Consider the following 72,089-nt stretch of genomic DNA (forward strand, 5'->3'; position numbering starts at 1 on the left):
TTCAGGGCAGCTTTCCTTTGATTCTTCAAGGAGGTTTTGGTTTGTGTATCATGATGGATATTCTGCACAGTAGTACATGTTTTGGCACTCTAGGATGTAAATCCATGTGTCTTAGAACACAATTTTTTTTTATTTTGATGTAGCAAAATCTTTTGCAAACATTCGCTATATATATATACATATTTTCCTGTTTACCATATATGATGTATGATATTCTATGATATACAAGTTTTGCAAATGTCTAACACATAGTTAGCCAATGCATCTGTTCATGTGTCTTGGAATGTGATGATAAGTAATAAAAACAAATTCTCATTCCAATAAACAAACTCGCAAATACATTCACAAAATTTGAGGGTTTCTAACTGAATATTGTCCATTGAGTTGTAGTACAATGAGTTGCAATTCAAGTTTTATGATTAACTGCCTAATGCCAAGAGCGATGGCTTCTGACAAAAGTTCGATGCCCACACTATATTCAACAATGTTATTAGCCATCTGACCTAAACATATACCTTGAAAATTCAGTAATTCACCATTATGGTCATAGATTTCCCCTGCAATGGAATATAGATTCTGTGTACTATGACAAGCACCATCAGGAAAATTGATGCAATGGTTGGATGACATATGCAAACCAAGTATAGCGCGAGGTAAGCAGAGGAAAAGGTTTGCAAAAGCAAACTAACACACCAAAATCACACTACACACTAATGAAAACACACACTAATGTACATAAGTATCTATACGGATGATCACGCATAATAATTCTTCAGGTAAAGCCCGTTTCGGGGCTCAACCAAAGAATTTCCTTCATAATCCACTAACTCGTAGGTGCCTTTTTGTAGAATTCACTTGACAATGTAAGGCCCATGCCACATTGGTTTGAATTTCCCAGCTCCCAATTTTTCGTTGCCTTGATCATAAAGCAAGACCAAGTCACCCTCAGAAAAAACACGAGGATAGTTTTATCATATTGAGCCTTAACTCATTTTTTCTGGGTTTCAATTACTAACGTTGTGAAGCAGCGGGTTTCATCAAGCCTTTCAAGGTAAATTAAACGTTCCTCTTCAGGTGAGGTATCAAGGAGTAATTCGACGGCTAGTTTCAATGAAGGAATTTCACACTCAATTGGAAGAGTTACCTCTAGACCATACACCAATTGAAAGGGTGTGAATCCAGTGTCAGTTTTAGCCGCAGTTTGGTAAGCCCAAAGAGCCAAAAATACCATAAGATGCCAATTCTCTTTATGCATCCCAATAGTGCGTTGAAGCATAGTAATCAGGGCTTTTTTTATTGCCCCAACTTGGCCATTAACCTGTGGATAATAAGGGGTTGAGTTGTCATGGCACAAACCCAACCGAGCAGTAAGCTCTGCCATCATGTGGTTTTTGAAATGAGATCCATGATCAGTCACAATGGCTTTGGAGGATCCTGTTTTGGGGTATCAGATTTTTCTTTTCCTTTACCCTTATTTTTACCTTTTGAGGCTTTGTCTACCGTGGTAGACTGAACGACATTAACCTCAGAGGTTTTACCATGATTGGAAGAGGGTTTCAAAGGAGGATTGGATGCAGTATCCAAAACAGATTTTTGTTTCGAAGAAGCCTTATTGGATGTTTGAGACACTGACCCAATAATACCATCGACAGGTGGTATGTTTGGAGATTTAGAAGATGTTGGATCCGTAGATGGACTCAGAGCATCAGGCAAGATATCATATAATGTGCCAGATTGGGAATATACGAAATATAAATATTGGACATGAGCAATGGCTTGATCTTCAGTAACACAACCTCCCATTGCTATGTATGTAGCAATTTTGTTGACAAATGATTTGGTAAACCATTCAGTTAACAACTCATCAGGTATTTCAAACTTGATGAGGTGATGTCGATGTCTCCATTCATGGATGTGATCGGAGATGTGGGTAGCAGTATCCTGTTTCAGAGATGTAAGCAAATGGGTACCAGTTTCATAACAAACTGGTAACTGGAAGTGAGTGTGGAAGGCCATGGCCAAAGAATTGAATCCTTGATAGGCACCTCGGCATAACTCAATGTACCATTTAGCGGCAGCACCCGTAATGGGTTTGTTGAAAGAGACGTAGATGAACAGAGTCATCAACCCAGGAATTGGATAAACACCATAAGTGGTAAGTCATAACGTGGGCATAGGGGTCTTCTTTAACTTTTCCTTCAAATTTTGGGAAATCGCTAGGAATCTTAGTGGGAACCGGAGGCCAATAAGGCGAATGAAGTATTGGATCATTAGTGAGCCTTGACACATCTGGCAGCTCCAACATGGCTAGAAATGGAAATTATGGGTTGAAAGGCATGGAAGGCCTTTGATAAGGCCCAGTTTGCGGATTCCATCCTTGCTGGTATGGATTTTTCCCCCAAAGTGGTGGATTTTGACCATAAGGAGCTTGATATTTCCCCCACTGAGGGGTACCCTGACCATAAGGTGGATTCTTCCCCCACAAAGGTGGGTTTTGACCAGGGTAAGGTTGATACTGACCTGCCATAGGCCGTTGAGAACCATAAGGTGGATAAACAGTTTGCGTGAAATATGGATTATAAGGTTATTGTTACAAGTGCTGACCCTGGTTATAAAATTGTTGGCCCTGCTACTGCAGGGGTTGACCTTGTGGTTGCAAGGGTTTACCTTGTTGATATAAAGGTTGGTTTTGTTGTTGCAAGGGTTGACCTTGTTGCTGCAATGGTTATTGGTAAGGTCCTTGTTGTACATAAGGTCCTTGTTGAATGTTTGGTTTTTGTTGTTGGTAAGTTCCTTGCAGAATCTGCTGAGTTCCGGTTTGGTACTCATAAGTTCCAGCTTGACCAGCTGCCCCAAATGAGGGATTCAAACTAGACTACATCTGGGGGAGCGTCTGTTGAGTAAAGGGTGGAATTTGAGGCTGTTGAGAGCCATACGAAGGGTACGGTTGTTGATAGGGTATCTGAGTTGAAAAGGGTTGTTGATATGGGATCTGGCCTGATCCATATGGAATTGATGATCCATTAGGATTAGGTACACTACCAACATTCTGACTAGATCTGGTAGCTTGAGTTTGAGGTACAATCACATTGGGCCCACCTGAAATAGGAGATACATAAGGCAGAGGTGGTTGTTTCCCCCCAGGCGGTGGAAAAGGTGGTGGCACGTATTGTCCACTTAATGGAGGACCTTGGGAACTTATAGGGACATTGATTTCCCCAACCGTAACTGTTGTTTGTACTAGAACTGACGAAACTATAGTTGGTACAAGAATTTGGGAGGCCACATTTGAAACAAATAGACCTGAAGTAGGCATGGCACCTGATGACCAAATGGGATTGTGATATAGTGAAGATGCACTTGGAGTACCTGAAACCAATTGAGACAATGACATATAACTGGGTGGAAATATAGGCCCACTACTTTCAGGGGTGGTGTAGGTGCAACACTTCCCACAAATGGATAACCTTCAGGTGGAAAGTCATATTCAGAATCATTATCAACACCAGGAGTATGAGTAGCTGAGACTTCTGGAGGACCTTGAGAAGAGGCTGGAAACTCACCTTCTAAAGCCATGGGTGGAAATAGTTGGCGAGGAGGAATCTGAGATGGTCATGGAGATAACTCCAAAGGAATACCAGGTTGATCGTATGGACTATAAGGTTGTTGAGGATATATAACCAATGGATCAAAAAGTGGATTTAGAGGGAATAAAACAAACCTCTGTGGACTCTCAGGAGTTTCTGGATCATATTCCTGAGATGATGATGAGTCTCGAGGTGGAGGACAAGAAGCAAGGGGTTGAATTCTTTGGATAATTCCAAGTTCAAAACCTTGGGCTTCATGTGACTGTGAGAACTTAGGATGAACTCCTTGTGATGACCCTTCAATATCAAATGATGAAGGGGAGATGTAAGGTGATCGCAATGCTTCAGCCACGAAGATTTTTTCTCAAAACAATAGGAGAAGAGTTTATTTTGTTGAGGGATTTAAATTTGAAATTTACAAGGAATTACTCAATATGAGGTCAAGAAACAATTGCATGGGTTCGACATATTATCGTGGGAAATTAAATTTTAGAACTTAAAACAATACATAAATCAAAAGGGTGTACTAGGAAAGAGGGTTTACTAAGTATCCAAAAACTGTTATATACACCTTAGCTGAAACCAAGGAATTAACGTGCGACGACCGATCTCCCCGAATGATGTGTTTGGTGTATCACGTTTACAAGGCGGCTAACTCGGTTACCTGTGGCTAAAAGATAAAAACCTAGTGGGGTCTCCCAATATATACTCGACAGTACAGGGAGCACAAGTCCGTGTTAGCATTGTCTAATGCATAACCATTCGGTGAGAGCGTTCCTATATACTTGCCTTAATGAAGTGCCTTCGATATACGTAAAAGTACTGGAGAAACTTCGATATACTTCCGTACTGGAACGGGATTTCACCCCTGGGATACAATGCAGGCAGTTAACGACATCTTCTAGGTTTATAGATGTCGTAACACATCTCTAGCCTAGACCTCTAATTGTTTGCATTAAGTTACAAGAGCTCCTTAGGCTAATTCAGTAAATTTTAAAGTTTTTCTTGAATTAGGTTTCAATTTTGGGCTCAAACAATGTCACCTGAATCCTAGTATGAAACTATATGAGAAAAAGGAAACCTTTCAGTTCAATGAATTATATGCTAATGAGGGAAGAGAGTACAAGCAATAAATGCGTCAAGTAGGAGAATGCATCTAACAATATGCCTCCACTAACTTTTCCAAATGCAAAAATGCAAGAAGAAAACTAAACTTCAGTTCCACTAAAAAATATGCAATCTATTGAAAGCAAAAAATGATATTCATTTCACTAAAATGCACTTTTACTTATATGATGCTCTTTTATTTTCAAATGTCTATATGCAACTAAGCTTCAACTTAAAGAAACAATGAATATTTTATTCCAAAATGCTCCTAAGTACAACAAGACACTAATCAAAATAACACCAAATCAAAGTACTGCAACGAAATGTCTTTCACTTTCTCTTTTAGAAAAGACAATAAAAAATATCCATTCCAGTTTGCAAACCAAACAATGTAATCTATGCTTGATAAGAAACAAAGAGGGATTTCAAATGCTAGATGACCTAATACACATGAAAAACAACTTTTCACAAGACAAACCAAAATTGATACAAGTCGATGTTTCAAGTGATTTTACCAAATGAACATACCCAATCACCAGCAAACCAAAGACTCAAAGACGCTTACAAGTGACAAGATGCAACCAATCGACCTACAAACCCTAAAATAAATAAAATCCCACTCATATACTTGAAAGTCCAAAGAAGTAGAGATTTGCTAATAAAACAAGGTAATCAACCAAAAGAAGTCATACAGGACAAAACAAGATCGCAGGGGCTTAGACACACTAGGGTTTGACAGAGAAACCCTAATTTTTTGCCAATCTCAAGGATCAACACAATTTTCAAGGCCAAATAGGCGTTGAACAAGGGACAAGCGCGACTGTTTCAATAAAAGTCATACTGGCAGCGCGGCTGTCAGATCAGAAAACATGTTGGTTGAGGAAACAAGCAAAAAATAAAAATAATTTCACAAACTTGGCCAGACTGAGCACTCCAAGACAGTAACCAATGATTGTGCAAACCTAAATCATCCCAAACTAACTTAGAACACGATGGTTGGTCAAATTAATCAAGATATCAATTGAGAAAGGAGGATGAACATGCTATAGCTTCCCTAGCGGAGTCACCATTTTGTTGTGAAGGAAAATCCTCTTTGCGGATAGAGACGATCCCTCTAGCCCAATGAGTGGGTCTAGCAACAAACAAGACTATCTACAAGACACTTTCCTAGACTACAATCGAAATTAAAGAAGAGGAAGGAGACCTACCTTGTTCTGATGCTATAATGTATTCCTTTGTTGGAGATCTTAATTGCTTGCTACCTCAGGCTCGATCCTTGTTGCTCATAGCGTTTGAATACTTGCACAAGAGACCAAGAACACAACAAAGCATAAAAGTTCAACCAACATAATTCAAATGTAATCCACTTAATAGACCAAGAAGCATTAAGATAAATGAAGCATCAACACTAACATTTATGGAAAGTCAACCAGCATTTGCATATATTAAGAAACTAAAAAGGGAAGCATATAACCTATGCCTTGATGTTGAGTCCTTCCTTTGGGTGGATGTCCAAGTCCAAGCATAGACTCTTCAAGCACTCCTTATCCGAGCTAGAAATGGGAAGCATGTAAGCATAACCTCAGCATAGGGATGCAACAATTAATGACAACCATTTGGGAATGGAAGGGGGTGAATTTATAGGAAGGGAGAGGGAGTGAGGACCTCACCAAAGATAGAGGAAGGTTTGCATCTCAAGGAGGAAGAACATAGGGATAAGATCAAAGCGTAATATTGGGAGAATCTGACCACATCCACAATGAACAACATATAGCTCGTCATTCTGGAAGCCTCTAGATCATGAAGCTTCTCCTCCAGTTTGGGAAAACCTGTCAGAAGGAGGCCAACATGAGTTTTCTTATGAAAACCCGCACTGGAAGCGTGATTGTATAACTGAGAAACCTACCATCAGCACAGGCAGGTAGTGGAGCAAAATGCGCCAATGCCAGAAATTAAGTTTTAAGAAAATTTTCTCCATAATGATTTCAGGGCAGCTTTCCTTTGATTCTTCGGGGAGGTTTTGGTCTATATATCATGATGGATATTCTGCACAGCAGTCCATGTTTTGGCACCCCGGGATATGGCATGGGAAGTGAACAAGAGACATGACAAAATACTATGTAACATCTCCTCTTTTCTTTTGTCATTTCAATTTTTCAGATCTTGGGGGCCTCTCCCCACAAGATCTAGATCATGTCCTGTGAAGTGGGTGGTGCTCGCTCTACATTATGCATATTGATTTCTTACTCCCAACTGGCGAGCTCTTATTCTTCCTCTTGCACGTGTACTACTTCCGCTGCAAGTCTACAGAGACCGTGACCCTTGACAGTGTGAACTGGCTTGATATCGATATCATATTCTTGCAATCCTGTCATCCAGTTCGCACGTCTTTCACCCAGCTCTTATTGAACAAGCAGCGATCTGATTGTTGGGTGTGGCACAAAGGCTATGCAATGGGTTTTCAACAAGAAGGGTATGAAGTGTTTCACCACCTTGTATGCTACATATTCTTTCTTATCCATGTTGGGATAGTTGATCTCAGGTCCCTGCATGCTCGCACTCATGAAGGAGATGGGATATTCGTTGTTCAACTCACCCTTCTGAGTGAGCACTGCAGCGAGTGAATTGTTGAAAGCAAATGTATAAAGCAATAAATCCTTATTGAAATTTGGGTTGTATAGTGCAGGTGCATCTACTATCGCCTGCTTGATACAAGTGAACACGTCCTTTTCCTTCTTTTTCTAGCTATAGGTTGTGTCCTTCTTAATCATATCTTGGATAGGTTTGGCAATCTGCGCATAATCTGAGATGAACTTCCAGAGGAAGTTGATCTTCCCTAAGAAGGACTACATAACTTTCTTTTTTACTGGGTGAGGAATCTGCATGATACCCCGAACTCTGTCTGGATCAACCTTGATCCCACTCTTGGCGATGATATGCCCAAGGAGGTTCCCCTCGGACACTGCAAATATGCTCTTCTTGGGACTCAATGATATCACATACTTATGACATCACTCAAATATCTTCTTGAGGTGGCACAGGTGGTCTAACTGTTTTCTGGAAAAAAAAATGTTACGTCATCAAGGTATACCACCACGCTTTGTCTGGTGAGCCCACGGAAGGTGATATCCATAGCGCGCTAAAAAATTGCACCTACATTTACCAGCCCAAGTGGCATTCTTTGATAAGCGAACATACCCCACTTAGTATGGAATGTAGTTTTAAGCCTATCAAGTTCTACTACCAGAACCTGGTTATATCCGGAAAAAACCGTCTAGCAGAGAAAACATTTCTACTCCATATATTGTCTGCAAGATGTGCTCCATAGACGACACTGGGTAGTTGTCTTTGTCTGAGGCATGATTAAGATTTCGTAAATCTACGCACATGCAGATATCCCTAGACTTCTTCCTCATAGGAACTAAGTTTGAAACCCAAGTAGAATGACGAACCTTGTAAATGATCCGAGCATCCAACAACTTAGTCAACTCTTTCTGAATGAGGGGCTCTAGTGATGGATGTACTTTCCTGAGCTTTTGCTGGAACGATTTGGCCCCTTCTTTGATCAGAATGATGTGTTGGATTTTTTGCGTGTCATACGTTTTCAAGTCATCGTATGTCCACGTGAATACATCACGGTACTATCTAAACAGGCGGACAAAGGCTTGTCGCTCTTCTGGTGTGCAACACGTACTAAGATTCACAAACTTTGTATCTCTATCTGTTCCCAGATTAATCTTTTCGTGCATCAATGTGGAACTATAGGTTTTAGTGTTCCTAGGTCCCTTGAAGCGGTTCCGCAAGTCATAAAGCTTATTGAGTGAAACCATGTCCTTGGGGATGAGGTTGCCTTTACTGTCATCATTTGTGTCTTATAGGGACTGCTCGTAAACGTCTTCGTCTATCGCTGCATCCTTGAAGACGTCAGCGTTGGCCATGAAATGTAGTATATGTTCATCATCATCAAAAACATGCAAATTAGTTATGTTCTCAAGGATAGATGGATTATACAAAATTTCAACAAAAAATATATCCCTAAGCGGTGTCATCCTAGCAGCTGCATTTGCCAAAGCATCTACAGCTGCATTATGCATTCTTGGTACATAGATGATATTGAAAGCTTGGAAATTAGAGATAATCCACCATACCTCTTGTTGGTAACTTTTAAGACGAGGTGAAACATAGTGTATGGTGTTACGTACTTGTTGTACCACAATCTTTGAATCACCTACCACTTTCAGCATAGTAACATTGAGGCTGAGGGATTTTTGTAAACCCAAAATGAGCACTTCATATTCATCATTAATGTTTATCCACTCGAACTCCAAGAATATTGATACTAATTGTTTCCTTTTCCTTGGTTCTATCAAAACACACCCGGCTCCAAATCCATCCTGTGTTTTGGATTCGTTGAGATACAAGGTCCACAAATCATCTGTACAAGGACCGCTTTCTGTGCTAGTACTACTAACACTACTGCTATTATTGTTACATTGTACTGTACAAGTTCCATTTCCGTCAGTTGGCCAAGGAAGGAGACCCAACTATGTGTTTGATGGGGTGGGGCTCGGTTGTGAAAGATAACACCCCCGCTGCATTTCCAGAAAGCAATTGCCGAGCAGAAGTTCTACGAAATCCAATGGTTCATTTTGACCATTCAAGGGAGTAACGTTATGTCTCATATATCTCTTTGAAAAAACCCAGATCTGGTTGTTTCTACCCTAGTATGGAAGCCATAAGTGTGACCAGTCTATAGAAAAATATCCTTGCAACTTACTGGCCTAGTCTCTGCTAAGCAATAGGCCATATGCTTCTGGGATGTCCATGATCACAATGTTAATGCACTGATGAACTCGTCCATCGAATGATAACCGGATGATCACATCCTGAAGTTCACCAATGGCCGGTACACATGTTCGGTCAAGTTGGATGATCTACGCAGTTGTATTGCTCCATTGCGCAATGATTTGTTTAGTGATGGAGAATGGGATGACATTGATTGATGCACCAGAGTCAACCAAATAGTTGTTGATATTGAGTTGAATATTCCAAATGATAATAAAAATGATGGGTAGAGCAAGTTCTCTTCTTCCATGTAAAGATTGAGCACAAATCTAAGTGATCTGGGAGACTTACTTGGTCCCTTGCTAGAAGAGGCAACATTGTCTGTGGAGGTTTGCCCAATGTGGGCAAAAGAATATCTCGATGACCCGTGAGTTTAGTTAGCTCGTACAAAGAAATGTTTGCATGGGTCTTTTTCATGTTTTCAACAATATTTTAATCTAAAGCAGAAAGACTCATTGAGTTGTCCGAAGGAAGACTTGTGTTCATTCTTTCTGGTGGCTTGCTTTGGAGTTTGTTGCTCATGGACATATCTTTCATTGTAGTTGTCTTCCCGAACTTGCTTTTTGTTTTCTGTGTCGAGGAAGCCGATGGATCAATTGTTCTAAGGAGTTGCCTGAATTTTTTTTCGGTACCTCAATCGCAGTGGGAGCCCCTTGACTTCTCAAGTTGTATCAACTGTTCTACTTTTGGGGTTCCTTCTTGATGGTTGCTTTCTTCTTGACAGCATTAGGACATTGATACATGTTAATCACATGCCCAAAACTTGGAGCTTCATCAAATGCAACATCTTCTTCTTCTTCATCATCTTTTGGCAGAACCTACTCATTGGCTTTAAAATTCGCATTCATCCTTAAAGCCATACTGCTCATAACTCAGTTCCATTCTGGATAAGACTTCTCTAAATGTTGGTCTTCATGGATCCCGTCGTAGTTATGTTGGCATTATGGCACAGGTTTGGAGCTATGGCACAGGTGTTGTCCTTGATTGCAACTCTCTCTGGTGACAGATCTCAATTCAGGCTTTCAGAATGAAGGAAAAGACATATACGTAGGTCCACCTAGACACAGACACGTATACACGCGGGTTATACATTACAAAGGCGCATATGTGTATACACGCACTTTCACGCAAAGAAAAGCACGTATATGTTGGAGAACTTACTTTTGGTCCGTGGTATTTAGTCCTTGGTATTTGAACCTATGGTTTTGGACCATGGTATCTCGTCAGAAGTGTTGATCTCAAGTTTTGGGGTCCATGGTATTGTTTTATTATGGTTTTGGACCGTGGTATTGTGCAAGGCCTAAGACTATAAAAGAGGAAGGAGATCATTTGGCAAAGTATCATCTGAATTAATTGAATATCTAATAAGTGCTAGATCTGAAATATTGGTGATTGGGGTTATGGTGCAGATCTGGATCTGAATGAAGGAAGAACCTTAGCGCAAAGAGAAGGATAAGTTCTATTGATGGGTCATAATCTTAAGGCTTGAATAATAGTATCTTTATATGATTTTGATCTGTTATATGTGGCACATGCTTAATCTATAAATCTGATAATCTGGGTTAATTAGTGTCTGAATATTTGAAAGAGTGGATTATCCTTTATAGATCTGTACGTAGGTTCAGTGAAGCGAAGGTGCGTATACACGCTGGATCAGTGAATAAAAACAACGTATACGCAGGTTGGTCAAAACACAGAAGCGTATGCACGCAGGTTTCAGGTTATTGAAGTAGTGTACATCTCTTGAGTTGGGTTCTAGCTGCTTTTGTTTATTGTTGCAGTGTTCTAGGTTCAGAATTTGGTGTGTGGTTACTGTTACTGTGCTTTGGGTACAGCTGTCAGAGAAGTATCTACTTGATTCAATTCTAATTGGTAAAAGGAGATTGTTTGATGCAGAAATTCTAAATGATTGATTGATGTTCATGGATCCAGTCTAAAAATTTATGAAACGTGGTCCCTGGAAGAAAGAGAAGGTTGTAGCCTTCTGTAGGCCATCACCTACATACTAGTATCTTGGCCAGTGCAAGAGCTAAGGGGGTTGTAGCTCCCTTCTAGGAGAAGCTGGAGAACGAGAGAGGGTTGTAGCTCTCTACAGGTTGCAGCCTGCGTACTGGTAAAGGACTGCACCAGTACAGAATCATTGTAAAAAGAAGTTTCTAATTAAAAGGAAGATAGAGACGAATTGCAGCAGGTGGTTTTCACCCACATTGGGTTTCCACCTTATATCTTGTGTTATTGTGTGTGATTGTCTTCTGCTCTATTTTACTGTTTCTGGTTACTGTTTATTTGATTCTGATATACAGATTAATAATCAACATCTGTAAGATTAAGTAAATTATAAGTTTGCATGGTATACACGGGTTTCCTTCTACGTAGTTGCGTATATACGTGGTTTTCACTAACTGAAGTAGCGTATATGATCTGGAATTGAAAAAGGGAATATTTGATTTGATAATACTGATTCACCCCCCCTCTCAGTATTATTTCCAACAATTGGTATTAGAGCAGGTCCTTCTGAAGAAGCTTGATCGCTTGAAGGAAGATCCATCATCATGAGCAACTACGAGAGAGAAGCATCTATCAGGCCACCAATTTTTTATGGGACCAACTTCGTCTATTGGAAGGTAAGAGTCACAGCCTATCTACAATCTCTTGGTACAGAAGTCTGGGATATCATAGATACAAGGTATACTTTTCCATCCACAACTCCTACAGATCTGGCTGGTAAGAAGCAATATGAAACAAATGCAAAGGCTGTCAATACTCTATTAGGATGTCTATCTCAATCAAAATTCGTCAAGTTTATGCAGTATAAATCCACAAAAGAAATATGGGACAATATTGTTCTGAGCTATGAAGGAGATGAACAGGTAAAACGAGAAAAACTTCAAACCCTCAGAATTCAGTATGAAAATCTCCAAATGCACAATGATGAAAGTGTGGCTAACTATTTCCTTCATGTAGATGAGATTGTTAATTGTATGAAAAATTTGGGTGAAGAAATAAAAGAGGTTGTTGTGGTTGAAAAAGTTCTAAGATCTTTGTCCCCTAAGTTTGAATCAAAATTTTCTGCAATAGAAGAAAAGGAGAATCTACGGAACCTTACCATGTCACAGCTGCACGGAATTCTAACCGCTTACGAAATGAGGAAAGGAGGACCATCAGACAGGAGAGAAGCTGCATTCAAGGCATCAGGCAAAGGAGATTACTATGAGTCAGGACATACGTCAGAAGAAGAGGAAGAGTCAAATTTTGTCAAGAACCTTCAACGGGGTGCTGGAAGATTCAGAGGTAAGTTACCTTTCAAATGCTTTGCTTGTGGAAGAGTCGGTCACTATGCTGCCAAATGTCCTCATAAGGATAAGATTGACAAGGGTAAGGAACCTGTTAGATGGAACAAGAAACAGAATGTAAATAAGAAAAGCTATTACACTCATGAAGATAGTGATGGACTTTCAAATAGTGATGAAGATGAACAAGGTAATAAATATAAACTTTTAATGGCTTTTGAAGATGATGATTTTGTGGATGCTATAGATGAAGAAAGTCTTTATGAAGAGATGTCTAGACTCGAAAATTGTTTAGAAGAGAAGAATGTGATCATAGATACTCTAAAATTCCAACTTGCTGAAAAGGAAAAACATCATGAAAAATTAGAATGTGAGATTGTGGGACTGAGAAAAGAGACTGAGAAAACAAAAGCTCTTAATCTTAGATTTGTTAAAGGATCTGACACGTTAGATGAGATTATGAAAGTGCAGTGCTTTCCACTAATCAAGACGGGTCTAGGATATAATGAAGAAACAACTCAAGCACAGAAACCATCTACCTCCAAGAGTTATCTTGATGTTGCAAGGAGAAGTGAACAAAGACCCAATGGAAATCAACAGGTAAATCGGGGGCAATCTACTTTAAGGACAAACAGAAGCTACAACCAGCCACAGGTAAAACCTTCTCAATTTGCCTCAAGAATGGATGTCAATAGGAACTACAATCACTTGGCTGGTAGATTTGATAATCATAGGAGTTTCTTCAATGGCCAATGTTTTTCTTGTCATAACTTTGGTCACAAAGCAGCTCAATGTGCTGCCTATAAGACCATCATGACTAGGGAAGCTCATAAACAAAGGAGTATGACTGGGATCATGAAAAGGACCTACAACAACTTCTCAACTCTTAAAAATGAAATAGAATGTTCTATTTGTAACAATTTCGGTCATGAAGATTCTGAATGCAGAAGCAGGTTTCGGCAGACAACTCAGAAGGAGCAAGCCTCAAGTGCCAAATCATGGAGAATAAAAGAACCCCAACCAGAAAGATGTGGTATAGCCTTATATGCAGAAGGGCAGGAAAACCAATGGTACATCGATAGTGGATGTTCGAAACATATGACAGGTGATAAAGAAAAACTTCAATCATATAGTGCCTTAGAGAAGGAGAAGAAGGTTTCTTTTGGAAATGACACCCCTGCTCTCATAAAAGGTAAAGGTTCTGTTCAGTTGAAAGAAAGGGTCAAAGTTGGAAATGTCATGTATGTTAATGGATTAAAGAATAATCTATTAAGTGTCAGCCAGATGTGTGATCAAGGAACTAAGGTAATATTTCGATCAAATGGATGTAGTGTTTGTGATCTTGATATAGGAGAAACAGTGATCAAAGGCGTAAGGACTCCAAATAATTTATACATATTCAAAGAAGGACAACATCAATGCTATCTGAGCAAGAATGATGAACACTGGCTATGGCACAGAAGATTGGGGCATCTTAGTTTCTCACAGATAAGGAAAGCATGCAAATACCAAGCAGTTCGTGGTCTTCCAGACATCAAAATCCCAGACAATACAATATGCAAATCATGTCAGTTTGGTAAGCAAACCAGAACTAACTTCCCTGAGAAGGAAGGATCAGCCAGCAGGCCGCTTGAACTTGTCCATACTGATGTATGTGGTCCAACTAGGAAAAGGTCACCTCGAGGAGAAGAATACTTTATATTATTCATTAATGACTATTCCAGGATGTGTTGGATAGGACTTATGAAGCACAAAGACGAAGCCTTTGAAAAGTTAAAATCATTCAAAGCCTTGGTGGAGAACGAATCAGATCACAGAATCAAATGCCTCAGGTCTAATTGAGGAGGAGAATTTACCTCGAATGAATTTTTTGATTTTTGTGAAGAACATGGAATAAGAAGGAAATTCTCTACAGCTAGGACTCCTCAGCAAAATGGAGTAGTAGAAAGGATGAACAGAACAGTTCAACAAATGGCTCGTGCAATGCTTGATGAGTCTGGAACTCCCACAACCTTCTGAGGTGAAGCCGCATTTGCTGCAGTTGTTATTCTCAACAAGACAAATGTCCAGGTGAACAGCACTCAAACTCCTCATGAGCTCTAGCATGGTGAGACTCCTTCGGTAAAATATTTCAAAATTTTTGGAAGCAAATGCTATATTAAAAATAATGATGAAAAGCTTGGCAAGTTTGAACCTAGAGCAGATGAAGGCATTCTCCTTGGTTATTCTCCCCACAACAAAGCATATAATTGTTACAACAAAAGACTTGGAAGAATTGTTGACAGCATTGATGTAGTGGTTGATGAAGAAGGAAACATTCCTAGGCAAGTGAATTCCGAAAATTTCGAAGATGATGAGGACTATCCTTCAACATCTAATCAGACTTATGATGAAGAAGAAGCTCAAGAGGCACCAGAAGAATAGATAAGGATAGAAGATAAGACTCCATCCAGGTACGTTCAGAAGAATCATCTAGAATCTCAAATTTTGGGGAAAAAAGAGGCAAGTATACAAACAAGAAGAACAATTGCAGAAGCCTCAAGCTATTTGGCATTACTCTCCTCCACTGAAGCACAAAATGTAAAAGAGGCATGCAAAGATGAATGCTGGGTTAAGTCAATGGATGAAGAACTTGAGCAGATCGAAAAGAATAACACTTGGGAGTTGGTTCCTAGACCAAAAGATAAGAATGTCATAGGGACAAAATGGATCTTCAAAAACAAGTTGAATGAAAATGGGGAAGTGATTAGAAACAAGGCCAGACTTGTTTGTAAAGGGTATGCTCAACAAGAAGGAATATACTTTGAAGAAACTTTCGCTCTCGTTGCTAGACTTGAGGCCATCAGAATGTTCCTTGCTCTCTCTAGCTTTCAGAAGTTCAAAGTATTTCAAATGGACGTGAAATCAGCCTTTCTGAATGGAGACTTAGAAGAAGAAGTGTACATTGAGCAACCAGATGGTTTCATTCTTGGGAATGATCCAAATCTTGTATGCAGACTAAAGAAGGCTCTCTATGGTCTTAAACAGGCTCCAAGGGCTTGGTATTATCGTCTGGACAAATATCTTCATCAACAAGGTTTCTCAAAAGGATCAGCAGATAGCAATCTTTATATAAAAATTGAAAATAACAAATTGCTAATTCTTATTGTGTATGTTGATGATATCATCTTTGGCAGCAATGAAGAAGCTATGAGTCAAAGCTTTGCCTTGATGATGCAAAAAGAATTCGAAATGTCCTTGCTTGGAGAACTGACATATTTTCTTGGATTACAAATCCAACAAAATGAAGGCGGTATCTTTTTATCTCAAACCAAGTACCTCAAGCAGATCTTGAAGAAATATGGCATGGAAGATTCGAAACCAGTATGTACTCCTATGGTTACAGGATGCAGCCTCAGTGCAAATGATGAATTGGCAGCGGTGCATCAACCAACCTATAGATCCATGATTGGAAGTCTGCTTTATTTAAGAGGTACCCGACTAGACATCATGCATGCAGTGGTAATAGTTGGAAGATTTCAAGCAAATCCAAAGGAAACTCATCTTCAGGCAGTTGAGAGAATCTTCAAGTACCTTCAAGGAACTCAAAACTATGGCTTATGGTATCTTAGAGATACATATCTCACACTTCATGCTTATACAGATGCAGATTGGGCCGAAAGCATGGATGACAGGAAAAGCACTAGTGGTGGTGCATTCTTCATGGGTTCTAGATTAGTATCTTGGTTCAGCAAGAAACAAAGTTCGATTGCTTTATCTACAGCTGAAGCGGAATATGTGGCTGCTGCATCTTGCTGCACTCAACTCCTTTGGATGATGCAAAATTTGCAGGATTTTCAAATCACTTGTACACCACCTATCTCAATCTTATGTGATAATACAAGTGCAATCAACATTTCAAAGAATCCTGTTATGCATTCAAAGACTAAGCACATACCGATCAAGTATCACTTTCTCCGGGAACAAGTGTTGGAGCAAAAGGTCAAATTGGAGTATGTTCCCTCTAAGGAACAAGTTGTTGATATTCTCACCAAACCACTGCCCAGGGAAAATTTTGAATACCTCAGACAGAAGCTGGGAGTAGTTGATGCATCATCTTGCTGTTAAAACTTGTCTGTTTCAGAGAAAAATGGGTGTACGCAAGTTGCCTGAGGAGGATCCGCGTACATACGCCGGTTTATGCAGAGACAGTCGCGTATATGGAGGCTTGATGGATATCAGTAGGGATAGGCTCTGGTTGAAGATAGTCTGATATGGGTCTAACAGAGACCATCTGGCATAGGTTCAGGGGGAGCAGATAAACTTCTAATGATGCATTGTTGGCATTATCTTAGAAGCTTTTGGTTCAAGTTCACAACTGTTGTTGGTTTCAGGTGGAACAAATGCAGAGGGAGAACAGAAGAAAAACATGGTTACTGACCTGAATGGTGATTGACAAATGTTGCTGATATCAGTTATTGGTGATTTTCATAAGTCTTGCTCTAGATATTTCGTCTCTATGCCATGTATCTCTTTTATGGTGTCAAGGTCATGTAACAGCCTATTTTGGTTTCCCCACTATGCCTGGGATGAATATGTAATGTACTTGGTTGTCATATGTAAATTTCTTATGTATCCCCACTTGGTTGGGTGGATGATCCCCACTTGATTGGGTGATGGATGTATGTATTGAGTCTTTTGATGATAGGAAGGTCTTTTATGATGTATAAGTCATGGTTCTTCTTGAAGAACATCTTTTTGCAGATCTTGCCTACAGTCAGGGGGAGTATGGTCAGCACAGCAGAGCAGAGACTTCAGCATGTACTCAGGGGGAGCACAACCCTTTTCCCTTGATGACAAAGGGGGAGAATGACTTTGAGGATCTTGGGGTTGCCATCAAGTCCAAAGGGGGAGATTGTTGGCATTATGGCACAGGTGTTGTCCTTGATGGCAACTCTCTCTAGTGACAGATCTCAGTTCAGGCTTTCAGAATGAAGGAAAAGATATATACGCAGGTTCACCTAGACGCAGACATGTATACACGCGGGTTATACATTACAAAGGCGCGTATGCGTATACACACACTTTCACGCAAAGAAAAGCGCGTATATGTTGGATAACTTACATTTGGTCTGTGGTATTTAGTCCTTGGTATTTGAACCTATGGTTTTGGACCATGGTATCTCATCAGAAGTGTTGGTCTCAAGTTTTAGGGTCCATGGTATTGTTTTATTATGGTTTTGGACCGTGGTATTGTGCAAGGCCTAAGACTATAAAAGAGGAAGAAGATCATTTGGTAAAGTATCATATGAATTAATTGAATATCTAATAAGTGCTAGATCTGAAATATTGGTGATTGGGGTTATGGTGCAAATCTGGATCTGAATGAAGGAAGAACCTTAGCGCAAAGAGAAGGATAAGTTCTATTGATGGGTCATAATCTTAAGGCTTGAATAATAGTATCTTTATATGATTTTGATCTGTTATATGTGGCGCATGCTTAATCTATAAATCTGATAATCTGGGTTAATTAGTGTCTGAATATTTGAAAGAGTGGATTATCCTTTATAGATCTGTACGCAGGTTCAGTGAAGCGAAGGCGCGTATATACACTGGATCAGTGAATAAAAACAACGTATACGCAGGTTGGTCAAAACATAGAAGTGTATGCACACAGGTTTCAGGTTATTGAAGTAGTGTACATCTCTTGAGTTGGGTTCTAGCTGCTTATGTTTATTGTTGCAATGTTCTGGGTTCAGAATTTGGTGTGTAGTTACTGTTACTGTGCTTTGGGTACAGTTGTCAGAGAAGTATCTACTTGATTCAGTTCTAATTGGTAAAAGGAGATTGTTTGATGTAGAAATTCTAAATGATTGATTGATGTTCATGGATCCAGTCTGAAAATTTATGAAACGTGGTCCCTGGAAGAAAGAGAAGGTTGTAGCCTTCTGTAGGCCAGCACCTATGTACTAGTATCTTGGCTAGTGCAAGAGCTAAGGGGGTTGTAGCTCCCTTCCAGGAGAAGCTGGAGAACGAGAGAGGGTTGTAGCTCTCTGCAGGTTGCAGCCTGCGTACTGGTAAAGGACTGCACCAATACAGAATCATTGTAAAAAGAAGTTTCTAATTAAAAGGAAGATAGAGACGAATTGCAGCAGGTGGTTTTCACCCACATTGGGTTTCCACCTTATATCTTGTGTTATTGTGTGTGATTGTCTTCTGCTCTGTTTTACTATTTCTGGTGACTGTCTTATTGATTCTGATATACAGATTAATAATCAACATCTGTAAGATTAAGTATTTTATAAGTTTGCATGGTATACACAGGTTTCCATCTACGTAGTTGCGTATATACGTGGTTTTCACTAACTGAAGTAGCGTATATGATCTGGAGTTCAAAAAGGGAATATTTGATTTGATAATACTGATTCACCCCCCCCCCCCCTCTCAGTATTATTTCCAACAAGTTATCCTTTGCAAATCGGTCCACTTGGAACACAACATTAGATATTTTTGCAAATTTAGCACAGTAGCTACCACTGCTACCTGATGTCACATTCTTCTGTGCAATTCTGGGAGGTATGTTGCTTGTTGTTGTGTCAGTCGCCAGTTTCTTGAGTTCAAACACTTCGATTGTCAAGGTTTTGAGAAGACGAGTAAGGTTCTCAATTTCACTTACTTCCTTCTCCTTTACCTTACTGACAGTAGCCTGAGACCTTCTGCCCATGTCTTTGGAGTCCTTAGTTGGTTCGTCATCCAAAATTACTCCAATCGCATGCAGGTCTTTCTCCACATTAAATGCTTCTTGGAGATTTTCTAAAAGTGTTGTTTCATAGCTCGCTTGACAAACTGTGGAATGTTGGTTGGAAGTGGAGACGTGTAGTAGTCAACTGTGATGGAGTCATGAGCTTTAGTGTCTACAATGAACTTGTTTAATTTATCGTTAAACCTCTGGTTAAAATCCTTCACTTTTTATTTTTTCTCCTTCTTGAGACTACCTAAATCTTTTGACATGGCAAGGGTTTTCTCCTCAGCAAATTTCTCAAGGAATTTTTTCTTGAACATCCCCCAGTTTTGAATGTAGTTGATAGGAAGGATATGGTACCATACAGTTGCTTTGCCATCCAAGGTACATGGAAACAGTCTACATGCAACATCGTCGTAACGTACCTTGAGTGTCTGCAGATGTAGCTAGAACGTGTCTAGATGGTCTTTTGCCTTCACTGTTCTGTCCAGGTCATACTTCGTTAACAACTTCTCTACGTTCCTTGGCATCTTGTGTAAGGTACCCAGGAGTGCCAATGGGCCCTATGTCATCCATTGCATATTTTGATCAACCATATTGTCCTCTGCTTCATCCTCCTCCTCTTCTTCTGAATCTGATGGTTCAACCTCTAAATCTGTCAATTTGTCTCTGCCTATGCTTCCTTTGTTGCCTCCATTGGGACCTAAGCCCAAGAGTGAGTTGTTAACTTCTTCTCCTTGTAGGAAAACAAGAGTTTCCTCCTCGTTCTCAACATCTTCTGCCATCTCTTCAAGAGTGGCGAGGATTACTTCTTCAACAAATGAGACTACCACTCCTGTGGTTGTAGTCTTTTTCTTCCTGTGTGAAGAGGGAAGAGTGTGTACTCTTGGAATCAGTCACCCAACCTTAGAAAACTGACGGTGATGGGATAGACAACAGGGATGTGATGATATGAAATTCCTTGTTCGGGTCTGGGAGGCAACGAGTAACCAACTTCAGAGTTGCACATGCGAGAGAGGGAGTTTGTGTTACTGATCTAGGTGGATATTGGTGGCCACCTGCCTATTCCACTTGAACCCCAACCATTGTTTCTTTCAATTTTTCAGTTTCCTTAATTGTAGCACAGTTTACTATTTTTGCTAGTTTTTCGGGTCCTGAAATTTCGGAGCTATTTTAAGGTCCTAAACGATGTTTTTTTGGGAAAATCACCGGTGGTGAATATGAGTTTGCAACTTAATATTCTCTATTAGTAGTTGTTTCCTCAAATAGATATTTTTAGCAAAGTGTCGTGTGCGTCAAATGGAGATCGTATGCCAAAATTATGACCCCGAGAAGTTGATCTACCAATTCACCCCAACGAGGCCCATGATTTGGTGTTTCATCTCCTAGGGTTAGGTTTTTGGATGTTGGAGGTTTTCCATTATTTCTCAATAATAAATAGGCCTTCAAGCCTCATTGTAACATAGTTTAGAGGCATGTAGCCGCCACATCTCTTCTCGGAGATAAGCTACCATCACCCTAGCTAGTTTATTTCCATTCCATGTGTAAACATATTCCAGTTATTTGATATTAATGAAATGAAGTTTTATTTCTATTACATCTCTGTGTTTATGTTTATTTATGTATTTTATTATGTTCCTGCATAAATTTGGATCAGTGGTATCATAGTGGTTTCCTCTTTCTCAATCCTTCTTTGCATGTCCCCAACGAGGTCGGGGTATAAGGAGTTAGGGCTCGATCTGGTTGAACCTCTACAAGATCAGCCTCACAAACCCAGGAAACCGCCTATGGGGGAAGAAACTAAAGACAAGGGAGCAAGAGATATTATCAAAATATTACTTGAGGAGGCCCTCAAGAAACAAAGGAACGCGATGATGGATAACTTTTCCCAGATCCTTCAACGATTGCCCACTGAAGGAGCATCCACATCCAACAGCCACCCTCGAGGCACCACTCCTTTTAAGGTACAAGTAAACTTTGACATTCCCATATTTGAGGGCCAAATAGAAGCAGACGTCATCGATAGATGGTTGAATCTATGAGAAGGATATTTTTCGGTTCATGACTTTTCCAACTGCGAAAAGATTACTTTTTCACTCCTCAAAGCCAACCCCCATGTCAAGCACTAGTGGGAAACCTACTGTGAGAAAAAGGATGAGGGGAAATTATCTCTGTTCTCAGCCACACCCACTTGGAACTCTTTCCAAGATGCCATCAAGGAACAATATTATCTTGTAGGGAGCTATGAGGACAAGTACATACAATGGACTATGTTGTGGCAGCAAAGGGATCAAGATGTGCATGAGTTGACGAACATGTTCCATACCCTGCGCACAAAGTTGGGTATCAAGGATTCGGAGAAACATTTGGTGCTGAAGTAAGATGGTTCTCTACACAAATACATTCAAGAGGAAATGGAGTTCCTCGACATCTCCTCACTTGGTACGACATACCGGTATGCTGCCAAGATTGAGCAGAAATTCAAACAGAAGAAGCGAGACTTTGGATCTGTGAATCAGAAGCAAGGGAAAGGTGCCCCCAAACTGCAGAACAAAGGACAAATCCAAGGCAGGGTGGCCCAGGACAACCTTCCAAAGCCACAAGCAAAGAACAACATTGTGAAGCCAAAGAAGGACATGGGAAAGTGGTGTGAGTTCCATAAGAGCTCCACTCACAACACAAGTGAGTGTCGGGCCAAGAAGTCACTGGTGGCCGAGCTGAAGGCTTCTGAATCAGATGCATGTTCTGACTCGGAGTCAGAACTTGACAACGGGAATGACAAAGGGAATCAAATTATTGATGCAGATCCCAACACCACATTTTCCACCACAAATATCCAAAGCAGGAGCGCCTCTTCCACTCCCAGATGTGGGTAAAGGGTTCCCCGCTACAATTCATTTTCGACAATAAGAGCCAAAAGAACCTCATTTCAGTAGAGATCATGAAGCGAATGGGCTTGCCAACCAAAACACACCCACAACTGTACACCATTGGGTGGCTTCACCAAGGACAGGATCTTCGCGTCAGCCAACAGTGTCACCTTCCATACAAAATCAAGGCCTTCACGGATGATGTATTATGTGGTGTTGCTCCTCTTGTTGTTTGTGACTATTATTAGGCCAACCATACTTGTGGAAGTGACATGTTATGTATGAGTCAAGGCCTCGTGTTGTTATTGTTAGCTTGGGAAATAAATTGTACAGGATACCGGAGGTAGAACCACCTACCGCCATCTCTTTGGTTACTACAAAACAATGCAGTAAGCTCATTTCCAAAACTGGGAAATTTGTTTTCCTAATGATATGCCCTCAAGGAAAGAAGAAGACAGTGGCCATGACCTCCAAACAGGGCCCCTCGACATGACAAAAACAGATGGACAAGATCATGGAGGAGTACAAGGACATCTTCACCTCCCCCGCAGGGGCGCCTCTGCACTGTCAAGTCAAGAACTCCAATGATCTCACCCCAGGCGCGTCATTTCCCAATGGACCAATCTATCGATGCTATGTTCTGGAGAACGATGAAATCAAGAGACAGATTTAGGAGTTGCTTCCAAAAGGTCACATCTCACAAATTTCATCACCTTGTGGGAGCCCAATCGTGTTGATACAAAAGAAGGATGGGACTTGGAGACTCTATATTGACTATTGGGTGTTGAACAAGATCACTCTCTGGAATAGGTACCTGATCCCATGGATTGATGACCTTTTGGACCAACTCAAGGGGGGGAAATATTTCAACAAGATCGACTTGAAGTCCAGATATCACCAGGTACCAATCAAACCCTTCGATGTGTGGAAGACTACCTTCAAAGCTAAGGAGGGCCTTTTCAAATGGTTAGTTATGCCTTTCGGGTTGACGAATGCTTCTGCAACCTTCATGAGGTTGATGGATGACATCGTGTGACCATTCACCAACTCATTTGTAGTTGTATACTTGGATGACATCCTGATATTCAACCAGAGTAGGGAAGAGCAACTCCACCAAATCTGACAAGTTCTCCAAACACTGCGGCAACACAAGTTGTGTGCCAATTTGGAGAAATGCTCTTTTGGCATGGCCTAGGTTCAATATCTAGAATACATTATTGAACCTAGTGCATGTGGAACCAACCAAGATCCAAGTCATTCAGGATTGGCTAGTCCAAACTACTTTGACAGATCTTCACAGCTTTCTGAGTCTTGCTAATTTCACCAGCAGGTTCGTGTTGGGGTTCTCTCATATCACTTGGACCTTGAGTCAAGCCACCAAGGGAGGAGTGAAAGCACAATTATTTCAGTCTAAATCTCAACAGAAGGTGCTTGTAGAGTTGAAACACTGCCTTTGATCTACACCAGTGCTCACATTACCAGACTTGCAACAACCATTTGAGATCAAGATAGATGCCTCTGACTATGCTATTGGGGCAGTCCTTACTCAACGGGCGCATCCAATGGAATATCACAATGAGACACTTTCATACACAGTATGGAAGTATCCCACTTATGACAAAGAGATGTATCCCATTGTGCAAGTCTACTGACCATCAAGAAGAAAGGCCTCTATACTTTGTTGCCTACCCCTATTCAACCTTGGGAATCCATCTCCATGGATTACATGTCGAGCCTTCCTTATACTAAGAATGGAAACGACTGCGTTTTTTTTGTCATCAACATATTCTCAAAGATTACCATTATGACAGCCTGCGAGAAGAATATCACAGCAGAAGCCACTGCTAAACTCTTATTTGAATGTTATGAAACCAGCTCACAAAAAGATAGAAAAGATAGATCAACGCCTTAGAAATAAGCCTCTTCGAGGGGGAAACCTCCTTTACATTACACAAATGAACAATTCTTGGATGATACAAATGAGAAGACCTCATTTCTATATATAGGAGTCTAAGGGGTCATAATATAATCAGAGACGACATAACAATAATAATGTAAGGGCACAATAATAACAATAGTGGGCTTCTATGGGGCACAATAATAACAATATGGAGACTACACGAGCACAACAATATAATAAGGGGGTTGTACTAATAACAATAAGGGGTTACACTAGTAGTATAGGAACCTAACATGCCCCTCTCCTCCAAAAAGTGTTGTCCTCAACGCTTAAGTAGTTATTGATGCTTATGTATAAAATTATTGTCCTACCATGTGGAATCTTTAGCGGGTAAGTTCTTCCACTTGATGAGATACTCTGAAATTGATCGATTTTGTAGCTGTCGAGTTCTTGTTTCTGTGACTGCTCCAAGTTCCAATATGATTTTCCCTTCCTCGTCAAGTTTTGGCAATATTGTTTGAACTAGGATATTTTGCAACTTTTGAAAGAGTGGCCACACTTCTTCGTCCTTCGTACATTCATCCCTTGCTTTGTTTATCCAATCTGGTTGGATAATAGAAATAGCACAAAACAATGCTTCCACATCCTCATCCTTTCTTGAGAGTGCATCTGCAACAACATTTTTCTTCCCTTTTTTGTAGATGATTTCAAAGTCATAAGCCAACATATTTGTGACCCATTTTTCTATTCTTCTAAAGATAATCTTTGTTCTAAAAAGTATTTCATACTATCATGATCCATTTACCTTTAAGTGTCTTCCCATTAGGTAAGGTCGCCATTTCTTAAGTGCATGTAGTATTGCCAACATTTCCTTCTCATAAATATCTTGCTTGAGATGTAGCCGTAAAAATACCCAATCACCTACATCAAAACTTCTTTCACTGTGATGTTGATTTGCCTCTTGTTTCATTCAATTCTACACCAAAGTGGCGTTATCCTTTAAATGTTGGAGAACTTGTTGTTGATGCTCGATTTGATCTTTCACTGCTTGAACCTTTTTCTTCTTGATATGTCCTTCTATATTGAGATTTCGAGTGGTAATTTCTTCCAATGCATTACAAGATATGGTCGGATTCATTTCTTGATGCTCAATGTGATCTTTCACTTATTCAACATTTTTCTTCTTGATATGTCCTTATATAATGATATTTTTAGGAGTGGTAATTCCAGCCAATGCACACAAGATATGGTCGGATTCATTTCTTCTTTCTCAATGTGATCTTTCACTTGAACCTTTTTCTTCCTGATATGTCCTTCTATCTTGAGAGCTTGAGGAGTGGTAATTCTTGCAAATGCTTTACAAGATATGGTCGGATTCATTTCTTCTTTCTCTGGTGTTGGTTCCTGGTGTATATCCTCTTCTTTTGATGTTTCTTGATCATTTTCTTTCTCCTCTTTATAATCTATGTAAAATAATTTCTTCTCAGCACACTTATGACCTTTAGTGTATTTGTTATCAAATTGTAACAAAGCCCTTTTGCTCTTTTTTCTTCCAATTGTTGTGGTTTCAACCTTGTAGGTTGTGGAAGGCTAGGAGAAACAACACTTCCATATTTATAGTTGTGAGGGGTAGAATTCCTTGTTGCCACAATTTTTTTTCCACTTTTCTTGCCAACCTAAATACCCTCTCCAATGAATCAGGTTCCCAAAGACGAACCTCATGTTGATTGTTATCCTTTAAAGTCCCTATGGAGACATCAATCCTCTGCTTCTCTAGAATATCATTTTCATTTATATTCAATTTTTGAAAGTCCTCAATGTGCTCTGCCATTGAACACTTTTGCTTGAGATTTATCAATTGGCTAAAGAAGGTGTTTCTCTTTGTATCCTCATAATGTGCTATCATTTCCTCCGTGAAAATTGACCACATAACAAGTGGTTTACGAGAAAAAAGACCTTTATACCATAAAAATTGATTCGATTCTAAATATGAAGATGCAGTACGTACCTTTTGTAGTAGTTGCACCTCATGTAGATCAAAATATTGCTCCATCTGTAGTATCCAATTTACCGGATCCATGCCATCAAACTTCCTCATATCACCTTTTCTTGATTTTAGGAGCTCGATCTTGAAACGATTATAACTCTGTAATTTCGTATCTTTAAGTTCTGAAAGTGTGACATGTAGTAGCCCTCTGCATCCTCTTTCCAATGCCACCAGTCTGATCAAAATTGGATTCTCCAAGAAAGAGTTATGCACAATCTCTCAAGATGACCTGATTATATACCTTTTTAGAAGAGCGAACTTGTATGAAGAGCCATGTGTCATTGTTTTGACCTTCGGATCTATTTGGGATGTAATTCAGGAGCTTGCAGAAACCTTAAATGTCTTGAACGGTATCTCCGAAAATACAGTGCAACAAGATCTGAAATTTGGGGCCGAGCTTGATCAGGTGCTCATGTCTTAAGTGTCGTAAAATGCTCAAAATTTAAAGTGATTAGAACTGGTTCAAAGTTGAATGACTGGAAATTTCTCGTCTTCCCGATTCCGGCGCGGAAAACGGTTCGAAAAACGGTCGTCGTATGAGGAAGTTATGGCAAAAAGAAGAATTTGTCCATAACATTAGAAATTTTAATTTTTCAAAAAAAAATTAAAAAGGAATATTCTGCCGGGCACGAAATCCGAGGCAACCATCAAACATTAAATGTAACTGAAGTTAAGTTGGCAGAATTTTGGTAGGAGTGCCAAATTTGGCGGACCCACCATAATTGGCGGAGCTATCTGGAGTTAACTAAAGTTAGCTGGAGTTTTTCTAGGGGCAAACTGGAGAAACTTTAAATGACCATAACTTTGGCTAGGAAAGTCGGTTTTGGACGAATTTTTTTTTTTTATTTTGGGTATTTTCGACCTTCTGAAGCCATTGCTGTAGGTCTTACATCCATCTGAGGTCATTTGTAGAGGTTTTGGAGCCGTGAAAGTTCTAGGAGCCACCAGGGCCCAGTTCTGTGAAGACTGTATAGGGTTGCAGGTATCCATTGGAGGTGATCCAATAGTCAATCCTGAAGGATTCAAGTGTTCTGAATCCATTTTTGCCATCTATTTCACATGTAGATGATTCTATTCAGCTGTATTTTCAATTTGAGCATTTAATAAAAATAAGGACAACCCCGGTTGGGAGCTTTGGACCCAGCAGACGTAGCCCTGGAGGGGGTGAACTGCTTTATCAACTTCTTTTGCATTTGTGGTTGATTTATTTTGCAGATCAAATTCTTTTTAATGTGTTAAACAGTAAAAGGAAATAACTCTGTTATGCTTAAATGGGTCATGAACAGCTGAAAATTTCATGTTTTTTCTTTCTGCAAGACATGGAAATCTTTTAAACATGTTTAATTCTGAATTGAATACCTTGCAAACAAATTTCAAGTAGTTTCAAATTCAAGTTGGTATCAGAGCCCAGGGTTTTTGTGGAAAGATCTTCTAACTGTCTTGCAAAGTATTGATGCTTACCAGGTTGAAACTCAAAAGAGGGGAAGGACAGTTGACTAGAGAATGAGAGAATTCTTAGTCAAGGAAGGCCAGAGAACCATCACCTCCACCTTCAATTTCACCCTCAAGAGTCTCAGCAGAAGCTTCAAGGATGTCTGAACATGAAGGAGAAATTCCTACAGAGACAGATCCAAGAGAAGAAGAAAGAGTCTTCAGAAAGGCTTTCTTGGACCTCACTGAAATGGTGAGGATATTGTACCAAGAAAGAAATGAGAAATTGGCTAGAGAAGGGTCCAAACATCCACATGAAGGAGAGGGCTCTTCAGGAGGTAAGAAGGATGATGATCATTCCAAGAAAGGACATGGAGGAAATGGTGATCCACCACCCCCATCTTCACCTTCTTCCTCTTCATCTTCGTCTGCTTCTGTTCATAAGCATAGATCCTCTGGAAAAATTCCTTTTTTGAAGCTTGATGTAAAATTCGAATTACCTATGTTTAATGGTGAAGTGAATGCAGAAAAGCTTGACAACTGGATTAGGCAGTTGGAAGTTTACTTGAGGATCCAAAATATGCATGATGATGCCACAAAGATTCAGTTGGCTTCTTTGAGAATGGATGGAGCAGCACTGATCTGGTGGGAGCCAAGACTAAAGAGGAGATCAAAAAATTTGGTAAGGTTACCTTAACATGGCCTGAATTTCTGTTAGCCATTAAAAAACAGTTTTATCCTCTTGGTCACATGCAGAAGGCCATTATGAATTGGCAAAATTTCAGACAACTTAAGGGTCAGAGTGTCCAAGACTACACCCAAGAATTCAGGAGAAGAGCTCTCTTGTTAGGGGTAGATTTACAGACCCAAGAAACCTTGCTGAAATACATCAGTGGCTTGCATAGCTACCTTAGACACACCATCTTGATGTTTAACCCTACTAGCCTAGACGAGGTTTGTGTCCAAGCTACCCATTTAGAGGCAAGGGGAAAAAACACATTTGAAGAGGGTAGAAACAAGCCCCCCAAGGGGAAAAACAAAGATAAAACCTCCAAGGGAAAGGGCAAAAAGAATGCATCTGTCAAACGGGAGAGTGAGAAAGTGATCTGTAAACACTGTTCTAAACCAGGTCATGAGGAGAAAAACTGTTGGAAATTATATCCTGAAAAAAGACCTCAATTTAACAAATCCAAAGGGAAACAGAAAACTGCTGCTACTACATCTACACCGCAAGATTTAAGGGAAGGTTCAGGTGATGAAACCAAAATTGCAGCCATGGGTTTGAAAAACTTGAAGGGAAAAGAAATTGAAACTCAAGCCAGCACTAGTACCTCAAACTGCCATGTACAAGCTCCTAATGAGGAAGAAAGAATTGAACTGTTTCATGTGAGGGTGATTTCAAAACATACTAAAATTGACACACTTTTTGATAGTGGGTCACAAGCAAACCTTATATCAGAGGACTTGATCAAGCAGCTTAAACTTGAGACCTTTCCATATCCGAAGCCATATCCACTTGGATGGATTTGCAAGGATGCAAATTTAAAAGTTTCAAGAAAGTGCACATTGCGCTTTGCAATTACTGCACATTTTATTGACACAGTTGAACTTGATGTGGTACCTTTTGATATAGCAGGAACTGTTTTGGGAAGTCCTTACTTGTTTGACAGGAAAGCTATCTTTCATCGCCATGAAAACAAATAGAATTTGTTCAAAGATGGCAAGGAGTTCATTGTTAGAGCTCATCGCAAGAAGACAAATATAGTGATGGTGAATGCAAGACAGGTAAAAAGGCTGCTCAATTCAAGTAAGAATTTTTTTCTTCTTATGATTAAGCCCAAGGTTGATGTGAATCATGAGTCATTTGACAATTGTGATCCAAAACTTAAATCAGATCTGTATGATGTAGTTGATGCATATAATGAGATGTTTCAGGAGCCAACAGGTTTGCCTCCTAAGAGGGAGATTCAGCATGAAATCCATTTGCATCCAGATTGTCCTCTTCCAAACATAGGCATGTACCGCATGTCTATTATGGAGAATGCTGAAATAAAGAAGCAAATCAAGGAATTGTTGGACAAGGGTTTCATAAGGCCAAGTACTTCGCCATGTGGGTCACCGATTGTATTGATTCCAAAGAAAGATGGCACTTGGCGTATGTGTGTTGATTTTAGGGCCTTGAACAAGATAACGGTAAAGAATCGTTACCCACTCCCAAGGATAGATGATTTGCTAGACCAGTTGAAAGATGCTCGATATTTCACTAAGCTAGACTTACGCAGTGGATATCATCAAGTAAGAATTGAAGAAAGTGACATTTGGAAGACAGCTTTTAAAACCAAACAAGGACTCTTTGAGTGGCTTATGATGCCGTTTGGTTTGTGCAATGCACCTGCAACTTTCATGCGGTTAATGGATGATGTCTTGCGTCCTTTTCTTGATGATTTCGTTATTGTCTACTTAGATGACATCTTAATTTTCAGCAAGTCTAGAGAAGATCATGTCATGCATGTTAGAAAAGTACTTGATGTTTTGAAGAAGAATCAGTTATTTCTTAAAATGTCAAAGTGTGAATTTGGAAAGACTTCTTTGGTTTATTTGGGACACATAGTAGGAGGAGGTGCTTTGAGAATTGATCCTGCTAAGATTGAGGCTATTGTGAAGTGGCAGGTTACACAGTAATTTGTCACCGTTGGTCACCGTCCCTATCACCCCATTTCCATACATTGGAGGACGCATTCCGGGACCTGTGAGCAGTGACATAACCCAAAAACACTTGCATTATGTTCCCCTGAGTATGTACTTCATGTTCCCTGAAGACACCTTCTGCAAATTATCCCTGAAAAGTGCTCTTTTTCCATTGGCGCAGGTCCACAGTATCTTACCCGCGCCAATAACTGAGATCCTCAAAAGAGGGCGCGACCACTGGCACTCTGTCACAGAACAACACCCACGCCAGCCCAGTTTAGTAATGATTTTTGCCAAAAGCACGCCCATATGATTTTTCCCTTCAGATCACGAAGCCTTTTGAGGGAAAAATCCAGTGGATAGAGGTCGAGAGTCATCATCTATCCTTGACAACTATCCACAGTAGCTTTTCCGAGATAATGCCAATCCACAATGGGTGTCCTGGTTCATCGAATCTTTCTACCTTCTCCATCTATAAATATTTGTCCTCATGCATTAGACAAGCTAGTGCTAGTTGTTGAGTTCTTGAGTTCTTGGAGAAATGCTAGTTGTGGTTATCATGAGTGATAATGAAGCATAGAGAGGTTATGCTGCCGGAGAGGAGATACATTGCAAGACACATATAGTTGCTCACCCAGCCAGAGGAGAGGTTCAACGTCAGAACCTTGGTTGTAACTTTTCCTTTTTATTATTAATTAATGAGCGACTGCTATTATAGTTCCAATCTCATTGTCTATTATGGTGATGTGTGATTTATTTCCTTTCTGACTGAAATATAGTTGTGCCTTGGTGGATTTTATGTTGGTATCTGTTTCTTCCTTTGCATGTGCAGGTGTCCGTTTATGATCTGCTGGAGCGAGGGAGCGGGAATATCAACTCTGCTTCGACCATAGCGTTGGATTCCAGGTTGGTCTTCTTAATTCACCTTTGATGCATAACTAGGAACTTGCGTGGCAGCGTGGTTTGATTATGGCTAGTTCTGTTTTAGGCTAGTGGGATCGCCTCTGTCGGCAGAGGGGATTTACCTATCCAACAATTTGGCGACTCCACTGGGGAGAAGCTATTTGGAGTTTGTCTTGCATGTTAATTTTCTCTTGCTTGCTTGAGTGAATGAGCTTCCTGGGTCAGTTTTGAGTTTATTCTTTACTGTTTGATCCATCTGAGCACTGTCAGCCCGACCTGAGGTCGTGTTATTTATTTTTCTAGTCGGCAAGCTTAATTGGCGCGGTTATTACTCTGACAGTCACGCCAGTTGGCGCATGTTGCTCAAAAGCAACTCGCGCCAATCCTTTGGTAGCGCAAGTTGCAGGCTGACAGTCGCGCCAGCCCTATAAATTTTGCCTGTGTGTGGATGGAAAGCTCTTTCAGCCTCTTTTTATATCTCTTACAGCCTCTGGAAGTGTGTTGAACCTCTGTTTGGCTGATTTTAGCCTTTATCCTTCAGTTGTTTGCTTATTTCTATTGATTTTCGTCTCAGCCCTAGAACATCTAGTGACTTTGCATGTCTAGCCTTTTGTGGGAAGTTTCGGTCTCTTGATTATCCAGTCAACTTGTTGGTTGTGTTCCGCGCCTATCCAGTGATTTGTTAAAGCTTGATCTTCTATGCTTTGAGTGATTCACTTCTAGCCTCTTGGGATTTTACTTGACTTCATTCGAACTTAGATTGCATGGTTCATTGAAAGTCTTTGTGTTTTTCCTTACTTGCATAGTTCATTTTGGTGTTTCAGAATTGGTTCTATTTCATTGAGTGAACTTGGATTGTGCATATCTCTTAAGATTTGTTTAAATGCGTCATGCCATCTTAAAGGAAAGAAAAACAAAATATCTTTTGCATCATATTAGTTAGCGTTTATTGTTATTTGTTGCTATTAAAACGAAAAAGAAAAAATTTCATTTCTTGTTATTAGCCGCATTAAGATCTTGGTTGTTTGTTGAGTGATCATTTCGTTTGTGTAAAGATCTCAACCCTCCTGTAGATAGAATTCATCGAATCAAATGATATAGTTTTGGCATATAGTTTGCATTTAAGAAGTTTTTGAGATATCACATACGGTAGGACCAAAAAACTGAAACATAATCGAAGATAAACTTTAAAATAAACTCAATGAACATAACAACGCATTGGAACATAATGCAAATACTCTAGAGGTCTAGGTTAGAGACGTGTTCCGGCGTCTTTAAACCTGGTAGTTTATCGTCGAGTGGTTGGGTGATTCCTCCACGGTGAAACGATAGGTGCCAATACGGGCTGAGCTCCCACGTACCGTCGCGTATATACAGGAGACCCCACTAGGCTATTATCCTTTATCCATAGGAAGCCGAGTCTGCCGCCTTACAAGCCGTAATGCACTGAACACAGCATTTGGGAAGATTGATTGCAGTACAGGAAGTCCTTGGTTTTCATCTGATTGCCAAGGTGTATAAGCAGTTTTACGGATTGTTTGGTAAACCTTTTACCTAGAGTCTCCAGAGTAGTCACTTTTGATCCTTTTCGGACTCCCTAAAAGAAAAGGTGCCTGTGAGCGTCTTGTCACTTCGTGCTCATTAAACATTTGAAGGAGACTAGAATCATCTTTTATCCTTTTCTCGACTCTTAAAAAATGAAAAGGTTAAGTTCAGTGTCTTAAAATTTATTGTCCACGATAACATCTACCCAATTAGATTTTGTTTGCGTTAGCTTGAGTAGGATTATTTCTCGTTCAATGGCAGCCTTCCCGGCGCCCACCGACCAAGGTATTCCTCCTGATGGGAACCCTCATCCATTTCCTTCTGTTGGAAATGTCGGTGTTCAGTATATCGCAACATTGTCTTTGCCTGGGTTGACCATTGGTTTACCCGTATGGTTGTTTTCAAACTCGGTGGTCTCGAGTGTGATAACTCCTGTTCCACCACCTCCTCCACCCGAACAACACCATGTTGATTCTAAGGTGGACCCCTCCCCTTCTTCGCCCATTGTTGCGTCCTCATCTTCTACTTTGCCTGGTGAAACCTTGGATTTCAGTAACCAGGTGGCTAAGAAGAAGAAGAAGAAGACCAAAAAGAAGAAGTCTCCTAAGGGAAAGGTCACATCTACCACGAAAATATCTGAAGTAGAACCACCTTCTGCTCCTCCGCGGAAGGCTAAGTCTCCTTGTCGATTATGCAAGGAGGACCATTTTCTTTCTGATTGTCCTGGTATTCCCAAGATCCTAGATATATGGTCCCGTGACCCGACTCGCCCCTTGTCGTCGCAGATCGACGATGCCTTATTAGTTGGTAAGAGAAAAGGGAAGGTTCGTTTCCCTTGTCAACTTTGTGAAGGTAATCATCTCCTTCACCTTTGTCCACTTATGGATGAAGCCTCCTGTCTTTTGGAAAGTCTGTCAGCTCCCTTACCCCAACTACCCGCTGGATATCAGCGTCTTTTTGCAACTGCAGATCATCTCTCTGCTAACCAAGTGATCAAGCATGATTCCTCTTTGGTCCAGCGTTCTCTTCCTGAACCTAGTTGTGCTCCGCCTGTTCCAGACGAGTCCCTGGTCGGAACGAATGTTGATTTATATTCATCATTTACGCACCACTTTATCATCAAGGATGAACCATCCGAAACCAAACCAAACGAAAGTCCAAAGGTCCAGATTACAGTTGACCCAGTCTTTCAAAAGGTCCAGCTTACAAGTGACCCGGTTTTGCCTACAGAAGTTCCATCCTTAGATGATCTTACATTTGAATCCAAACCAGACAAAAGTCAAAAGGTCCAGCTTACAAGTGACCCGGTTTTGCCTTCAGAAGTTCCCTCCTTAGATGATATTATCACTGCAAAGAATGAAGACCCCACCATCCAAATTCTATTCATCAACATAGACTCTAATGATCAAGTGAGCATCCCTCTCATTCCTTCGCAACAGGAAGAAATTCCATCAGAATCATATCTGGCCATTTATCCAGTCCCACCTCCAAGCAACCTAGTTGTTTCCTTCAATTGGGATCAACTAGGCAATCCTCGGTTACCAGCCTCCATACCATTTCGAATTATAGTCCAAGTCTACCGAATGGTTATGGCAGGTACAATTATTGATGAGGGATCTCCTGTGAGTATCCTTTCTTCAACAGCTTGGGAAGCACTTGGTTCGCCACTGCTTCTGCCTGAGATGAGAAACCTTACAGGTTTCCATCGAGAAACCACTCGACCTTTAGGAATTCTGCCCAATGTGCCTATCACATTAGAAGGGAAGACTGTTCAAATGGGCATCATGGTAGTCCAAGGTCCGTTAGATTACAATTTACTCCTTGGACGAGACTATATTTATCGCATACGTGCAATTGTGTCCTCACTCTTCAGGGTGATGTGTTTTCCGCACGAAGGAAGGACGATCAGGATCGTAGACCAACTTTCATTCCCCGGTTCACACTTCACATATAGTCATCTACCATTCCTAAATGGTCTTATTTCCACAGGAAATGCCCCAACATCCACTTCGTCATTCTGATGACGGCAGCTGACCCGGGCGCATGACTGAGGCCCGGGGGAGCATGCATCCTCCTTCAAAATCGAGTCTTTCCAAGTAAACCTTCATTCCATCCACTCCGTGAATGCCATGAAGCTTGGGGGGCATGTACCTCGATTTGCATTATCATGCTGGGGGCATGCAAAAATTTAATAAGCATAGTTTTTCGTTTCAAGCTTGTGTAAACATGAAACCGAATCCAAGCAAAGTTCTCCATGGTTCAAGCTTGTGTAAAAATGAACCCATACCTGATTTACATCCTGTGATTGCCTGTTATCTGCTAAATTCTGCTAGATGAGCCTTAGTTGTTTCATTCCATCGCCACCATCTCTTTGGCCGATCATATGCTTTCACCTGATTGTTTATCCTTTCCTGAGGAACTGCAGCGATGAGTGGTTTGTATTAGCCAGCCTCTTGACCATTACATGTTGTGAGCAGTTCCACCATTACCGAACCAGTTGCTACCTTTTATACCACTCGTTCCTTCAGGACGAGTCGCCTTTACGCTCTTTTCTGACTTGTAAAATATGAAAAGATTGCCGAGTATTTTTCCTTTTTGACTCGTTAAAGAAAATAAAAATGGAGGTCTCCTTTCAGCTCTTTTCTGACCATTTAAAAAACGAAAAGATTGTCGAGTCGCTCCTCTTGACTCGTTAAATGTTAATAAGGGGCGGTCGTTTTAAGTTCTTTTTGTCGACTGTTAAAATATAAAAAGATTACCAGGTTTTTGTCGTTTCAAACTCGTTAATGGTTACGAAACGACGTGGTTTTGACCGCTTTTTTACTTTTTCAGGTCGAAATCACTAATTATGAAAAGTACTCCTCGATCGTAATGATCGAGCGGTTCTTTCGGGTATTATTTTATACTTTTTCGGGCCCGAGAGACACAACTTTACGAAAAAGGACACCCATGGAGTTTTCTTTTCTACTGTCTTTTCAAACTCTCTAAACATGAAAAGACGCCGAGTTCTTCCTTTGTCAGACTCGTTAAAACTTGATGACATCGGATTTTGTCACACCACAAGCATATGATATCCCCATCAAGCTTGTTAAAAATAACTGGGGTACTCGCCAGAAATGGCGGGGCGAAAAGAAAATTTTTGAACCATAATTATTATCGTATCGGCAGTATGTCGCTCTTGAACATGGCAATTTTTTGTTTTCGTGTCCAGGGTGGGGAGACCTCATCTCATATCTTTCACTTGCTTCCATGGACTTGGGTACCTTGTTTGACCTCTCATCCACTCATTGCCTCGTCATCATGACCTTTGATACATTGATGTCAAATACTGCCGATTCCATTAATGTGCCGCCGATATGTTCAAGAGAAGTTGACCTCTGCGAAGAAACAACCTCCCTCTGATAGTTCGTACAATCTTGATTCACAACATTATCTCTCTGTCTCGTGTCGATGATGTGGGAAACATTATGGCCCACCTTCGATCAAGGTCACTTCCTGTGGACTTCAACTCATTATCCAGGAAGTTGATCTACAGACTCCTTTCCGGTGCCTTGGAGCCTGCATGCCTCAATGGCAGGTTCTTCGTGTTCGACGTGAGGTTTTCATCATTGGCCTCCGATCGAATGATTCTACGGGTGTTCGACTTCAGATCATTAATTCACACGCCGTAGATTGTACCTATAGTACCTTGAGGGCCATTGTCATTATTGGTGGTACCTCTCGCGTCTGTTAACAGTTTCCACTATTTACTGGTAATCAGACGATGTTCATGCATGTTCGACTTCAGCTCATATATTCACATGCTTGAACTTGTACTCTTGTTCGGGTCGAGATGGAGCGCAAGACCCTGGATTGTGTCTGTTGTAATCCAGGCGTGATTCTTGATACTTGACTCATTCACTGGATGGCTGCGACCATACATGAGTCAGTTCATTGATCCTAACCAGATGGCTGCGTCCATACTATGGATCTAGATTATTTATGTACTCTCTTATGGATGGCTGCGACCATACCACGTACATCATGTAATTGAACTATCAGTCGTCTCTCTTAACACAGATCCTCGGCGGCAGCTCTATATATGTGTTCTTGTGTGTTCTTGTAAAGCATTTCACCCCTCTCTCTACCTCTCGGACTTCATGCTTTAGGGGGCATCTGTTACACAGTAATTTGTCACCGTTGGTCACCATCCCTATCGCCCCGTTTCCATACATTGGAGGACGCATTTCGGGACCTGTGAGCAGTGACATAACCCAAAAACACTTGCATTATGTTCCCCTAAGTATGTACTTCATGTTCCCTGAAGACACCTTCTGCAAATTATCCCTGAAAAGTGCTCTTTTTCCATTGGCGCAGGTCCACAGTATCTTACCCACGCCAATAACTGAGATCCTCAAAAGAGGGCGCGACCACGGTCGCTCTGTCACAGAACAACACCCACGCCAGCCCAGTTTAGTAATGATTTTTTCCAAAAGCACGCCCATATGATTTTTCCCTTCAGATCACGAAGCCTTTTGAGGGAAAAATCCAGTGGATAGAGGTCGAGAGTCATCATCTATCCTTGACAACTATCCACAGTAGCTTTTCCGAGATAATGCCAATCCACAATGGGTGTCCTGGTTCATCGAATCTTTCTACCTTCTCCATCTATAAATATTTGTCCTCATGCATTAGACAAGCTAGTGCTAGTTGTTGAGTTCTTGAGTTCTTGGAGAAATGCTAGTTGTGGTTATCATGAGTGATAATGAAGCATAGAGAGGTTATGTTGCCGGAGAGGAGATACATTGCAAGACACATATAGTTGCTCGCCCAGCCAGAGGAGAGGTTCAACGTCAGAACCTTGGTTGTAACTTTTCCTTTTTATTATTAATTAATGAGCGACTGTTATTATAGTTCCAATCTCATTGTCTATTATGGTGATGTGTGATTTATTTCCTTTCTGACTGAAATATAGTTGTGCCTTGGTGGATTTTATGTTGGTATCTGTTTCTTCCTTTGCATGTGCAAGTGTTCGTTTATGATCTGCTGGAGTGAGGGAGCGGGAATATCAACTCTGCTTTGACCATAGCGTTGGATTCCAGGTTGGTCTTCTTAATTCACCTTTGATGCATAACTAGGAACTTTCGTGGCAGCGTGGTTTGATTGTGGCTAGTTCTGTTTTAGGCTAGTGCGATCGCCTTTGTCCGCATAGGGGATTTACCTATCCAACATGGCCTACTCCCAAATCCATAACAGAGGTAAGAAGTTTTTTGGGTGCATCTCAATATTGGAGGAAGTTTATCTCTAACTTCTCTTCTATAGCAGCTCCTATGCATGCAGTGACAAGTGTGAAGCATGCTTTCCAATGGGGAGGCAAGCAGCAAAAAGCTTTCGAATCTTTGAAAGAGAAGATTAGTTCAACTCCAGTCCTTGCATTACCGGATTTGAGACAGCCATTTGAGATACAAACTGATGCTAGTGATTATGCTATGGGTGCAGTTCTTCTACAGCATGGTAAGCCTATTGCTTTTCATTCGGAATCTTTTAATGGTGTTGTTGTAAATTATCCTACATATGATAAGGAGTTGTATGCGTTGGTACAAAGCGTCAAAAAGTGGAAACACTATTTGATGGGAAAAGAAACTGTTATACATACCGACCATCAGCCCTTACAGTACTTGCAATCACAAAGCAAGCTACAACAGTCACGAAACTTCAGATGGGTGGGCTTCTTGCAACAGTTCCATTTGGTAATAAGGTATAAGAAAGGTACTTTGAATAAGGTTGCTGATATGATTTCAAGGCCTATTATTGGTGTTGTTACTTTACTTAAGAATACTTCCATTGTACATGATAGTTACATAGAACAATATGCATCTGATGATGACTTTAAAGATGTGTATGCTAACTTGAGTAAAGGGAATCATGTAGAGGAAAATGACTATCACATGCATAACAATTTGTTGTTTCATTTGGGCAAGTTGTGTATACCACAGGGGGAGAGGATAAATGTCATAAGAGAAGCTCATTCTTCTCTTATTGCTAGCCATTTTGGTGTGAGCAAAACAGTTTCACATCTACAGAGGTATTGCTATTGGCCTCGCATGGTAGATTCTGTTTCAAGGTTCATAAGAGGTTGTTCATTATGTGCTACAAGCAAGCCTAGCAACAGGAAGCTTGGTTTGTATACTCCTTTGTCGGTACCTTCTAGACCATGGGAGAGCATCTCTATAGATTTTGTAGGAGGTTTGCCAAAATCTCGAAAGCAGCATGATTATTTATATGTAGTAGTTGATCGTTTCAGCAAAATGTGTATACTTATGCCTTGTAAGGAAACTATAACTACTGAACAAACTACTGAATTATTTTTTCATCATGTATGGATTCACTTTGGTTTTCCTACTTCCATTATTAGTGACAGGGATTCCATATTTGTGGGGAATTTTTGGTCCAAACTATGGGAGATGATGGACACAAAGTTGAAGAAAAGTACTGCTTTCCATCCGCAAACAGATGGACAAACCGAAGTTGTGAACAGAACCATTGTTCACCTCTTGAGAGGTTATTGCAGCAAGCATCCCAAGCTTTGGGATGAACATTTGCACTACATACAACATGCTTACAATCGTGCCAAGCACTCTTCCACAAACACCTCACCGTTTGAAGCTTGTTTTGGTTACTTGCCAAAATCACCTTTTGATTTCATTCTTGAGAAAGATGTCGCCATTGAGGGACATAGTGATATTGACAAAGCTCGTTCCTTCATTGAAAGAATTCAACAAATACATCAGCAAATTCAAGAACAGCTTGAAAAGAGTCAAGGCAAGTACAAGGAAAGACATGACAAGCATAAAGTCGATCACAAGTTTCAAGAAGGAGATGAGGTATGGCTATACATTAGTAAGGAAAGGATGCAAGGAGAAGGTAAAAAGCTGAAGCCTATTCATTATGGTCCATTCAAAATCCTCAAGAAGGTTGGAAATAATGCTTTTCAATTAGATTTGCCTTCCTACATGCAAATGTATTCTGTTGTCAATGTGGAGAACTTACGTTTGTATGAACCTCCTTTGATTGTTGATCATGAAAATGTTGTTCAGCTTCCATCTATAGAAGATTTCTCGCCAGAATTCTTAGATGAGCTGAAAGAAGATACCATCCTTGACAGAAGGACACGCACTTCAAGGAGGGGCAGTGTAGGTTATGTTCGGGTTGGTTTCAAAGGCAGAAAACCGAAAAAGGCAAAGTGGATGGAGGTGGACAGAGTGAGGGAATTGTACCCTCACCTCTTTAACAGGTAGTTGAAGGCTTTTGGGGTCCAAAAGCTTCCCAATGGGGAGGCATGATCAGGTGCTCATGTCCTAAGTGTCGTAAAATGCTCAAAATTTAAAGTGATTAGAACTAGTTCAAAGTTGAATGACTGGATAGTGCTCATCTTCCCGATTCCGGCGCCGCAAACAGTTCGAAAAACTGTCACCGTATGAGGAAGTTATGGCAAAAAGAAGAATTTGTCCATAACATTAGAAATTTTAATTTTTCAAAAAAATTAAAAAATGAATATTCCGCCGGGCATGAAATCCGAGGCAACCACCAAACATTAAATGTAGCTGAAGTTAAGTTGGTGGAATTTTGGCAAGAGTGCCAAATTTGGCGGACCCGCGATAATTGGCAGAGCTATCTGGAGTTAACTAAAGTTAGCTGGAGTTTTTCTAAGGGCAAACTGGAGAAACTTTAAATGGCCATAACTTTGGCTAGGAAAGTCGGTTTTGGACGATTTTTTTTTTTTATTTTGGGTATTTTCGACCTTTTGAAGCCATTGGTGCAGTTCTTACAGCCATTTGAGGTCATTTGCAAAGGTTTTGGATCCGTGAAAGTTCTAGGAGCCACTAGGGCCCAGTTCTGTGAAGACTGTATAGGGTTGCAGGTATCCATTGGAGGTGATCCAATAGTCAATCCTGAAGGATTCAAGTGTTCTGAATCCATTTTTGCCATCTATTTCACCTGTATATGTTTCTATTCAGCTGTATTTTCAATTTGAGCATTTAATAAAAACAAGGACAAGCCCGGTTGGGAGCTTTGGACCCAGCAGACGTAGCCCTGGAGGGGGTGAACTGCTTTATCAACTTCTTTTGCATTTGTGGTTGATTTATTTTGCAGATCAAATTCTTTTTAATGTGTTAAACAGTAAAAGGAAATAACTCTGCTATGCTTAAATGGGTCATGAACAGCTGAAAATTTCATGTGTTTTCTTTCTGCAAGACATGGACATCTTTTAAACATGTTTAATTCTGAATTGAATACCTTGCAAACAAATTTCAAGTAGTTTCAAATTCAGATCAGAGCTACACCATGATTGTGTCTAAAATGGGTTTTAATTTCAGAGTCTGAACCTTCGCAGAAAATAAATTATAGCGAAAATTCCATGATGACCTGTTTGAGATTGAATTTTGGAGCTTGCAAAAACCCTAACTTCCTCAGATCATATCTCTGAAACTATAGCGAGACATGATTTGAAATTCAGACCCGAGGTTCAGAACGATTTCGGCTCAAATGTTTTTTTTTTTAGCTTTTGAAACTTTGCAGTGAAAATGTTATAGCGAAAATTCCACGATGACCTGTTTGGAGCAACAAAACCCTAGAATCCAAAGCTCTGATACCAAATGTTATGAAACCAGCTCACAAAAAGATAGAAAAGATAGATCAACACCTAAGAAATAAGCCTCTTCAAGGGGAAACCTCCTTTACATTACACAAATGAACAATTCTTGGATGATACAAATGACAAGACCTCATTTCTATATATAGGAGTCTAAGGGGTCATAATATAATCAGAGCCGACATAACAATAATAATGTAAGGGCACAATAATAACAATAGTGGGCTTCTATGGAGCACAATAATAACAATATGGAGACTACATGGGCACAACAATATAATAAGGGGGTTGTAGTAATAATAATAAGGGGTTACACTAGTAGTATAGGGACCTAACATTGAAGGAGTGTGGGTACACTTTGCGATCCCATAGTCTATCATCTTAGATCGGGATAGCAAGGTCCTCAGTACATTTTGGTCTAGTCTTTGGTCGATGCTGGACACCAAGCTCACTAAGTCCACAGCTTTCCATCCCCAAACTGATGGTCAGACAGAGGTCGTCAACAGGATGATCATACACATTATGCACATGTACAACTCAAAGCATCCACGCACATGGGATGAGAGCCTCCCCTATGTCTAGCACAACTATAACCAAGCTCTCCACAGCTCAACTGGCCACAGCCCTTTTCAGGTGGGATTGGGATTCCAGCCACTATGTCCCATTGATGTGGTCATACCATTTGCAACTACTCAGGCAAATTCGCCTCATGTCCAGTCCGAAGCTGACAAGGCAAGCAGCTTCATTGAGAATATTTAGCACATTCACCAACATGTCCATGACATTTTAGATAGATCCAATGCTAAGTACAAGCATTGGCATGATCAGCATCGGGTGCCACACAAGTTCTAGGTGGGCAACAAAGTTTGGCTACATTTGCAAAAGGAGCGCCTCGTTGGGCCCCACCGCAAGATTCACCCACTCCGATATGGGCCATACACCATCACAAAGGCAATAGGGGACAATGCCAATGAGCTCATTATTCCACCATTCCTTGGTCTGCACCTAGTGTTCAATGTGGACCGCCTTCTGCCCTACTTTCCACCATTATTGGACACATCTGACATTGCAGAACAACTCACACCAACAAAGTTAAACCTAGAATACATGGAACAAGACACAAATGATTAGATCATGGACACATAGATCAAGAACACCTGATATCAAAGGATCTATTAGAGCCTAGATTGACCTCAGGCTGAAGGGAGGCAATCCTAGGATAACCACAAACCAAGCTTAACCTGGTAGCTAGCCTTACCAGGTCAAGAGAGGGCTCTCTCCTTGTCAATCTCAATCGAGATGACTAGATCAAATATGGATTTTAGGCTAGGTATAGTAGCTCTAGGGTTTTTGATTGATTTTGATGGTTTTGTTGCTGGATCAAATGGAGCAGGCAGCGTTGGGTCCGGGAAATGAAGTCAGGATGCAGGGTGTTCTATGGGGCGAGGTAGGTAAGTCTTTTGGCACTTGTAATTGAGTGAGGTGGTAGGTCTAAGACTGGTGAGGAGCTGAGGAGGGCATGCAAAGATCATGAGTCCTCTTCAAACAGTAGAAAACATCAAAAGCTAAATGGATTCCCAAGGCAGAGCACTGTAACCAATGTATTCTACCTATCTATCTTGATTTCATTTAGTTAGAAGAATGAATAATATTGTGGCAGACATAACACATAAGAAAAACTAATAACAGAAGAAGAAACTATGAAAAACACTTTACCACAAGTATCCCATAGAAATAGCTGCAAATCCTAGTTTATTTCCTTGCCAAACTACTGTAAAGATGTACAATGTAGCTCAGAGCATCCAAGAGAGTCCAACCTTTACAAATGAGGAAGAAAATACATAATATAGGCATCAAACAACTCATCCTAACCTTCAGGGGTCGAATCCATGAGAAGAGGGGTAGTTTCAACCATTTCCCAACTAAGAACAAGAATATAGGCAGTGGAACAGCTTGCCTCTATAAGTATGGAAACTGATTCATTGACCCCCAAACCACCTCAAACTGATGAATCTACCTTCTAAGGTCATTTAAAAATTATATTTACATACCATGGCATTAATTACAATCATGAATTCATCCATGAAGAGAGAAAAAGTCAACTTGCAGTAAAAATAGGCGAAAACTGGATTTTTTGGGCAAACTGGCTCTATGTGTAGCGCCACTTCAAACCCAGTTTTGGAGGCCTTCCCCTTAGCCAAATTAAGCCCAAGATAGCTCATTGGAAAGGTCATCCTCTCTGGTTTCTGGAACATCTTGAATTTCTACATTTTGAGGTCATTTTCCCCTCAAAAGTGAAATCTCCCAAGGCTACTTCTATGTGTCCAAAAAGAGGCAGAGAGGTCATTTTTTGATGGTTTTTTGACCTTTTGGTAACCAAGTTTTGCTCCAAAATTGCTGAAATTTTCTGGGTTTGATTCTCTCATCATGCTGAATCCAAATATACAAGCCATTTCTTCAAAAATTCCTCCAGTGAAAAGCATAGCGCCGGCACCTAGGGCAAATTTATGTGTTACAAAATTTCAAAATGACAAAATGACAAAAATTTATCAAAACTTGCTCAGATTTGGCACAAGTCACTATCATTAACTGATTTGATGGTCTAGTGAGGCTTCAGCCAAGATTTTTAACTTGTCTTGCTCCTTTTTTCTCTTTAAGGCCTTCCTCAACCTAGCCTTAAGCTTCTTCATCCTTATGTTGCATATTTTGTTCCGGGTCATGTAGTGGTAGGCCATGTGGCGAAGCATCTTCTTGTCTCTATTGGCCTTCTCAAGCAGCCCCTCAAGGTGTATATTAACCCTCTCAAGCCAAGTTTCCCGGTCATTCTCGATCTCTTGTTCAATGGAAGTCAACTTGACCTTTGCCTTCTTAGCCTTTTGCCGGTTCTCCTTGATCATTTGCAGCTCCATGAGGACTTGCTTGTCGGTCAATTGTTTGTTTTCTTGCTCTAGATATTTGATGACCCATTTAGCCCTCTCTAAATTGTTTGACAAGGCTTGTATCTCAGCCTCTTGTTCCTTAATAATCATGTCTTTGACAGTCTTTGGATCTTGAGCATCCAAGTCAATGACATCAACTCCTTGTGCCTCCTCATGATCAACAAGGACAAAATCTCTCTCTTGCCCATCACTAGGATCCTTCTCATGCATCTTTTTCTTGCCTTTACCTTTTCCCTTGTGTTGTTGCCCAACCTGTACCTGTTTAGCTGAAGAAGAAGGCAAAGCCCCTTCCACTCCTTGTGGAGATAGCATTTGCCTATGGCCTGAAGATGAAGGCGAGACCCCTTCCACACCTTGTGGAGATAATACTCGCCTGGCAGCTGCAAAAAGTTTCCTAGTGCCCCTCTCATATGTTACAAACACAGGCACTCCAACAGTTTCAGTCTCTTGGACCTTTTCATGTCCTGAAGGTCCACCTTCTTCATGAGGCACTGATGAAAAGGTTTGAGGACCTTTGAACATTTCATAAGAAATGAAGGTCTCCCATGGCATGTTAAGAAGGTTCAGCTGATGTGAAACAATGATTTTAATCAAAGAGTAGTGGTAGATGCTAGTTAACTACTGGGGGTATGATTTCTTCTTTACAATGAGTGCCATCTTCTCAATGTTTCTGAACATGAAGTAGGGGATATTCATCATTCTCACCCTAGTGAAATGCATCAGCAGTCTAATGTGGTAGGCATACAGTCTGGAGAACCTACCTTCACAATTAAAGTACTTGATGATGATCTTCATCAATGGAGCAAACATGTCCTCCAAGAATTTAAAGGGGAATACTCTCTTGAGTTTGTTATGATATTTAGCCTTGATGTAAGGCTCATAGTACTCCATGTCAATGTCCTGACCTTTGTTCCACTTTTCACCTACATTTGGAATACCTGTAGCCTCTGAAATAATAGCTGGTGACAAAGTGAATGTAACTCCAGCAAGGTTTACCTCATTGTTGTCCAAATGTGTCACAAACAACCTTGCTAATTCATGATGAGATTTAACCCTTTCCACCATTTCACAGAAACTGAAACATGACTGATGTCTAAAACAAGAAATGGCAAATGGGCAGGCTTGCAGCTCCCTCAAACTGGTGGGCTCCTCTCTGATATGTTTTCCTCCCTTATGAGGCTTCCTGCCCTGTGTGTCTCTCTCCCTGGAACTGTCACTAAGGGTTTCTTCTTCCAGTTCATACTCACTGTCCCTCTCCATTGTTGTATAGTTGTTTCTCTTGTGGTGAATGAAGTGTGGTGAATGAAGAGATAGGGTGAATGGATATAAGATGAGTATGAAGAGATTTTATAGGTAAATAGGTGAGGGTGAACAAGAGTGGGAATGGGATTTAGGGAGTGAGTAGGGTTAGTGAATAGTGTAGGGTTTGGGGATTGGGTAAATTTTAGGGAATGATGTATAGGGAATTATATATGGGGGGATGGGATTTAAAGAAGAAAAAATAGATGATATAGGACAGCAGTAATGAGTGAGCTTTTAAAATGTATGAGACAATTTGGTGAAAATTAGGGTTTGATTTTTTTAGAGACAAAACCACCCAAGACTAATGCAACAACCTCTTTTCAACAAGAATGATGATGTTACTTGCAAAGAGGCAATTGATAAGTTTTGAGGTGAATTGATGCAATTTACAACGATCTGTAGCTCAACTGCCAGGTGCATAGCGCACTCACCCAGGTGCATAGCACCCATTCATTTTTACACTGTGGAAATTACCAAGGTGCGTAGCGCCAGTTCTATGCATAGCGTCGGCCTTTGGTTCGTAGCGCCAGTCGGAACTTTTCCAAAAACACAGTGAATGCACCCCTTTGCTCAATAACACTTCAAAATCGCATTTTTAGCTCATGGACTTCAACTCAAACAATGAAATGACTTAAGAGAGGGATGACCTTTATATAGCTTTTCAACTTTTGATTTTGATGTTCAAAACCCACTTTGTAATGTCTATTTGCTTTTCAAATACTCTATTTTTGGATGCTTGATCTTTTGCTTGAATAGGTGAACTGATGCTTGATTTCTTTGACTTTAGCAGTGGCATGTACTTGCAAATATCAACAGGTGACCAGGAGCAGCATGACACTATTAATTACATATGAGAAATAATAAAATTACATGAAATTCACAAATAATATACCAATGCTCTGTTTTCACCTCAAAACTAGTTTTGAGGTGAAAAAATTATTAAGCCTACAAATTTAAGAATTAGAACTTTTTGATGATTATTGTCATCCTCATGTGCCTGCTGACCATTATTAACCAATAGTTACTGAAATTTGACCATGGTAAAACCCTAATACCTAATGAGACTGAAACCCTATGTAATTGATCAAATAAACTGAAAATGAGCATGAATCATTGACTGAAAGGTATGAAAGGAGGTCAGCAAGTACATATCATGAGGGAAAAACTAAAATGAAGCCTACCATCAGTAGATCCATGTCCTAATGGAATGCAACCTCATCAGAATGGGACTCCTAGTATGAAATGCAAAAGAGTAAATTTTGATCACTGATGGCAGTGTGAAGACATTGACACTAACAGAATCCAACTATATCGAGTTGTCAAAGCAAGCCAACTCCTTCACCAAGGCAACTGGATCACCAGGGACCAAGTTCAATAGAAGTTTCCTCATCCCATGGAGGAACTCAACACAATGGGGACCATTGCTTCCTAAGGGGGGAGGAATGATCCAGGTGGATATTGGTTGCCACCCACCTATTCCACTTGGACCCCCACCATTGTTTCTTTCAGTTTTTCAGTTTCCTTAGTTGTAGCACAGTTTACTATTTTTGGCAATTTTCTGGGTTCTGAACTTCCGAAGACGTTTTGAGGACCTAAACGATGTTTTTTGGAAAAATCACTCGTGGCAAATATGAGTTACCAACTTGATTTTTTTTTAAATAGATGTAGTCCTCGAATATATGTTTCTAACAAGGTTTCGTGTGCGTCAAATGGAGATCATATGCCAAAGTTACAACCCCGGGAAGTTGATGTACCAATTTACCCCAACAGGGCCCATAGTTTGGTGTTTCATCTCCTAGGGTTAGGTTTTTGGATGTTTGGGGTTTTACATTGTTTCTCAATAATAAATAGGACTTAAAGCCTCATTGTAACACAATGCAGAGGCATGTAGCCACCATGTCTCTTCTCAGAGATAAGTTACCATCTCCCTAGCTAGTTTATGTCCATTCTGTATGTAAAGATATTCCAGTTAATTGATATTAATGAAATGAAGCTTTATTTTTGTTGCATCTCTGTGTTTATGTTTATTTATGTATTTTATTGCATTCATGTGTAAATATGGATCAGTTACTACCTTGATCAGAAGATGGATAAGTGGGTTTGAGAGGACATTCAACCATAAACTATTGGTGGCCCTCCTTCTAGTCCCAGAAATGTTGACGGTGCTGGACCCGCCAACATTCAAGGGATCTCCCCAGTATGAAGTCCCAAATAGACCTCACACCATTTGGTGTAGGAGTCCCATCTGGTACGATGGCCTGATTGCCATTATCTTAGAGATTTTCCTTAGCTCTTGTTGTTCAGCACATGAGAGTGTTATGCTTGTAACTTCAAGAAAGCGAGATGAGTATGCTTGGTGAGTGCGTAATGTAACTTTGTCTCCAGGTTCTCTTACTATAAGGGAGAGGGCAAAAGTGAGCCTCTAGATGAGAGGTAGTAGTACAACCCAGGGAAAGACACACAGGAAAACAACAAGGGTCTATCCAGCATCCGGCGGAATAGTCCACAGTGGATGCGAAAGTCATTAAAACCAAAGTGCAAGGGAAAACACGTACACCATCCAGCGGAGTAGTCCACATGGAGATGATGGTCGTTATAACCAAGAAAACAAGAATGGTTTGTCTAATGTCTGGCGGAGTAGTCCACACGAATGAGACAGAAATGATAAACCATACAACACATCTTCAACAATGTAAGTACTAAAATAACCGAAGTAGTTCAACTATATTAGTACAGGTTAAGCAAACATGCATTACAAACATTTAAAGAATAGTCTTACAAATGGATACAAAACATGTGTGAAAATGAGTTGGCCTAAGACAGGCTTCTGAATTTAGTAAGAGTTCCAAGACACATCTGTACACCATACATAACTAGTCCCAGTAGTGGGACGTTGGAGCCATTGTTCGCTCCTCAAAGAACAAACGACAGACTCTTAAGGCTATGCAGGAGGAGCCAAGGTGAAAATTCCTTTTCTCGTATAATGAGGGGGTATATATAGCCAAGGGGGATACTTGACCCTTGTGACTCTTCAACTTCCCTCATTACTGCTTGACTTCCTATGACTTTTCAACTTACATGACTCTTCAACTTCATATGTGTGTCTCTTGGACTTTCACATTACATTACATCTGATTACAACAAGTATGGCCCATAGTAGTGATGTGGTCGAGACAACTCATGAAACAACTCGACATGACACTGCTGACATGTATTGGCTGATTCTGGTGTCCGTGTTGAGCTGTTATGCTGCTGAGTGATGGGTGTGCTCTCAGTGTATCATGTCTTCACCTCTGCATGGTAAAGTGCGGGGTCTTCGATGGTCTTGATCTTTGCTTGATGGTGCATGTGTATGTATCCCTTTCGCTTTTTGCTCAATGTGCTTCGTATGTCTGTTTAACTGTGAGAAATTCTTATAGCATGCACTCCTTCTTCATTACGTTCGTCATCGTGCCATGTTTCATCAATGTACATATTCCTGCAGTCACTCATGACGAGACAAAATCAAATCCAAAAATCTCCTAGTCTAGCATGATTCATTGTTTTCCGTTTCGGGTGCAGGTGACCGGGAGGGAGGACAAGGCACTGAAACTATGTAGAGCACAGCTCAGGCTGGGATGAGAGGCTCCAGAGCACTGTCAGGAAAAACTGCGCAGATGTCACTAGGAGGCGGATTTGCACAATCTAGGACAACAGTGACAGCTGCAAGGTAGAACACAGCTAGGCAGAACTTCACAGTTCTGTTGAGGACCCCGAAGTCGGGTCGACAACAAGGGGGATACCCACCCGGTCCGGAACCTGGTTGGCGGCTCCTTGCCCGTTTGGAGTAGCGGGTCCGACTGGGGGTAATGGGACCAGTTTCCCAATGTGAAGGGTGTGCGTGTGTGTGTAGAGTTTGATGGTATTAATCTAAAGGTTTCTCTAAACTAGTCTTAATTTTAACTGCTAAACTAACTCTATGCTAATGTAATCTAATGAAGAGAAACAGTACATCTAGTCTACGCTAACCCGGGGTGTTTTCTTTTGTTATGCGATCTAGAAAGATTTCAAACAACAGCTGGTAATAAAGATCATTCAACTGTTATCAGAATATAAATCGATAAAGATAAACCATTCTGCATAAGAAGTTAGGCAGAGTAGTTGTGAACAGCATATCGCATAATCAGTTTTCTATATGTCAAGCATAAATAAATGACTCCACCGTACAGAAGTGCCAAATGGTAATACAGACATTCATACAGTAACATATAAAGAACTCAGCTGTGTATTACTTTAGGGATACTAGCAGAATTTAGTCAAGAGATAAAAGTACCATTTATGACTGATTTCACTAATAAACTTCAAGCAAAAATGATTTATTCATACTTGTTCTAATATCTGCTAAGAGTACAGAAGTGCAACATCAGTAACAGACATTAAAATGCAAACATAAATAAATCTCGATCCATCCATTCATCAAAAACCTCCTCTGAGGGTGCAGAAGTGCATGTTCTGAGGACAAGTTTTTTGACAGATTTCCGGACCCTTCTCCAAATGCCATGAGAAGGGTTAAATACTACTAACTAATTAATCTTAATTACACGAAATTAGGGAATCGGCTTCAAATGACCGCCCTTTACTAAAAGCAAATTTATTTCTAAAACTTTAAATCTAATTTCTGACCGTTTCTGTATATTCTCTTTAGTGTTGTCAACAGCGCAACGTTTTCCTGGGAACAGTCGGCTGGCCGCCTTCTTCTTTCGCTTGGGAGATAAAAGTGGAAATAACAAGAGCTGGCACTTCCTTCTGACAGACCAGAAGATATTTTCGAAAACCTTTCTCTAGCTGGGTGTATTCGCCGCGTGTATACTTAGCACAACCCAGGTTCTCCTCGAACTGATTTTGCTGTTGCTATTCCGGTTTCCGGTCGTGCGAATGACTGAGTGGGTTAGGAGTCGCGCTGTATGGACAATCCCCTGTTTCGAGAATTGTTTCTGCTCTTTGTTCCAGGCTTTTCTGGAGCGTCTTCCTTCTCATGCGCTTCTTCCTCTGCTTTACCAAGTCTGAGCTTCAGGATCTTTTGTGAACACGCTGCTTTTGTGCGCCTTTGACTCTGAGTCCTGGATAGTCTAATTTCATCAGTGCCGGTTGGCTTATAGTCTGGAATCTGCGGTCCTGCTGCATGCGGCATCCATTTATGGAGGCATCTTCTCTCTACTGTCTGATTGGCGCTTTCCCTTTTCCTTTAGATATTTCCTGCATATAGATTTATATTAGTTGCGTGTCTTGCAGTCTACGCAAAGAAGAAGGGAAATGAAAAGATTGACATGAAAGCATTAAACTCTAATGAATGCATAATCCTGACATTCATCATGACTTGACTCTTCGAAAAATGCGATGCAATCATTCCTTGATACTCAAGCATGTGGTCATTAATTTCCTTTAAGGCGCGCGCTTAATCTTGGGTCTATCGGGTATGTCGGAGAATTCGTGCGATGAGTCTTTTCATATCGCAGATCGCGGTTCGCCGATATCGCAAATCGCAGATCGCTGTCATCGCAGATCGCTGATCGCAGATTTTATTCAATGGTTTATGCTGCCTAGTGCGACGTTTGCGATGTGCGATGTCGCATATCGGCGATCGGCATTTCTTGAAGGTCTTCTTTTTAGAGAGCGCTTGGGATGCATGCGATGCGATGAATTTCGCATCGCTCTTTCGCAGTTTTGTTTTCCGCGCTTGGGTAATGCTTCAGCCTTCCCTTGCGATGCGATTTAAGCCTTAGGGAGAAAATACAAAAATTTAAAAAATATTTTTGGGATTTTTCTTTCAGGGTCCCCCCCTTTGCTCGATGTTATTGCTAATATCGAGCAAAGAGGGGGGGGGTTGTTGGTGACCACAACAATGGCGATTGACTGTGAAGAACCAGTTATCTCTGCTTGTTCTATTGCATTTTTACTTCCAAAACAGAAAAAATTTTGTTATGGACAGATAGAGTATTACCCCTTATCCCGTCAATGATGTTTCGTCACAACTTTTATTTCATTCCGATTGTTTGCTCCCTCTGGGTTATTTCTTGTATTCACACCTAGACATTACTCAGTGCTTTTCAAAGACAAAATAAGGTCTTCTCCGCGTACTGGCTTTGTAAAATATGCTCATTTGTCGTAGGTAGAGCCTCTGATGCCCGCAAGCGTCCATAGCCTCGACAGGGTTACCATGTTATCCAGCAATGATCCTTTTTCCTGTTTAAGGTTATTTACAACATACCAGAGAAAAATCCTTTTGACACTTTTTCTTTCTTTTTTGATTTTTTATTCTCTAAAGAACAGTGTCTTGGTTTGGTGGCCAAATTATGACACAGTCATTCACTTGATTTACACTTTTTCTGAACAAGCTGGCTCGTGATGAGACCCCTTGTCTTTTGATTGCAACAATCTTGAGTCGTTGCCCTGTTTTGGTAGACAGTAGTGGCAAAGTCAGCAAGTTATAATATCTGTGATCATGATAAGCCGGCTCGTGATGAGACCTCTCATTCTTTGAGATATAGTGTTTTCTTGGGTTGTTTCTCTGGATGCTGCGATTTCCTTAACAGGGAGGAAGTCATTGTTTTTCCTTAAGAAAGCTCTGGACGACAATAATAGAGTTTAAGAACAGCAGTTTTGCAGAGAATAATTATTTTGCTATTGATGATACTTTTCATTGCGTTGGCATAAAACAATTTTTTGCCAAAAGTTACTTTCATCCCAGATTTCTTTGTGAAGTTGAAACTAACATCATATTCAGGCTAAAGTTAACTCTATCTGTCAATAATAAAAGTCAGATTTTTTCCGAAAAGTTTTACTATTTATACAAGTGAAATCAAAATATGATAGAGAAATGGTATGTTTCTTCATGAATATAATTTATGATCATTCACAACCAACCTTATTTATAAGAAAAAAAAACTAAAATTATCCTACAAAAATAGAAGGATGACCTTCTATGGAAAATACATTTTGAGGATTTGTCCATTCACAGGCAGAGAATCTCTCCTGCCTGTCAAGTCCTGCAACACAAAAGTCGACGGGCCTATGACCTCTACGATCTGAAAAGGACCAAGCCATAGCTTTTGGAATTTCGTATGTTTGCCCTTTTCTTCGTGAGCCTTATCCCATTTCAAAACTAAATCTCCCATCTGAAAGTTTTTTCTGGTCATTATGTTCGAATCAAAAGCGGATTTTATCAGCGCTTGGTGGTGAGCATGGGTTTTCTTGGCCTGTTCTCGTTGTTCTTCTAGCTTGATTATATTCATTTGCCTTAGCTGTAAGGGAGAAGTAGATACTTCATCAATGTATTGTACTAAGGACAAGGAGGGAATGACTAAGTGAGTAGGAAGAACTGCTTCTCTCCCGTAAACTAAATTAAAGGGAGAAGTGCCGATAGAGGCTTTCTTTGTAATTCTATCTGCCCATAAGGCGTTTACCAGCGCTTTATGCCAATTCTTTTGGTTTTGGTCGACTGTCTTTTTGATAATCCTGATTAGGTTCTTGTTCGTTGATTCAGCCAGCCCATTACCTTGTGGATAGTAGTTGGCAGAATACTTCAGTTTGAACCCTCTTTTGAGCGCGAACTCAGTCATGGTATTTCCAGAAAAATATGAAGCATTATCAAATATTAAGGCCGTTGGCAATCCAAACCTAGTAACGATAAACTGATCTATGAATTCAATAATGTTTTCAGAATTAGCTGTCTTGAGAGGAACTGCCTCTACCCATTTAGTAAAATAGTCAGTTGCCGTGAGGATATACCTATGTTGTTTAGAGGAGTGAGGAACGATCTCACCTATTATGTCCAGGCCCCATTGGCTGAACGGCTGTTCGATGTTAACCGGCTGCAGTGGCATGGATGACTTCTTTTGTTTTCCTGCAGCAGTTTGGCAGACTTGGCATTTCCTTACGTGATGGTACGAGTCTTTGAACAGCGTGGGCCAGTAGTATCCTGCACGTAAGATTTTGTGTGCGGTGGCTTCTCCAGCATAGTGTCCACCTGCTGGTCCATCGTGGAGTTCCTGCAAAACCTTTTCGGCTTCAGTTTTCTCAAGACATCTAAGAAGCACAGAATCATAATTCCTTTTAAACAGGACATCATTTACGAGCTGGTATTGTTTAGCTTTTAATCTCAGGGCTCTCTTCTTGATGTGATCCAGGTGAAATGGAGCATGCCCGTTTTTCAGGAAATAAATGGTGTCAGCATATAATGATTGTGCGTCGTTTAGGCTTACCTCATACGTGTGTACCTCTTCAGATGATTTTTCAGGGATTTGCGATACTCCAGCTAACATCTTGCAGAAGCCTTGGCCTCTTACGATGTGTGCCGGCTTGATCTCCAGGTCGTATTCTTGCAAGGCGGTGATCCAATTCGCTCTCTTTTCGCCCACATCTTTCTGTATTAGGAGGTTTCTTACCGCTGGGAATGGAACTATGACCTTGGTATGGGCCTTTAGCAAGAAAGGTCTGAAATATTTAATTTCTTTGAAAACGGCGTATGCCTGTTTCTCCACGTCCGAATATTTCAGCTCAGCACCTTGTAAGTTTGAGCTAAAGAATGCGATCGGAGCTTCTACCTTTTCTTGATTCGCTTGAGTCAATATCGCAGCATAAGAATTCTCTGAGGCAAACGTGTATAAGACAAAGGGCTCTGAAAAATTTGGGGTTGCTAGAGATGGAGCGTTGATGGTGGCTTGTTTAATTAAGTTAAATGCTTCGTGCTCGTCTAGACCCCATTTAAAGTTTGAATTCTTTTTTATCATTTTTTGTAAAGGAGAAATAATACGTGAAAAATCTAGGACAAATATTTTCACAAAATTGATCTGTCCTAGGAAAGATTGCATGGTCTTTTTGTTATGAGGCATGGATATCTCGGAAATTTCTTTGATTCTGTCAGGTTCAATGTGAATGCCAGATTTGGACACTATGAATCCTAGCAATTTTCCTTCACTCAACGCGAAAAAAGATTTCTTCGGGTTAAGCGAGATCCCATACCTTAAACATCTTTGAAAGATTTGCTTCAAATCTTTGAGGTGGTCGTTTCGGTTCTTGGAGTATACAGTTATATCATCCAGGTAGATCACTACCGATTTATTGACTAAACCTTTAAACGCAATGTCCATGGCTCTCTGAAAAGTGGCGCCGACGTTGATCAGACCGAACGGCATTTTCCGATACGCGTAGGTACCCCATTTAGTTCGGAAGGTGGTTTTTAACTGATCATCTGGGTGTACCAACACTTGATTATATCCTGAAAATCCGTCCAGGAAAGACATTAACTCTGAGCTTGCGACTGCCTGTAATATTTGCTCCATAGGTGGGAGGGGAAAATTGTCTTTCTGACAGGCTTTGTTGAGATTCCGGAAGTCGATGCAGATTCTAATATCTCCGTTTTTCTTCCTAACAGGTACCATGTTGGATACCCATTTGGAATGTCTGACCGGGAAGATTATTCTGGCTCCCAACAATTTATTCAGCTCATTTTTTATCTGATTTTCCAAGTTGGGGTGGATTTTTCTGAGCTTCTGTTGGACAGGTTTCTCATTGTCAATCATAGGGATAGTGTGTTGAATAATAGAAGTGTCGTAAGTCTTCAGCTCATCGTAATTCCAGGCAAAGACGTTTTTGTACTGTCGTAGAAGACGGATATATGCTGATTTTTCTTCAGGAGCTAGGCCTTGACCTAGATTAACGTTTTGCGGCTTCTCATCGGTTCCTAGGTTCACTGATTCGTAGTTCAGATTTGAACTGTAGAGTTTGGCGTTAGCTGGCCTTTTGAACCGACTTTTCAAGTCGTATAAGTCTTCTAGTTTGACCACTGATTTGGGTATAGCATTATCAGTGCTATTTTGTTGTATCTGGTGATCATGACAGTCTTCGTCGATTATCTGGTTTGAGTAGGATCCTTCGGAGGTGAGGAAACTTACGATGTCTGGGTCGTCGTTGAATACTCTCCAGTTGGTGATGTTGTCAGGGATAGATGGTTTAAAAATCAATTCTATCGAAAACCTATCTGGACTAAAGTCTTCGGAGGGGATGAGTCTGGAGGCTACGTTAGCTAACAGGTCTGCGTTTGCATTGTGAAGTCTCGGGATTGACGAAATATTGAACGCTGTAAAATGTGCAGTGAGATCTTGTACTAAAGATTGATAGTGCTTTAAATGATTAGACAGGCAGTGTATGGTGTTACGTACCTGTTTGACGACGATCTCAGAATCTCCAAAGACTTGAAGATATTTGACGTTGCAGCCGATTGCTTTGTATAGGCCTTGCACCAAGGCTTCGTATTCCGCTGTGTTGTTCGTGCAATCGAACTCCAGTCTGCATGTGAGCATGGTCTTATTTCCGTCTGGGCTAATCAAAACGCATCCTGCTCTCGCTCCCTCGTTGGATTTAGAGCCATCAAAATATAATTTCCAAAATAAAGAAGTATTTACAGGGTTATCTAAGAAACTAACACATTTTGAATCATCAGTCTGGGAAAAGTTTTCAACTTGGGACAAAACTGAATTTTCTAAATATGGTGATATGTGAGCATTGAAATTTCCGAGGAAAGAGTCTACCAAGTAGTTGCCTATGATGCTGTTGTTGTATACTATGGCTTCGTTCTCTCCTTCCAAATCCGTCACTATGTATTTTTGGTGCAATTCTCGTTCAATCTTTATTTGATTTGGTTTCCCGTTGAAGGGTAACCACATGTGCAACCAGTCGGTTGAAAAGTATCCGTGGAGTTTCTCGGACCAGTCCCTGCTAAGAATCAGACCATAAAACTCAGGGATGTCAGCCACTAAAATGTCGATAACCTGACATACCTTGGGGTTAGACGACAGTTTTATGGTCACTTGATTAAGTTCGCCTATCACTTCGACTTGCGATCGATCAAGTTGAACTATGCGCACTGCGGATTTTTGCGGTTGAACATTAAGTTTGGCACATATTAACTTGGGTAGAATATTGGTTGAAGCACCAGAATCGACCAAGCAGTTGTGCACGTTTCTGTTAAAGATTTCATAAGTGAGGAGGAAAGGAGGAGTATGGGGTCTAGATCTCCCTCCAATCAGAGCGATGTCATTAGGATCGATTTTATTGATCGTGTTGATTGGAGGTCTTCCTATATTATGGGAAGCTACAGCTGTAGGTAAAGGTGTAGTAGGTACGGCATGTAACTCTTTCATCATGATTTTCTGTTGGTGTTTCAATTTGCTCAACTCGTACAGAGTGATATTAGCCCTAGTCTTTTTCATGTCATCGATGATGTTATACTCCATTTCATCCGACACTATTAGTGTCTTTGATGGAGGTGATTGCTCTGATTGGACTGGGCTAAATGAGGTCATTTTAGCAATTGTTTTCTTTGGTGCAACCTTTTCTTTTGCTGCAGGGCTTGCGTCCTTCTGTTTTGGGGTATTCTGGGGAGGATCAAGTTGATTTCTGCTTCGTGTGCTAACCGGAAGTGCTTCTTGATCTTCCTCTTGTGGGAGGGTGAAATCCCACATTCCTTGTAGTTCCACCACTTCTTCATCGTCGGTCTGCGTTTCGATGGTGCTCTCCTCTTCTTTTTCTTCAGATTCCACGTTGGGTGGCTTCGTCTCCATGGGAGGGTTTCTTTTGAAATTCCTAAAAGGCTTTCTTGGGGATGATTCTGTTACTTGTTTTCTTATGTCAATCATCTCATTAGACATGGCCTTTAATACCTTTTGTAGTCCTTCCATGTCGAAAGGATCTTTCGTTTGCTTCTTCTTGGTGTCTTCTTTGAAAGAGATTTTCTTAGATTTACGCTCTTCGATTGTAGATCTCTTTTCTAGGGCTACTACGCGTCTTTCAACTGCTAACGCCTCAGCCAAATTTTCGACTAAGGTTGTCTTGCTCGCCCTATCTACGAAGATGGCCAAGTTTGAAGGTAAGGCCGTGATGTACCACTCACATCTTACTTCCTCGCTGGGTTGAGAAGCAGCGGGGATTTTGCTGAGGATCTTGTTGAATCGTAAGTTAAAATCCTTAATGGGTTCTCTATCCTCAGCTTTAAGATTGGATAAATCGTTGATCAGTGTCGCTGTCGATCTATCATCACCGAATTTGGTGAGAAATTGATTTTGAAAAATGTCCCAGCTGGTGATAGATCCGGAGGGCAGCGAAAAGTACCATGACCCGGTTGTTCCTTGCATTGTATAGGGGAAAAGTCGAACCACGGCATCTTCGTTGGTAACTCCATTGAGATTAACAGAAAGCATGAAATTATTGATATGTTCTTCAGCTAGCATTCCTGTTTCTGGATTGAACTTTGGTAGCCATTTCTCGGGATGGGCAGGTATTGGACTTAGGGGTGGAGGCATTAAAACCGCCCCAGGATTGTTCCATGGAGATTGGGCCATCGCTGAGTTGCTAGTCAACAAAAGTGTAGGAGATGGTCTTTGATGTTGAGAAGATGGAGATGTTATGATCTTTGACGATTGCGGAGGAAGGGTTGTGGAAGATGGATGAGCGACTTGAGGTGGAGATGTGGGTGGTTGACTTCGCGGAGAGGGAGTTGAAATGGACGAAGTGGATGAAAGAGTCTCTCTGTCAGACTCTGGGAGTGCTTTCCTTGCTCTTTTCCTAGTGGGGAGAGGGATTTCAATTGGCTGGATGCCAAACTTTTCACTCTTCAATCGGGTCAGGGGATGAGCAGGATTGTACTGCGAAGTCAGGCTGCCTTTAGATTTATCAGACTTCTGGGTAAAAATAGAGAATCCCTGGAGTTTACGGATCAAAGTTTGAACTTCAGGGGGATCGATAATAAGTTGGTCTGATGTATCAGTATGTATAGTAGCGGTGGATGTCCGAGCGACTTCTAGTTCCGAGATTAGTCGTACCGGGGAAGTCGGGGAAGTTGGTGAGGGTGATTTGCTCTCAGAATGGTATTTGGATTTTGAATTATGCGCCATTCATAGCTCGGCCCTCCTTCTAGCGCCAGAAATGTTGAGGGACCCGAAGTCGGGTCGACAACAAGGGGGATACCCACCCGGTCCGGAACCTGGTTGGCGGCTCCTTGCCCGTTTGGAGTAGCAGGTCCGACTGGGGGTAATGGGACCAGTTTCCCAATGTGAAGGGTGTGCGTGCGTGTGTAGAGTTTGATGGTATTAATCTAAAGGTTTCTCTAAACTAGTCTTAATTTTAACTGCTAAACTAACTCTATGCTAATGTAATCTAATGAAGAGAAACAGTACATCTAGTCTACGCTAACCCGGGGTGTTTTCTTTTGTTATGCGATCTAGAAAGATTTCAAACAACAACTGGTAATAAAGATCATTCAACTGTTATCAGAATATAAATCGATAAAGATAAACCATTCTGCATAAGAAGTTAGGCAGAGTAGTTGTGAACAGCATATCGCATAATCAGTTTTCTATATGTCAAGCATAAATAAATGACTCCACCGTACAGAAGTGCCAAATGGTAATACAGACATTCATACAGTAACATATAAAGAACTCAGTTGTGTATTACTTTAGGGATACTAGCAGAATTTAGTCAAGAGATAAAAGTACCATTTATGACTGATTTCACTAATAAACTTCAAGCAATAATGATTTATTCATACTTGTTCTAATATCTGCTAAGAGTACAGAAGTGCAACATCAGTAACAGACATTAAAATGCAAACATAAATAAATCTCGATCCATCCATTCATCAAAAACCTCCTCTGAGGGTGCAGAAGTGCATGTTCTGAGGACAAGTTTTTTGACAGATTTCCGGACCCTTCTCCAAATGCCATGAGAAGGGTTAAATACTACTAACTAATTAATCTTAATTACACGAAATTAGGGAATCGGCTTCAAATGACCGCCCTTTACTAAAAGCAAATTTATTTCTAAAACTTTAAATCTAATTTCTGACCGTTTCTATATATTCTCTTTAGTGCTGTCAACAGCGCAACGTTTTCCTGGGAACAGTCGGTTGGCCGCCTTCTTCTTTCGCTCGGGAGATAAAAGTGGAAATAACAAGAGCTGACACTTCCTTCTGACAGACCAGAAGATATTTTCGAAAACCTTTCTCTAGCTGGGTGTATTCGCCGCGTGTATACTTAGCACAACCCAGGTTCTCCTCGAACTGATTTTGCTGTTGATATTCCGGTTTCTGGTCGTGCGAATGACTGAGTGGGTTAGGAGTCGCGCTGTATGGACAATCCCCTGTTTCAAGAATTGTTTCCGCTCTTTGTTCCAGGCTTTTCTGGAGCGTCTTCCTTCTCATGCGCTTCTTCCTCTGCTTTACCAAGTCTGAGCTTCAGGATCTTTTGTGAACAAGTTGCTTTTGTGTGCCTTTGACTCTATGTCCTGGATAGTCTAATTTCATCAGTGCCGGTTGGCTTATAGTCTGGAATCTGCGGTCCTGCTGCATGCGGCATCCATTTGTGGAGGCATCTTCTCTCTGCTGTCTGATTGGCGCTTTCCCTTTTCCTTTAGATATTTCCTGCATATAGATTTATATTAGTTGCATGTCTTGCAGTCTACGCAAAGAAGAAGGGAAATAAAAAGATTGACATGAAAGCATTAAACTCTAATGAATGCATAATCCTGACATTCATCATGACTTGACTCTTCGAAAAATGCGATGCAATCATTCCTTGATACTCAAGCATGCGGTCATTAATTTCCTTTAAGGTGCGCGCTTAATCTTGGGTCTATCGGGTATGTCGGAGAATTTGTGCGATGAGTCTTTTCAGATCGCAGATCGCGGTTCGCCGATATCGCAAATCGCAGATCGTTGTCATCGCAGATCGCTGATCGCAGATTTTATTCAATGGTTTATGCTGCCTAGTGCGACGTTTGCGATGTGTGATGTCGCATATCGGCGATCGGCATTTCTTGAAGGTCTTCTTTTTAGAGAGCGCTTGGGATGCATGCGATGCGATAAATTTCGCATCGCTCTTTTGCAGTTTTGTTTTCCACGCTTGGGTAATGCTTCAGCCTTCCCTTGCGATGCGATTTAAGCCTTAGGGAGAAAATACAAAAATTTAAAAGATATTTTTGGGATTTTTCTTTCAGGGTCCCCCCCTTTTCTTGATGTTATTGCTAATATCGAGCAAAGAGGGGGGGGTTGTTGGTGACCACAACAAGTTCCTAGGAGGAAGAAAAAGCAGGGTGTCGGGAGGAACTACTGGGCAATTCTGCGTAATTTTCAAGATGAGGACTAGGCAAGTCATCCAGGGGTCCAGTTGCGAATCTGCGTATATTCTCTGAGGAAGACAGAGCATGCAGTAAGAGGCACTGACAGATATTTATGCGCAGTTTTCCAGAGCAAGGTTGGATCGAGCTGCGGGGAACTACTGATCATAATTGCGCATTTTTGAGAGACAGTGTCGGACATGCAATTGCTGTGTAGTTTCCGGGATGAGTGTAGAGTGAGGCAGCAGGGAGGGTGCCAATGAAAACTACACAATTTTCATAGGGAGAGCAGGGCAAGCTAGCAAGGGGCCTGCCAGTCATATCTATGTAATTCTCAGAGGGAAGATAGGGCAAGCCAGCAAGTGCCCTTCCAGTCAAATTTGCGCAATTCCTTGGAACATTGCAGTGACATGTAGCAGAGGCCTGACTCACATGGCTGTGTCATTTCTATAGAGAGTGCAGGGCAAGAAACTAGGCAACTTCTATGTAGTTTTGGGGAGGAGTGCAGCCTTGCGATCACAATGCAGTTCAGGTTCTAGAAGACTAGAGGGAGGCTTAATGAATGATCTTGTAGGAAGAGCATATTGGATTAGTGTTAGGGACAAATTTTGCACAGTTCTAAGAGACAATCGGCTTGCTTGCTTCCAGGATTGTGCAGTGCAGGCTACCCTAGAGGACAGCCTCAAGCTCTGCACAATAGAGCAGGGTCACTAAGACCTGACACTGTGCAGTGCAACTCAGTCGGGGTCCAGTTGGAGGAGGGTTGTCTGGTCGAAAGATTTTCAAGAAAAATGGCTAAGTGTGAGAGCAAGTGAACTTGTGCATACATGACATTGTGATCACACACTCAGCATGACTCGACAAAAAGACACATCAAATCAACAAGACAAACATGTGCTCAGTGAGATTATCTTAAAGGTTAAGAGTGACAAGTGTGACACTTCAGATAGATCTTCGAATGACCGTGATGAAACTTGTGCGACAGTGCTTGCAAAAATTTTTTTGAGTATGACCGATGTCCATAGTGTGAAAATCACTCATGCACACAAATACAAACCTTCAAAATTGCCAGAACAAGACCGCAAGCATGACATAGTAATCAACATGCCAAAAGAGGACCAATGGTTGATCAATAAAAAAGGTTGTAAAGGCTTGACAAGAGCTCATGGAATGAGCCCGAGTGTTTGCAACCATCAGAGGACAAACCAAGGAAGGCTCTAAAATTTGGATGCAGGCCAAAAAAAAAATTAGGGTGTTGCAGCCGCTACAACAAATCCATATTTGGAGGTGGTACCTGCAGAAATAAAGAAAAAGAGAAGAATAGAAACAAGAATAGGAACATGAACAAGAAGAAGGGCCTTCAAAAATAAGAAACTCAACCACAAGAGTCTCATTCTTCTAGTGCACAAGATTCAACAGATGATGAGAAGGAATCATAAAATATTCAAGCCAAAGGTATAAATATTAATGAATTTCTTTTGAGTTATGATTTTGATGATTCAGATTTAGTTCATGCTGAAGCACATAATGAAGATGAGAATGTTATTAAGGGTCTTAGAGTTGAGATTTCTAGACTAACAGTCTCATGCAAGGGTCGAGAAAAACTATTGCAGATTTGTGATGATAAGGAGGCCAAGCTTAAGGAAGAGATTCTCATCTTAAAAATTAAATTGGTAGAATCAGAAAAAGTTGAAGAATGTATGAGAAATAAATATGAAGTGAAGGTAGAAGAGGTTGAGAAATTAAAATCTAAAGTGGTTTCCTTAAGAAAGCAGCAAATGATGGACAAGATCATGGTAGCCTTGGATAATTTGCTTGAGATCCAAATATCACAATTGGATAAATTTGGTCTTGGATTTCAAAAAGGTGATTCTAGTTTGCATGCAGGTAAAAACACCAAGGAAGAACCCAAGAAACCTGTAGCAAACTGACACAGGAACGACCTGCGATACCTACAATATGCACATGAAATGCATAATCTCACTTGTCTTAGGAATTTCAATAATTCCTGCAAGTCAAACCTTCACCAATTAAGTTTTAAGGCTCCCTTAATTAAATCTCATGGAGAATTATTTGTTAACTAACCCCAGTCTGTTCTTAATCAATCCTTTCCATCGAGACTTATTCACCTTCATAAACTATCGTTAATCTTTATGCCCACGCATATTAGCCAAACCCCACATTTTTAACCTTGGTTATATTTGAACTTACTCCATAAACCTTTAATCGCTTTATTTCTATTATAATTCATTTATAATAGAAATAATCCACAAAGCAACATGAACCCTACCTTTATCACTATCGCGGGATTCAAGGGACTCTTAAGAACCTGCATTCGGAACTCCCGATCTGTGGGAAGCGATTGCTCTTCCTCCATTCCACGACCTTTGTATATTTCCCAACGCTCCACCTTTATCGCATCCATTCCCCACCATTGATTTCAAATCATCAGATTCAACGGTTGTCACATTGCATAACCTTGTCGGGTCCGTTCAGTCCCAAGCATTATCGGCCTCAATCTCCACCGTCGATCTTACCTTTAATCCGACAGTTGATGATACACATCGCAAATCGCAAGTGCTTAGGGCCAAGGTACATCCACCATGAAATATTGCGATGTGAACTAATCGGCATCGCATCGGACATCGCACATCGCATTATCTTAAGGCTCGAGGTCCATTCACTCACGAATGAGATAATGCGATGTGGGGATAATCGCCGATCCTCTACCGTTTGATCAAGTGTGCTTGATCCAACGGTTAGCAATGATATCGCACATCGCAAATCGTAATCGCTTAAGGCTAGGGTTCACTCACTCCTGAGATATGCGATGCAATTCTAATTGGCTCCATTCTATGCGACTTAATCCTGGCTGCTTATCACAAAAATCTCGTCCGTTGATTGTATAGATCCAATGAATCCTATGCATCGATGCTTCACTTCTTGTTCTTCTCTTTACTTGGATTTATACGCCATTTCTTCAATGTTCTTCTGTGGTTTTGGGTTTCTTCAGGGTTCTGGTCCTTCGCTGTGCTACCGCGCAACTCTTCCTGAGCTTAACTCTGCATGCTCTTAACACAGTCACTCCCGAACTTTACTTCGATCCTTCAATGGATTCAACGATCCATTACGATCCTCCATATTGTTCTTCTTCTCTGTGCTATGCTCGAAACCACCTGCAACCTCTGTTACGCAGAATACTCAAGATCATACACAATCTATATCTCAATTACTCAATACACACATATGAACTCAAAATCGAGTTGTTTGTAATAATAAACAAGTATTTACATAAGAGACTCTCTCTTTTTGGCCTAATCTTCTAATCAGTGGCCTCTGTCTTCCTACCTGTCCGTAGGCTTACAATCAAACCTCTAACTCACACCCTCTAATTAGCTAACCAATTAACTATCTAACTTGACTAACTCTTTCCTCTGCCTTTTTGGCTTACATTTATACAAAAGGATTCTATAACCAATTCCTGGTTTAGATCCATAAACTTCTCAACAAAATCCTAAAATCTCTTCCTTATCTCTAAGGATCCTCTCTAATCCACAAAATCATGAACTAACTCCTAATCTAAGTTTTACAATTAATTCTCAAATCTCTTAATCTCTCAACTATCTCGATTCTCTCATATTCTCCTACATTCGAGAACATTTACAAATATTCGTCGTTATTCTTAATTAAATCCTATTCTATATTCTCTCATTAAAATCACTCAAAACTCTTTAATAATTACATTAATTCAACACTTAGGAAACAAACTTCCTTGGAAACACAAGACCCCCTATGTCTACTAAAATACAATGATTTTTCTTGAGTTGAATGCTCCTGCATCAGACTCCCAAAGTAGAAAATATTCATGATCTCCTGATCATGTGTCTTCATATGTTGATAGAAAACCTCCAGGGTCCCAAACTTTAGTTTGTAACTGTCTGAATGCTCTGCACCTTTGCTGTTGTTGTACGTCTGTTGTCTTCTGTTTCATCTTCCTCTCCTTGTTAATCAGGTTCAAGCTCTAACTGATCATCCTTCTGACTACTATCAATCTCCTCCATATGGACTATTTCATCATTAACTGCCATAATTCTTCAATCTCCATTTCCAGCACATCCTTGGACTATTACTCTACCACTTACTTCTACCTCTTTCTCTTTGTTTCAAGTTGTTGCTTCTTTCCACTAACTCTTCAAACTGTTGTTCTTCTCCTTGAAGTTGTCAAATTCTATCACTTACTCTTTTTCCGCTTATTCTTACTGCCTCCCTTTCATCCTTACTCTCTTTCATGGTTATCTCTTTCTGCATTGAATCCTGACTTTCCAGCATTCTCTCCAGCAATTGAACATCTCTGTTCCATGGATTAAATTCTTCCACATAATCCTCTTCTACCATCTTTACTTGGTTGCTCATCTGTGCCAAATTTCCTCCAGCATCTGCAACTAAACCTGCACTCATAAAACAATTATTAAAATAAAAAACATAAGGCCTCAGTGCCTCTTCTTCCTTTGGCAACACTTCAGTATGCTGCTCTGATTTCTCCTCTTCTATTAGCACATCAGTATGCTGACTCAACCTCTTTAAAGAATTCTCTAAAGAACTCTCTAATGTACTCTCAAGACTATCAGTTAGTCTTCCCTCCACATCATCTGCTCTAATGATGTCTTTTTGATCTTGTCCACTGTATTGAACTCCTTCCTCTGCAATCACATTGTCATACTCTGAATTTCCCAGCAAATACTCCAACAATTCAATTTCTCTATGACACTTCATAGGTACTTCATCATTACTTATGATTCTTGCATTTATACACAAATTTTCAATTTGAAAATTACAAGGTTCAACAGTCTCAACTGTTGCTTCACATATCAATTCTTCAGTCTGAATTTCATATCCTTTCACAAGAAATTTTTCCTGTGTTGTCACAGCTTCAAACATAAATATATTACTAAATTCTCTCTGCTGCAATAATTCACTACTTTTCTCATTCAAGAGACATTCCCCGTCATTCTTTACTTCAAATTTTTTATCTTCGAAAAGATACTCTTCCATACTTTTGACAGCTTCAAAAGATTGCTCATCCTCTGCAAAACCTGTAATCACATCAAAATTATTAGATTCAACAATATAAGGTTTTACATTCTCCTATTGGTCTGCATTTGTCCAACAGTTCAGAAAATCATCAATAATTCCTTCTTCTTCACCCAAAACTTCACCCTGCTCTGGTTCACAAATGGACACTTCCATTTCCAACTCAGCTTCTCTGAGTTTTTCCATCAGCCACTTTACTTGCTTTTGTTGTAGCCTTCTCTGTAACTTATGCCACTTCATTGGCTTCTTCTTTAAGACCCAACCTTGTCTCTGGCTTTCCTCTAGTATCATCTTCAATACATTGAGTTGTTATTTTATCTCAGTAATCTCTTTGTCAATTTCCTCTTGACTCATCCTCTTGCTATTTTCCTTGGCATCCTCCTTCTTCATCTTTCTTCTGCTGTGGTTTTCTTCAGAACCTCTACTATGACTATCAATAGTCATCTTCTTCTCCATCTCTATGAGTTCTTCACTCACTCACTATGAGCTGCATTAAAGCCTCTACAACAGCAAGTCCTCCCTACTGTCACTTACCTCACTAAGCTTGCCTTTGTACTTGGTACTTTGGAAATCACTTGGTTCTCTATCTCTGGAACCTCTTTTGAGCACTTCTCTCTGCTCCTTCTAGGCTTCAACTCATCTGCACCTTCTAAGAACACAACTGTCCTCTTGTATTTCAATCACAATGAAATACTTGATCCTGACCACCTCTTCTTTCACTCAGAAACTCTTACCAGCTTCCTTCATTACTTAGCAATTCTACCTACATCCTCTGTGGAATTACCTTAGTGAGCTGCAACAATACTTCTGTAGAAACAAGTCTACTTCTTGCTACATATGCCTCACTAAGCTTCTTTCCTCTGAGCTCAATCTTTTAGCATTTCTCTGGTTCTTTCCTCTGGAACCAATTGAGCACTCCTTGCTCTAGGTTGTTGCAATCTTCTCACCTTCTTTTGATGTTACCTATGCATCAATATAAAAACCACAACTCTCCAATCTTCAAATCAAATTAAAACAAAACATATCATCTCACCTTCAAGATCTATGCATGATCTTGTTCTACCATTCTCCTGCACTTTGAATGGATTGTTCTCTGTTCCCTTGCATCTGCAAGTTCTGCTACACATTATCCCTGTGTGCCTACTGTTTGTCAGATTAGAATCTGATCTCCTCTTGCCTGCATACACATCTTAACACATAACTCTGTTCTAAATTTTCCCAAAGAAACTTTCACACGACATTTCTTTGTTCTGCTTTAATATCAAATGTTTCAGCCACAATTATGCTCTGATACCAAAAATGACATAGGAACGACCTGCGATACCCACAGTATGCACATGAAATGCATAATCTCATTGTCCCAAGAATTTCAATAATTCCTGCAAGTCAAACCTTCACCAATTAAGTTTTAAGGCCCCCTTAATTAAATCTCATGCGGAATGATTTGTTAACTAACCCCAGTCTGTCCTTAATCAATCCTTTCCATCGGGAATTATTCACCTTCATAAACTATCGTTAATCTTTATGCCTGTGCATATTAACCAAACCCCACAATTTTAACCTTGGTTATATTTCAACTTACTCCATAAACCTTTAATCGCTTTATTTCTATTATAATTCTTTTATAATAGAAATACTCCACAAAGCAACATGAACCATACCTTTATCGTTATCGCGAGATTCAAGGGACTCTTAAGAACCTGCATTCAGAACTCTCGATCTGTGGGAAGCGATTGCTCTTCCTCCATTCCATGACATTTGTATATTTCCCGATGCTCCACCTTTATCGCATCCATTTCACACCATTGATTTCGAATCATCAGATTCAATAGTTGTTGCGTCAAATAACCTTCTCGAGTCCGTTCAGTCCCAAGCATTAACGGCCTCAATCTCCACCGTCGATCTTACCTTTAATCCGACGGTTGATGATACACATCGCAAATCGCAAGTGCTTAGGGCCAAGGTACATCCACCATGAAATATTACGATGCGAAATAATTGGCGATCGCATCAGACATCGCACGTCGCATTCTCTTAAGGCCCGAGGCCCATTCGCTCACGAATGAGATATTGCGATGTGGGGATAATCGGCAATCCTCTACCATTTGATCAAGCGTGCTTGGTCTAACGGTTAGCAACAATATCACATGTCGCAAATCGCAATCGCTTAAGGCTAGGGTTCACTCACTCCTTAGATATGCAATGCGATTCTAATTGACTCCATTCTATCTGACTTAATCCTGACCGCTTATCACAACAATCTCGTCCGTTGATCGTATAGATCCAACGAATCCTATGCATCGACACTTCACTTCTTGTTCTTCTCTTTACTTGGATTTATACGCCATTTCTTCAATGTTCTTCTATGGTTTCGGGTTTCTTCAGGGTTCTGGTCCTTCGCTGTGCTGTCGCGCAACTCTTCCTTAGCTTAACTCTGCATGCTCTTAACACAATCACTCCCAAACTTTACTTTGATCCTTCAATGGATTCAACGATCCATTATGATCCTCCATATCATTCTTCTTCTCTGTGCTATGCTTCAATCCACCTACAATGTTACGCAGAATACTCAAGATCATACACAATCTATATCTCAATTACTCAATACACACATATGAACTCAAAATCGAGTTGTTTGTAATAATAAACAAGTATTTACATAAGAGTCTCTCTCTCTTTGGCCTGATCTTCTAATCAGTGGCCTCTGTCTTCCTACCTGCCCGTAGGCTTACAATCAAACCTCTAACTCACACCCTCTAATTAGCTAACCAACGAACTATCTAACTTAACTAACTCTTTCCTCTGCCTTTTTGGCTTACATTTATACAAAAGGATTCTATAACCAATTCCTAATTTAGATCCATAAACTTCTCAAAAAAATCCTAAAATCTCTTCCTTATCTCTAAGGATCCTCTCTAATCCACAAAATCATGAACTAACTCCTAATCTAAGTTTCACAATTAATTCTCAAATCTGTCAATCTCTCAACTATCCCGATTCTCTCATATTCTCCTACATTCAAGAACATTTACAAATATGCCTCACTATTCTTAATTAAATCCTATTCTAGCTTCTCCCATTAAAATCACTCAAAAATCTTTAATAATTACATTAATTCAACACTTAGGAAACCAACTTCCTTGGAAACAAAAGACCCCCTATGTCTACTAAAATACAATGATTTTTCTTGAGCTGAATGCTCCTATATCACAAACAATAGCAACAGTAAAAGTGATAACCAAGGAAACAAGAAGCAAAAATAATAGCCAAATAGCAAACAAAAGAACTAGTAGCAGAAAAACAACCAGAACCAGCTGCAAAGAAGAAAATCTCAAGGACCTCCTACATTCATAAAATCATTTTTTCCAAGAGATAATCGTGGTAGCTCTATTAGATTTCAAAGGAAGCAAATCCCTTTTGTTCCTTTTATGCATGAGATACAATTTTATAGTTGTCACATGTTTGGACATGTTGCAGCTAACTGTTGGAGTAGGACGTATAGATCAAATCAACAAAGATTGCAACTATATCAAAAACCAAGGAGATTGGCCAATAGGTATAATTGTGATTTTTATTGTTAATGTTACACATGTCACCTATTTGGCCATAAGGCAATAGATTGTAGGTCTAACCAATGGAGGAGAAGCACATTTCATGCAATGTTTATATTTGGCATGAGAAGAAGAAGATTTGATCCTCTTGGCCATTTGGAGTGTTATACTTACCATAGATTTGCCATATGGAAATATATTGTTTGTTGCCCCGTTACTCAAGGAAAAACCATCAAAAGTAACAAAAAAAAGAGGACCTAGCACAAAATCAATGAAGGAAGAGAAGAAGTAGATAAAGGAAGAAAAGAAGCAGCCTAAGACCATGTGGACGAAGAAGGCGCAAAAACCCTTCAACTAGTGAAAATAATTCCCTCTTGCATTCCATGATTATTCATGCATATTTATAGGGGACTGCAAAATTGATGATAGGTGCATAACCTCAGGGGGAGCATTGTTGGCTTGAGGGGGCCTAGACCCAGGTTCAGAGTTCGCTACGCTAACCAAAAAAACCCGTTATAACCAACCCTTTCAGCAACGATCTGCTAGCACAGACTGCAGTCTCATCCGAGGCAATATTGGGGGATGCTAGAACTAGGTTTCTACATCCAGAGAGTTTATGCAGTGTGACTTTAGGGCTTATATCAGTTTAGGGATCAATCCGACCTTCTATAACCATTAACCTTACTATTACAGGTGTAGCTTGATTACCTACTTTACAAAGCTCGCGCGTTGCGCCTTCCTATTCTAACATGCATTATTCATCATATAAAACAACATTCCACCCTTCGTGATGAAATTAATGAATAGATTTGTCGAAATGAACCCTAATTATGCAGAGATAATTTATAAATAGAAAGTATGAAAACACATACAAATATTCATATTTGTCTTCAAATATTTCTTTATTAGCTTATATCCTTCAGTTACAATACTTCATGCCCTACGCACGCAGCTGCAGGCTCCATGGATAATTTTAGGGGCTAATGTTCGCCTAATGGGCTAATTTTCCATGATTTTTCCACAAAAAATATTCGCCAATTTCCAATTTTACAAAAGACGATTCGCCCAAATTTTAGAATATAAAATTATTTTACCTTAAAAATCGCCAACATTATATAGAGACTACGTATAAAATCATTATAAATTTGGATAATTTTACAAATATATCAATAACATTTTTATAGTTTTCATATTAGGGATTAGTGAGATTCGCCAATGTTTTTAAACTTCAAGAAAATTTTCCATCCTTAAAATTTTCCTTGGCTGCAGGGACCTGCGCACGCAGTTGTGGACTTACCAAGGTCTTCGCACACACAGCTGTAGTAGCCTTCCCCTTTGCTAAACACATAAATATATTACAATTCAGACTCAATTCATTACCGAAAACATCCACTTCATTCACTTTGACTCACTACAATAGCTCTTTATATAGCTTTTATTCTTGCCATACCATGGTCTGCAAACCATGGGTGGAGCTCAAAACATACAACTTAATCCCATCCCTTTACAAAATAAGTGACCTACCCCAAAGCCCCTACGACTCTTAAAACCATGTGTGAAGCGCGCTTCGCTCCTCAAAATGTGGGCTCTTTACAAAACTTTGACCAAAGGGGACCCTACCCAATAGGCCCCCAACACAAAGATGTAACTCGTCCCGAGTCACTCAGCTAGTATATCCTGAACCTTTGCTTTGAGACCATTATATGCATCCTTCAAAGGTTGGAGTGCCTCTGCGCACTGTGTGGCAGCCTGTCGTACTTCCCCTACTAGAGTCTTTGTCGTCAGCCTTGATGTCGCTAGACTTATGGTTCTTGCGTCTGCCTTATGATCTACAACTTTCTCTCCACTGTCTATGAGAACTGAATGGCTTCATCGACCCATGGTTTCGTCTGCGCTGAAATGATCTGCTCCTAATGGGTAGGGTCCCCCTAGGTCAAAGTTTTGTAAAGAGCCCGCATTTTGAGCAGCAGACCGTGCTTCGTGTAGAGTTTTAGGAGTCGTAGGGACTTTGGGGTGGGTCAAAGCCCCTTATTTTCTAAAGTGATGGGATTAAGTTGTATATTTAGAGCTCCGCCCATGGTTTGCAGACCATGGTATGGTAAGAAGAAAGGCTATATAAAAAGTTATTGTAGTGAGTCAAAATGAATGAAGTGGATGTCTTCGATGATGAATTGAGTCTGAATTGTAATATCTTTCTATGTTTAGTGAAGGGGAAGGCTCCTGCAGCTTTGTGTGTGGAGACCTTGGTAAGTCTACAGTTGTGTGCACAGGCCCCTACAGCTGCATGCCCAAGGAAAGAAGTATTGTAACTAAAGGATCTGAGCTAATAAAGAAATATTTGAAGTCAGGTCTTCATATTTATATGTGTTTGCATACTTTCTGTTTATAAATTCTCTGGATAATTAAGGTTCATTTTGGCATATTTATTTAGTAATAGATCTGTAGGTGAGTCAGACTAAGTCAAGATCCACACTCCATAATCCTTATGGA

Source organism: Pinus tabuliformis, chromosome 3_1 (assembly GCF_031772625.1).
Source record: "Pinus tabuliformis cultivar Carrire ecotype Pingquan chromosome 3_1, CPIR1, whole genome shotgun sequence".
Classification (NCBI taxonomy): domain Eukaryota; kingdom Viridiplantae; phylum Streptophyta; class Pinopsida; order Pinales; family Pinaceae; genus Pinus; species Pinus tabuliformis.